Source organism: Trichechus manatus, unplaced genomic scaffold (genome assembly GCF_000243295.1).
Source record: "Trichechus manatus latirostris isolate Lorelei unplaced genomic scaffold, TriManLat1.0 scaffold00015, whole genome shotgun sequence".
Classification (NCBI taxonomy): Eukaryota; Metazoa; Chordata; class Mammalia; order Sirenia; family Trichechidae; genus Trichechus; species Trichechus manatus.
Genome location: NW_004443951.1, coordinates 18,526,053 through 18,580,595, shown reverse-complemented (window position 1 = coordinate 18,580,595; position 54,543 = coordinate 18,526,053). Strand labels below are relative to the sequence as shown.

The following is a 54,543-nucleotide window of genomic DNA, read 5'->3' as shown; positions in this document are numbered from 1 at the left end:
ATTATGATATGCCTTGGTGATTTTCTTTTGGGGTCTCTCCTATATGGGGTTCGTTGAGCCTCTTGGATGGCCAGCTTTTCATCTTTCATGATATTGGGGCAGTTTTCCTTCAGAGATCCTCAATGATCGTCCCTCTGCCCTACGCCCCCTCCCCCTGCTCTGGAACTCCAACCACCTGCAAACTTTTGCCCTTGACTACATCCCATACAATCCCCAGGGTCTCCTCATTTCTCTCCGCTCTTTCCTCTGAGTTTTCCTGAAACAGAGTTGCATCCAAGTGTTTGTCTTCAATTCCACTGATCCTGCCTTCCACCATCCCAAACCTGTCCCTCACCCCCTCCACAACACTGTCCGTTTCTGAAATCTCATTGTTCATCTTCTGGACCTCCAACTGCTGTCCTTGTACAACCTCCAACCATGAATCCATCTTGGCACCCTGCTCCCGCATCATTCTCCCGAATTCTTCCAATTCTTTGTCTGTATTTTCCATGAATTTGTCTATCTTTTCTTCATGTCTGTCAGCTTTTTGCCTCAGCCCTTGGAGAACTCTGAGCACCAGAGACTCGAATTCCCTGTCAGGTAGTTCTAGTGCACTCTCTTCCACTGGAGTGTCATCTGGTGCTTTACCTTGGATGCCCACTGGAGCCATCCCTCCCTACCCTTGCAAACGTTTTGATATTGTCTGCTGTCTTCGGGGCATTCAGCAGTCATCCTTCTCGTCCATTGATTGTAGATTTGTCCGTTTCATCCCCTTTTCTTTTTTTTAAATTTGACTATGTCTGAGCAGGTGGACTGCATGCCCCCCACTGCCTGCTCGTCCATGGGCACAACAATCCTCACCTCCTTCTCCAATTGGCAGTGTCAGTCACTCAGACATGGCACAGCAGGGCAGGTCCAGGGGAAGAGGAGCTACCGGGATGGGCTGTTTGTGGCACTTACCACAGCCACCAGAGCGGGTCTGCAATCAGTGCAGGGCAGTTTTCAGTAGGCCGGGCCTGTGCTGTTTGGTGGTGTGATGTCAAGCTCATGGTGCAGGTAGGTAGGATGTAGCGGGGAGATTGTTATGTGTGGAGCTAAGATGGACATGGGAAAAGGGAGAGAGGAACAGGAGCCAAAAACATACAAACAAACAAAAACGAATGCTAGTGGAGCTTGCCGTTGGAGAGACGAGAGACCACGAAATGGAGAAAAACAGAAAGGGGAAGAGGAAGAAAAGAATGGATAAATAAAAATCGGACAGGTTAAAGAACTGCAAAGTTCCCAGGGATCCCACCGGTGCAGCTACAAGGTCTGGGGAAGTCACCCCTAGGTGCCACAGCACAGCCTGGCTAGAAGGTGCAGAGGCACACAACGCTAAGCATTCAGGGAACAGAAAGAGAAGGAAGATACAGAGAGATGAGAAACCAAGCAATAAGAAAAACAAAAAGGGAAAAAGAGGGAAAAGAAAACAAAACAAATTAAAAATAAAAAAGAACAAGAAAGGCCCCCAAAAAAACAGAAAAAAAAAAAAACAACGAGAAAAGAAATGCTCTCAGGGATCCCTATGCACGTCCACGCAAGCCAAGGGGGAGGTCTCATTGCCATGCAGCACCGCCTGGCCAGAAAGGCTTCCCAACTCAAGAAAAGGAAAAGAAAACAAACAAACAATTCAAAACAAACAAACGAATAAAAGCCCCGGGATCCCACCAGTGCGGCAGCCCAGACTGGGAAGCAGCTCCACACTTGAACAGAGCTCCGCAGCCCCTCAGGAAGAAGCAGAGATGGCACATGGAGCCAGGCACTTGAGCAAAAGGAGGGGGAGGCGGCGAGAGGCAAGGAAGAAATCAAAAGAAGCAGGAAAAAAAAGCAACACCAGCAGCCAACAAATGGCACTCAGAGAGCCAGCCAGTGCGGGCCGGTGTTTCTCGGACAAGAGACTGTGTCCGTGGGAAGCAGAGGGGGCCGAGTGTGGGCGAAGAAGGGTAGGGAGTGGGAAAGTGTACATCACAAACCACCGGAGCTCCACAGCCCCTTAGGAAGAAGCAAAGATGGCGTACGGAGCCAGGCACTTGAGTGAAAGGAGGGGGAGGTGGCGAGAGGCAAGGAAGAAATCAAAAGAAGTGGAAAAAATCAACACCAGCAGCCAACAAACAGCACTCAGAGAGCCGGCCCTTTCGGGTGTGTGGAATCCAAGCAGTCGGTGATTCCCAGTCAAGAGACTGTGGCCGCGGGAAACAGAGGAGGCTGAGTCGGAGTGAAGAAGGGTGGGGGGTGGGAAAGCGTACATCGCAAATTACCAGTTGTTTTGTCTCCTGCTGGACACTCCGTGAGGCTGCCCTCTCACACCCCCACATTTGCTGGTCTCCAATAGGAGTCCCAATGGCGGATCCGCGCTGCGTTAGCTGGTAAGGGACCTCTGCATGAATCTCTCCACGCTCTCCGTTCTCTGTCAGTTTTCTCACTCCATTGGGTGCTTGGCTGAGTTCTTTATCTCTTCATTTGATGTTTTAGGGTTTCAGGATTGTTGTATTCTGTGTTTGGCCTAGTCCCCCAGATCTCCGCTGTGGAGGTACGGCGTGGCGCCTCCACCCAGAGTGCCACCCCACCGGAACCCCTCTTTTTTTTTTTTTAATGAGTCAAGCAGTACAGTTACATAAAACCCATAGTTTTCTCACTTCTACACCCCTTCCTTCCCACCACAAATTCTATTAGTCTGTTCCTCAACACACCATAAAAGTTCTATAAGAAGAACCCCAGGTCTTCTATGCTGTAGTTAGGGGCCATTGAATCCATTTTGACTCACAAAGACTCCATGTGCCAGAGTAGAGCTTCCCCATAGGGTTTTCTAGGTTGTAATCTTTACAGGAGCAGATCGCCAGGTCTTTTGTCCGGCAGAGCTGCTGCATGGGTTCAAATGGCCAACCTCTCGGTTAGCAGCAAAGTGCTTAACCTTTGTGCTACCAGGGCTCATAGCTCCTCTGCACACTCCCCAACTGCCCTATTCTGGGAGTTGTCTTACTGAGGTCAAATAGCAAATGGGTACCTGAGAAAGGAGGTGGTTCATTCCGCAAGGGGATTCAACTTGTTTGGTTGATTGTGTGTGTGTGTGTGTGTACGTGTGTGTGTGTGTGTGAGTTGGCATACCCATAATTCCAGAGGTGGTGTAGTGGTTAAGTGCTATGGCTGCTAACCAAAAGGCCAGCAGTTCAAATCCACAAGGCGCTCCTTGGAAACTCTATGGGACAGTTCTACTCTGTCCTATAGGGTCACTATGAGTTGGAATTGATTCGACAGCAACGAGTTTGGGTTTTTTTTTTTTTTTTTTCCTCATATATTATTGTGCTGATGACCAGTGCACCCAGAGAAAAGAGGACTTAGCAAGAACAGGAGTGGGGAAGGTAAATCTGAATTAGTGAAATCTCACTTCAAAGCTTCCCCCTGTCTCACCCTGGTGCCCTCCTCCTTCAGCCTCTTGCATATATATCCCTGCTTCTTTCCCAAGATTTATCCTACTGGTTTTTGTATCCACAGCTTGGGTGAACAGGGCAATCAGTTTCTTAGGATTTGGCCAGTTGAGGTTCCATCAGCTGTCATTAGCAAAGCTCCAGGGTTAAATTCATCCAGGGCTTTAACCCCTCCCCACGACTCTTTCCCCCACTTTCCTTCTCCTGAGTAGCAGGAACCCTTTATCTGTAACCCTTTATCTCCTCGCACCAGAAGCACCAGCACTGACTTTTTTATACTTAGAACCACAACTGGAGTCCCTGGGTGGTGCAAACAGTTAATGAACACGCGGCTGATAACCAAAAGGTTGGAGGTTGGAGTCCACCCAGAGGCTCTGCTGAAGAAAGGCTAGGGGATCTACTTCAGAAAAAATCAGCCACTGAAAACCTTATGGAGCACAGCTCTACTCTGACACACACGGGATTGCCATGAGTTGGAACTGACTCCACAGCAATTGGTTTAGTACTGCAATTAATTGTGTACAACATCTGGTCTCCACAATTATACTGCGAGTCCCTTAGGGCAGAAGAGTGTGCTTGCGCCTCCCTTCCTTACTTTCTGTACACAACTTCACCTCATCACCACCTTTTGCTATTTGGTATTTCTGTCAGGGCACAACAGAATCAATCACCTGTGTAGATTAAACAAGCAAACAAAGCAACAAATACGATCAGACTTCAGTCCAAGGAGCTAGAACCTTCCCTGGTGAGTCTGGGCACACATACAGAAAGCACAGCAGGTGATTTTGATGTAAACCTTAGGTTACGAACCTCTGCCCTAGAGGTTGTTGAGGCTCAGAAAGACAGAGAAAAGAGGGAGAGAGAGAGAAAGGAAAAAGAAGATGCATAAAAGAACTAGACTGGCAATACTCATAATCTCCACATGGTCCTAACTTTATCTCATGCCAGATCCTTGATCAAGTACAAGATTTGCTTCTTCTCTTGCTCCTCAACCACCCGTTCTCTACAAAGTTCTGAGACATTTTTTTAAGACACAAATCAGAGCATGTCATTGCCCTGCTTAATCCACCCAATGGTTTCCATTGCACTTAGAAAAAATATTCCTCACCATGACCTGCAGTGTACCACTGAACTGGCTTCTGCCTACCTCTTCGGCTTCATCAGACACCACTCTTCCCCTTTCTTACTATGCTCCAGCCTCATCAGCCTGGCTGGTCCTGGAACCTGCTGTTCCTTATACCACAGACTGGCCTGTAACATTTGCCTTGGAACATTCTTCCCTCAGTTATTCATATGGTTGATTCCTTCTTGTCATTCCAGTACCAGCTCAAATGTCACCTTCTCAAATAGACCCTCCTTGACTTACCAACGTATTACTATTAAGCCGCCTGTAGTAGCAAGACCCTGTTTCACCGCCTCCATAGCACTTCTCACTCTCTGAAATTATTTTATTAATTTAACTGTTACTTATCTATTACTACCCGTCTCCCACAGATTAAAACGTAAACTCCAGGAGACCAGGGTTCTTATCCGTCATGCTCAGTGTTATATTCTGATGCCTTGTACAAAGCCTGGCACATAGTAGCTCAATAAAATATTTGCTGAATGAATCATTTACAGTATTCTTGTTGGTATATATGGTCTACTTTACAATAATTCACTCAATAATACTTCCAGGAACTTGTAGTAAAAAGTAGAAATTTTTCATATTTAAATTGCAAAGGAAAAGAAGTGTAGTTTTGCTATTTTCAAGCATATACTTTGTTAGCCAATATTACTAAGTAGAACTCCTAATGATATTACTTTAATTATAGACAAAAATTACCTAAAATTAGCACAGCATTTATATGCAAAGGAAACTGACAATATTTTTTAATACATTTTGTCCCCTTAAGCGGATAGAACATCACCCCACCATGCAGTTTTGTTTATGGGACTATTTGTTTAGCAGTCCCTTAATTCATGAACAGTATAAAAATAAATATAAGTCTTGCACCAGCTGAATTATCACACATCCTAAATCACTAGAAATCCATTTATTAAATGGTAGAACAATCTCTAGATATATGACAAGTGTAGGATAAATTAGCCACAAGCCTGAATTGTACTTGGAAAACACAAAGCTGTTTTGGGGCCATCATTTTATTCTTGAAAACTTCTAGCACCTTCTTCAGATATTGGTGATATGACTGAGAATGACTTCTTCAGCCACAGTCATTATCAAGAGGCAATCACCAGGAAAGTGATAACCTCTGACTGCGAAGCTAAAGATCAGCTCTCAACAGCTGGAACAAGGAAGGCCAGGAATTAACTAAAGATAATCCTTAAAGACTTCCAGACATGGGGGGATGAGCCGTAACCAAAGGGTTTCCCAAAGAGGGTCCAAGTCAAGGGGCAATCAAAATATAACTTTACATACCAGGAATAACTTTAAATATAAGGAAAATCAACTGTAATTAAAATTTCATAGGATCAGGGCTATTTAGACTTTCCAACCCCCAGAAGACACATTTGCATATTTGATCCCTGCCAATATTCCAACTATGACAGCTTTTCTTAACCTAATGGATTATTCACATAATTGACAGTGATTGTTCCCATTAGGGATGCTAGCATATCAAACGCTGTTGATTGAGTCTAGAAACATTGTGTTTGTATTTATTTTTTTGTCTCCATGAAAATCCTTTATTTTAAAAGGCCCAAACGCTTTTAAAAATAAAAATAAAATGTAGTAACATTTAAAACCTATGAAAAGAAAACCTAATCTGTCACCTCTCCCTCTATGCACAACTATTTCTAGTTTTTATGTTTACCCTGTCAGTCCTCATCCAAAGGCAAGCATATTTTTATGCCATTCCAGTCACAGTATGCATTCCATTTTGAGTGTGCTTCTTTTTTCCTTATTATGTGTTAGATATTTTCCCAAATTTTTACATTTTCATTAAAATTATCATTTTTAATGGCTGCATAATATTCCATTGTGTTGATGACCAAAATGTGTTTATTCATTGCCCCGCTTTTGAACACTTGTTTCTGTTCTGCTAACCAGTTGCTGTCAAGTCAGTTCCGACTCATGGTGACCCAGTGAGTATCAGAGTAGAACTGAGCTCCATAGAGTTTTCAGTGCAGATTGTTAGAAAGTAGACTGCCAGGCCTTTCTTCCAAGGTGCCTCTGGGTGGACTCAAACCACCAAGCTTTTGGTTAGCAGCTAAGTGCTTAACCATTTGCACCACCCAAGGACTGCTGTGTTCTGTTAATACAGATTAAACAACTTTAAACTTATAAACCACTCTCAATGTACTGAGTGTTTTTTAATGATTGCACAAACTAGCATATACTCTGGAAGACAAACTGTCACAGAGCTGGAAGGGTCCTGGGTCACCTAACCCTGCTCCTCAGTTGAAGAAGACTCTGAACCTAAACACTGAACACAACTCACCAACCCAGTCACAGCTTCCCAGCAGGAAGTTCATGAATTCATGTAATGACAAGTAGGCTGTGGAGCCATGTAGTGTTTGGTCTAAACCTTTCTGTGGTATTCACCCAAATGGCAGTGGCAACATGCTTCTGTGTAAATCACACATATACCAACAATTGAGTGCTCCAGTTAGTGAACTCCTCAACTTTCCCAGGTTTTGAGTAACCTTTGGAGTTCCAGGATCCGTGTGAAGGACTGTGCTTACGTGGCTATTTATTCCTTTGGATATTAAGAGTTGATTTTGTTGATCTGTTATGAGGCCTTTGCACATACTGTTCCCCTCTGCCTGGAAGGCTCGCCTCCAGCCTTCTTCACTGGGCTTACTACTACTCATCTTTCACATCTCAGCTCAAAAGAGAATGCCCTTAGGAAAGCCTTCCCTGACATACCAGCTCCCAAGAAGTTCAATTCCCTCTATTACATGTTCTCATGGTTTCCTAAACTTTCCCTTCATTGCACTGATTAGCTTGTAATTATAGATGCTACTACCTATCTGTCATTGTGTCATACCATGGTGGCTTATGTGTTGCTATGATGCTGGAAGCTATGCCAGTGGTATTTCAAATAATAGCAGGGCCACCCATGGTTGACAGGTTTAAGCAGAGCTTCCAAACTAAGACAGACTAGGAGGTAAGGCCTGGCAATCTATCTCTAAAAATTAGCCTATGAAAAACTTACGGTTCACAACAGAACATTGTCTGACATGCTTGCTTTGGACACATCATCAAGAAAGATCAACTGCTAGAGAAGGACATCATGTTTGGTGAAGTAGAGGGCCAGTGAGGGCAAGGGAGACCCTCAATGAGATAGATTGGCACAATAGTCACAGCGGTGTTGGCGGTCATGAGGATGATGCAGGACTGGGCAATATGTTGTTTTGTTGTACATAAGGTCACCATGAATCATAGTCAAGTAGACAGCGGCTAACTATCTATATTATTGCAGAGGTAAGTAATCATCACACACTTGTTTCCTAGGCATTAGTGAGCTGAAATGGATTGGTATTGGTTATTTTGAATCAGACAATCATATGGTCTACTATGTCAGGAATGACAGATGAAGAAGAATGAAGTCACATACATTGTCAAAAAGAACATTTTGAGATATATCCTGAAGTACAACACTGTCAGCAATAGGAGAATACCCATACACCTACAAGGAAGACCAGTTAATATGACTATTGTTTAAATTTACACACCAACCCCTAATGCCAAAGTGAAGAAATTGAAGATTTTTGCCAAATTCTCCAGTCTGACACTGATCAAACATGCAATCAAGATACATTCATAATCATTTGTGATTGAATGCAAAAGTTAGAAACAAAGAGGAAGGACCAGAAGTTGGAAAATATGGCCTTGGTGGTAGTAATAATGCCGGAAATCACATAACAGAATTTTGTAAGACCAATGACCTATTCGCTGGAAATACCTATTTTAAACAACATAAATGGTGACTATACACGTGGATCTGGCCAGATGTCGGATGTGACTATACACAGTGTCTTAGTCATCTGGTGCTGCTATAACAGAAATACCACAAGTGGACAGCTTTAACAAAGAGAAGTTTATTCTCATAGTCCAGTAGGCTAGAAGTCCAAATTCAGAATGCTGACTACAGGGTAAGGCTTTCTCTCTCTGTTGGCTCTGGAGGAGTGTCCGTGTGATGCAACAATCTTCCCTTGATCTGAGAGCATCTCAGCGCAGGAACCTCAGGTCCAAGGATGCACTCTGCTCCCAGCACTGCTTTCTTGGTAGTATGAGGTCCCCCTATCTCTCTGCTCTCTTCTCTCTTTTATATCTCAAAAGAGATTGGCTTAAGACATTATCTAATCTTGTAGACCTCATCAATATAACTGCCGCTAATCCATCTTTTTACATCATAGTGATATAATTTACAACACACAGGGAAATCACATCAAATGACAAAATGGTAGACAGTCATACAACACTGGGAATCATGACCTAGCCAAGTTGACAGATATTTTGGGGGGAAACAATTCAATCCATGACACACAGGAATCAATTCAACTACTTCTGTGGAAAGAGACGATTGAGAAGTTCAGTATCATCAGTCAGAACAAGGTCAATGGTTGACTGTGGAACAGACCATCAATTGCTCATATGCAAGTTCAAGCTGAAATTGAAGAAAATTAAAACAAGTCCACAAGAGCCGAAGTATGACCCTGAGTATATCCCACCTGAATTTAGAAACCATCTCAAGAATAGACGAAGTGTGGGATGATATCAAAGACATATACATGAAGAAAGCAAAAGGTCATTAAAAAGACAGGAAAGAAAGAAAAGACCAAAATGGATGTCAGAAGAAACTCTGAAACTTGCTCTTGAAGGTAGAGTGTTAAAGTGAATGGAAGAAATGATGAAGTAAGAGCTAAACAGAAGATTTCAAAGGGTGGCTCAAGAAGACAAACTGAAATATTATAATGACATGTGCAAAGAAAGAGCTGGAGTTAAAAAACCAAAAGGGATGAAAATGCTCAGAATTTCTCAAGCTGAAAGAACTGAAGAAAAAATTGAAGCCTTGAGTTGCAATATTGAAGGATTTTATGGGCAAAATATTGTACAACACAGGAAACATCAAAAGAAGATGGAAGGAATACACAGAGTCATTGTACCAAAGTGGTCAATGTTCAATCATTTCAGGAGGAAGCATATAATCAAGAACTTATGGTACTGAAGGAAACAGTCCAAGATGCACTGAAGGCATTGGCAAAAAACAAGGCTCCAGGAATTGACGGGAGCCCGAGATGTCTCAACAAGTGGATGCAACTTTGGAGGCGCTCACTTGTCTATGCCAAGAAATTTGGAAGATAGCTACCTAGCCAACTGACTGAAAGATATCCATCCATATGTGTGCCCATTTCAAAGAAAGGTGATCCAACAGAATGCAGAAATTAGCGAACAATATCATTAATATCACAAGCAAGTAAAATTTTGTTGAAGATAATTCAAAAGGGGTTGTGGGGGTACATCAACAGGTAACTTCCAGAAATTCTAGCTAGATTCAGGAAAGGACGTGGAATGAGGGATATCATTGCTGATGTCAGATGGATCTTGGCTGAGAGCAGAGAATACCAGAAAGATGTTTACCTGTGTTTTACTGACTATGAAAAGGCATTCAACTGTGTGGATCATAACAAATTATGGATAACATTGCAAAGAATGGGAATTCCAGAACACTGAATTGTGCTGATGAGGAGCCTGTACATAGACCAAGAGGCAGTCCTTCGAACAGAACAAGGGGATACTGCGTGGTTTAGTCAGGAAGTGTGTGCGTCAGGGTTGTATCCTTTCACTATGCTTATTCAATATGTATGCTAAGCAAATATTCCGAGAAGCTGGACTATATGAAGAAGATTGGAGGAAGACTCATTAACAAGCTGGAGGAAGACTCATTAACAAGCTACGATATGCAGATGACCCAACCTTGCTTGCTGAAAGTGAAGAGGACTTGAAGGACTTACTGATGAAGATCAAAGACGACAGCCTTCAGTATGGATTACATCTGAACAAAAAGAAAACAAAAATCCTCACAATTGGACCAATAAGCAACATCATGATAAAAGGAGAAAATATTGAAGCTGTCAAGGATTTCATTTACTTGGATCCACAATCAACACCCATGGAAGTAGCTGTCAAGAAATCAAACGATGTATTGCGTTGGGCAAATGTGCTGCAAAAGACCGCTTTAAAGTGTTAAAAAGCAAAGATGATGCTTTAAAGACTAACGTGTGTCTGACCCAAGTCATGGTATTTGCAATTAACTCAGATACATGTGAAAGTTAGTCAATGAATAAGGAAGACCTAAGAAGAATTGATGACTTTGAATTACGATGTTGGTGAAGAATATTGAATATAACATGGACTGCCAGAGAATGAACAAATCTGTCTTGGAAGAAGTACAGCCAGAATGCTCTCTAGAAGGGAGAATGGTGAGACTTTGTCTTACGTTCTTTGGACATGCTATCACGAGGGACCAGTCCCTGGAGAAGAACATTCTGCTTGGTAAAGTAGAGTGTCAGTGAAAAAGAGGAAGACTCTCAATGAGATAGATTGACACAGTGGCTCCAACAATGGGCTCAAGCATAACAACTATTGTGAGGATGGCACAGGACCGGGTAGTGTTTTGTTCTGTTGCACATGGGGTCACTATGAGTTGGAATCAACTTGCCAGCACCGAACAACCATAACAACAACAACAACATCTTAGCATGGCCCACTTCTCCACGTTCAGGACAAGTATTGTGAATATTTTAGCAACCAATAAATCAAAGATACCCCCGTAACTTTTCTTTCTAAAGGTAGTTTGGAGTGGTCTCTTTCAAAGTATTTTCTCCTTTCCCTATGCTTTCATAATAAGTGTATGCTTAAGACACCTTTCTCCTTCAGTTTGACATTTATTTGTTCAAATCTTTTCTTGAAATTCGTGGGTGCTGCAAATGGTCAACGTGCTGCTAACCGAAAGGTTGGAGGTTCAAGTCCACCCAGAAGAGTCCACCCAGAAGTGCCTTGGAAGAAAGATCTGGTGATCTACTTCCGAAAAAGTCAGCCATTGAAAACCCTATGGAACACAGTTCTACCCTGACACATGTGGGTTAGCCATGAGTTGGAGTCAACTTGATGGCAACTGGTGGTGGTGGTGGTATCTTCTTATAAAACTATTCTCTCTTAGAAGACAAGGTTTACTTCTTTTATCCTATTTGCATTACCAACAAACAATGCTTTGGAGATAATATGTTCTCAGTAAATGTTAGTTCCTTTCCTACTATTACTATCAAGTGTGAATCCCCTTGGAGCCTAGAATGGCAGCTTGCATCTGGCACACATCAATGAATGTGTGAATAAGTGAATGAAGACCAGAACCCCAAATCCCACCTTAGAAGTCATTTGGTGGAGCCCTCTACTCCGTGGCTGAGTAACTTCTACAGTCTTCAGAGTGGTATTCTACCTTTGCTGAGACACCTCCAGGTCTTAGAACACTGACTTCCTCTCAAAGCACCTCACTTCATTGTCCTAGCTTCTCTTTCCTCATTAGAAAATTCTTCTCTGTGCTGAGCTGAAGCATGACTTTCCTGTAATGTCTCCCCATCCCCAGTGGTCCGAGCTCTGCCTTCAGAGAGAAAAGGCCAAATTTCTAGCTCACCTGACCATCCTTTCTGCAATAAGCGATTGAGTTCCATGCACTAGGAAAGTTAAAAAGTCTCACCCTGCAGGTAGACACTCCATTTGTACAGTATTTACACACACAGGAAAAATTCTGAAAAGGGAATATCTGATCCTGTTTCCTTCTGGAGAATCACCAAATGGAGAACATGGAGGCAACAAATGGACCCAATGAAGTCTACTTGGAGGAGAAACAAGTTGCTATCAAGTGGGTTCTAACTTGTGTGTCAGAGTAGAATTATGCTCCATAGGGTTTTAAGTGGTTGAATTTTCAGAAGTAGATTGCCAGGCCTTTTTTCCAAGGTGCCTCTGGGTAGACTCTAACTGCCAGTCTCTCAGTTAGCTGCTGAGTACATTAACCATTTGCAACACCCAGGGACTCCAAGTGGAGGAGGAGACTCTGATAATTGAAGAAGGGGGAGTATTTAGCCTGGAGAAGAGAAGTCTTTGAGAGAGACACTACCTGCCTTGAGGACAATTTCTGTGAAAAAAGGTGGATGTAAGTCCAGGGGGCACAAATTACCGAAAGGCAGAGTTCAGCTCAATTATAAGAAAAGACTTCGGAACTGTTCAAGCTCAGGAAGAGAGGGGTTCAAACAGAGACTGAGCTGGACCTCAATGGGCTTGTCAAAAAGAGAATTTTAGGACCAAATGAGGTTTGTCTGGACACAGGATTGGCTGTGTAATTTGCAGGGTTTGGTGCAAAACGGAAATACGGGGCCCTTGTTCCAAATCATTAAGAATCTCAAGCTTATGACAGCAGAGCAGTAAGCCAAGTGTGGGGCGCTTCAGAACATGGGGCCCTGAATGACTGCACAGGCTGGACTCCGGCTCTGAGCCTGTGGTTGTGGCTGGGCTGTGTGGCTCTAGTTCCACCCCTGCCTGAGTCCGTGCCTGACTGAGGGGAGCTGCCTCGCCAGGTCTGGCTTCACACTGTGGCTCTGTGTGCACAGCTGTGTGACCATCAAGGCCTGGCCCTGGAGTCACATGGAGAGAGTCACATGGGGTGACTTAAATCCCAGCACCACGCTTATCAACTGTGTGATCTTGGGCAAATTATTTTACTTCTTGGTCCCTTAGTGCCTTCATCAGTATCCACCCCATAAGGTTATTGTGAGGATTACGTAAACAATCCATGGGCATAGAACAGTGTGTGACATACAGTAGGTGCTCAATAAATTGTAGCAATCATTATTATTATCAGGGCCCAGCTTGAACTTCATTACTCCTTTGCATTCAGAAAACACACACACACCATATCCCGCACTGGGCTCTCCTATACTCCTGGCATGAGACATTCTGGAAGTATTATTATTTTAAATCAGACCTACAATGCACATCTGGCTAAAAGCAAACAACAAAAACGGCTAGTCTTGAAGAAGGACTATGCAAAGACCTTGTCCTCGGACCCCTGCTCACTCAAGAGTATCTTGAAACCTGTTTCTTCCCAATGAGCTGTAGCCACAGTTCTAACCTGGTTCCTCCCATGGCTGGGATTCTTTGACCTTTTATGTCCTCACAAGGACTTGTATGCACTTTGGCAGCGACTGTCTGAATTTCTGGTTCAGCCTTGATCTCAGCCTCTGAGGCTTTCTCGCCCCTTTAATTCCTCCAGTTGATGGCCAAGGCCTCTGCTTCCCCTTCTCTTCCGAGAGCAAGCCCTTCTTTTGAGAAATGACCGTGCCAAAGTGGAACTCACACGCCCAGCCTGGAGCAAGTCTTGTCAATCCGATTTTTAAATGATGCAGGAGGTCTGAGGGTAAGGCTTATGGTGTATCCGTCTCTGGGATGATGCAAAACAAAGTGGAAAGGAGAAAAGAACCTTCTGAATGTATGCACAGCAGCAGACCGGGAGGACAGAGAGGTAGTTACAGTGAACTGGAACAAACCTGCAACATCAGGTGCATTCCGCCTTCAAAAATAGCTGCCAGTTAGAAAGGGTTATTTACATATTGATTTCATGCTAACTTTGTAATGGAATGTGCTGCCTGCCTGCCTGAGACCTAACAACTGTCATCATAATTTTTTCTAAAAATACAGCCCGAGAAAAACACTTGGTGAACCTTCCACTGGAAAGTGGCTGAGAAAGGCCCCAGATCCCAAACGTGCTCGACAGTCAACCGTCAAGCGCAGGAACACTCAACAGCTATAACCGAGGGGGTATTTCACAGCTAGAGCTGGCCCCCGCTTCTTCCAACCAGCCTGGAGTTCCTTTTTTGTTCTCCTAGAAAACCTGTCTTGCTCTAAGGTGAGGGGAAGGCCTCACTAGCAGAGCAGCCTGTGCGGAGGCTCCAGCTGTCCCCTTCTCAGAAATAAGGGAGGAGAAGGGGCCATGTCAGTTCACCAGCTCCAAGGGCTCACTCTGGGTTCATTCCTGCCACAGTTTCTGCTGACGCGTCTCCACCCAGGATCCCCGCTTCGCTGCCTCCTAGCAGCCAGCTTCCAGCGTTTCTCACTTCGGCTCCTTCCGAACCCCCCAGGTTCGTCTCCGTGGATCCTACAGAGCGGATTCTTGGCAGGTCTGTCATCGCTCCCCGGTACGGTATTAGCAATTTAAATGCCTCTTTGCCAGGCCTGATGGAGCTGATTCGGTTGTGATCCTGGGCATATGGATGGCATATTTGCTGCGAGCTAGGTGAGACGCGTCCCAGAAGGATGCCCGCCAGCCCCCGCCGCCGCCTTCTCCACCCGCTCCCGGGGCGGGCGTGTGAGCAGTTAAATCAGCCGGAGCCAGCGGTAATTGCTGTCCACTTTGTTTCGAGCCGGCCCCACTGCTGGGGACAAATCTTTCATTCATGAAGAGGAGCTTGTTAGGCCAACTCCGGACTCCAGAGCCACTTAATTAAACTGTGGAAAGTTGCAGAGTCCCGGTGGGAAATTTGCACACAAAAGGCGCTGCGTCCGGGCCTCCCCTCCCCCAAACAACTCCGCAACAAAACCGCGGCCTCCCCGCTCCGGGCCGGCTTCCCCTCTGCACCAGGCGCCCCCCTTCCTCGCTGCGACTGCAAAAGCAGCGCCCCCTCATTAGAGGGCGTTTGTTAGGGAATGTTTTCCCAGCGATTCACTGGCAGGCCTTTCATTCCTCCCTCAGCAATCAAGGGCGGCAAGTGCAGGCTGAGAGCCCTCCAAGGCCTGATTGCTGAAAGAATTTCCAAAAGTAGAGAGTGTAAACAGGTGCATTGAAAAAGCCTCTTTTGAACAATTATGTAAACATTCCAAGCACTATTTGAAAACTTTCACAGTGGAACTGTCAGATCGGAGCATTCTTGTTTAATTGCGTGGCCACAATGGTTGTTCTGCAGACCCAGCTCAGACAGAGCTTAGTGGGATGCCGGGAGCTTCAGATAAAGAAGTCACAGAGAACCTGGACCTATACAAATGAGTCTCACTGTCAGGCCAACCGTATCTTTCTGTGTGTGTTTTTGCTCCTTGGCTTCCAGAAGAATCACCTAGGAACAGGGTGTTGTTGTTAGGTGCCTTCCAGTCGATTTCAACTCATAGCGACCCTATGTGACAGAGTAGAACTGCCCCATAGGGTTTTCTAGGCTGTCGTCTTTACGGAAGCAGACTGGCAGATCTTTCTCCTGCGGAGCCACTGGGTAGGCTCAAACTGCCAACCTTTGGGTTAGCAGCCAAGACCTTAACCATTGTGCCACCAGGGCTTCTAGGAGCAGGATAGATGTATTCTTTCCTCTGGCTGGATTTCTCCTGGTCCAGGGCTTTGCATGCAGAGTCAGCTGATAATCCTGGATGCAAGATACTAATAGATTCCCAATGGAAGCTTCTGGGTCATTTAAGGCTTTCTTCAAAGCACCAAACAATCATTCTGGATGCCAAGCAAAACTGTTAGCCATGTTCCCTTTGCCACGGGAAAGGCTCCCTGCTTGCCTTTCTCCTCTCCTTTTCTGACTCTAGTTTGTTCTTCAGGGTGTCTTCCTCTTTTTCCAGGCAGCTCAGATCCTCCTGATTCACTAACTTAACCACCAGTGACCCTAATTATGTTACTAGAAGTTGGAAGAGTTTAACTCCCATGGGCAAACTTATACTTAATCTCATACTTCATGGAGACACAAAGGTTTCAGATGACTTTTCATATAAATTCTTCCCTGAATCAGCATAGCCCGTCTCCAGGCATTCTCTCCGGCTCTGTTCAGTCTGTAACCCCCAAGCCTTGCAGGGTTGGTCTGAATAGGAATGGTGCTCCTGTGGTTGTGACGAGTAGAGCATGGCTTGTTTTTGGTTTGGTTTTTTAAATTCTCTTTCTTTAAAATCCAGGGGGAGAAACCTAACTGTTCAACAACAGGGAAGTGGCATATCAACACAATGAAATCTTACACATGTGCGCTATGAGGGCTATGTAGATATGTGGAAAATATTTATGACAACTAAGTGAAAAAGGCAGGCCACAAAATTATAGTGGCACTGTACTGGTAAATACATGAGAACATGTCTGCATGCGGCAGAAGACTAGAAAGGACTATGCCAGAATAAAAACACTTGTTCTGGGGAATGGGAGGACCAGCATGTTTTACTTCCCAAGCCTCTCTTTAATGTCATCACATCATGTTGTCAAGGCAGGGTCTGGGAAGCACCCGTGTACATACAAGATTGAACATAAAAGGCCACCCCAGTAACCTGCAGAGAGATGCACACACCAGCCTGCAGCACTGTGCATCCTTAGCGAGGATGCGGATCAGAGGTTCAGAGTAAATTCCTCAGGTCTAAAGAAGGAGCTAAGGCTTGCCTGCTTGCTGAGTCCCCAGGAGGCAGACACAGAATCACAACTACAAGATCAATCAGAAATGTGGTTAGGAGAAATGGTGATGTTCAACAGGGTCAGTTGCAGAACAGGGACCAGGGAGAAAAACCACCTCTATGTATCTCATGGAGTTTCCTGAACACAGTAAGGGCTCAAAGAGTGTCTGAATATGTCTATCTTATACCCAATGAACCCATTGCTGTTGAGTTGGTTCCGACTCAAAGCGACCCTAGGACAGAGTAGAACTGCCCCACAGGGTTCCAAGGAAGTAGACTACCTCGCCTTTCTCCCACAGAGCGGCTGGTGGGTCCGAACTGTTGACCTTTCAGTTAGCAGCCAAGCGCTTAACCACTGCATCACTAGGGCTCCTCCCCTATCTCATACCCATTGCTGTTGAGTCAATTCCGACTCATAGCGACCCTAGAGGACAGAGTAGAACTGCCCCATAGGGTTTCCAAGGAGCAGCTGGTGGATTCAAACCACTGACCTTTTGGTTAGCGGTCGAACTCTTAACCACTACGCCACCAGGGTTTGTATTTAATTTGACTAAACGCAACACATGTACTCTGCCAGGGCCTATGGTATGCTGGGCATACAAAGTTATACAATAGTTTTAATCTCAGACAGTTAATGCACAATCAAGTAGGGGGAGCAACATCTTTAAAAATACATGTGAATCAATTGATTTTTGAAAAGGAAGTCAAAACAGTTCGACGTGGAAAGAAAAGTCTTTTCAACAAATGGCACTGGGACAATGGGATATCCACATGCAAAAGAATAAATTTGGACCCCTGCCTCACAGCATATTCGAAAATTAACTCAAAGTGGATCGAAGACCTAGGTGTAAGAGCTAAAACTATAAAACTGTTAGAAGAAAACATAGGTGAAAATCTTCGTGACTTTGGATTAGGCAATGGTTTCTGATATATGATACCTAAAGCATAAACAACCAAAGAAAAAATAGAGTAATTGGACTTCATCAAAATGAAAATGTTTTTGTACTTTCAAGGACACTATTAAGAATGTAAAAAGACAGTCTACAGAATGGGAGAAACTATTTGGAAATCATAGATTTGATAAGGGTCTAGTATCCAGAATATGAGGGAGCCCTGATGGCACAGTGGTTAAGACCTCGACTGCTAACCAAAATGTTGGCAGTTCAAATACACCAGCGGCTCTGTGGGAGAAAAATGTGACAGTATGCTTCCGTAAAGATTTACAGCCTCAGAAACTCTATGGGACAGTTCTATTCCGTCGTATAGGGTCGCTATGAGTCAGAATCCCCTTGACAGCAACGGGTTTAACAGGTTTATATCCACAATATATAAAGAACTCTTACAACCTAATAATAAAAAGACAAATAACCCAATTAAAACTTGGGAAACAGATTTGAATAGACATTTTTCCAAAGAAATGTCACTATACAAATGGTCAGTAAGAACATGAAAAGACGCTCGTTGGGAAAATGCTAAGCCACTATGAGATACCACTTCACATCTACTAGGAAGGCTGTCATAAAAAAAAAGATGGACAGTAACAAGTATTGGTGATAACATGTAGACTTTGGAGCCTTCATATACTATCAGCGGGAATGTAAAATAGTGCAGTTGCTTTGGAAAACAGTTCGGCAGTTCCTCAAAAAGTTTAACCAAGAATTAGCATACGACCCAGCAATTCCACTCCTATATATATAAACCAAAACCAAACCCGCTGCTGTCGAGTCGATTCTGACTCATAGCAACCCTATAGGGCAAAATGGAACCACCCCATAGGGTTTCCAAGAAGCAGCTGGTAGATACGAACCGCTGACCTTTTGGTTAGCAGCCGTAGCTCTTAACCACTGCGCCACAAGGACTCCACTCCTAAATATACCCAAAACAAATGAAAGTAAGTATTCAAACAAAAATTTGTACGTGAATGTTCATAGCAGCATTATCCATAATAACCAAAAACTGGAAACAATCTAAATGTCTACCAACTGATGAATGGATAAACCAAATGTGATACGGTGAAACCTGTGAAAGCGGGAACTTGATGGCACTGCCTTGTTTTTCCAGGTCTCAAAAGTTTTCCGCCTTTGACAGGGTGCCATCTTACAACTTTTCTATCACTCATTTTAGTAGAAAATATTTGAGTTTTCCTTCTATGACAGGTTTCCACCGTACACAGTTTCTGGCTTTTGTAGGTTTTACTTTATATATATATCCACACAATGGAATATTATTCAGCCATGAAAAAGGAACGAAGTACTAATACATGTTACAACATGGATGAACCTTGGAAACATTATGCAAAGTGAAAGAAAGTGGTCGCAAAATTCCACGTTTTGTATGATTCTATTTATATGAAATGTCCAGAATAGGCAAATCCATAGAAAGAGAAAAGTAGAATAGTGATTGCCAGGGGCTAGGGGGAAAGAGGAATAGACAGTGACTACTAATGGGTATAGGTTTCTTTTTTTTTTATTATGCTTTAGGTGAAAGTTTACAGCTCAGGTTAGTTTCTCATATAAAAATTTATACACACATTGTTATGTAACTTAGTTGCTATCCCTATAATGTGACAGCACACTCCCTCTTTGCACCTCGGATTTCCGATGTCCATTCAACCAGCTTCTATCCCTTTCTGCCTTCTCATCTCGTCTCCAGACAGGAGCTGCCCATTTGGTTTCATGTATCTAGTTGAACTAATAAGCATATTCTTCACAGGTATCATTTTATGTCTTGCAGTCCAGTCTAATCTTCGTCTGAAGAGTTGGCTTCAGAAATGGTTTTAGTTGTGGGTTAACGGAGAGTCCAGGGGCCACGTCTTCTGGGGTTCCTCTAGTATCAGTCAGATCATTAAGTCTAGTCTTTTTACTAGAATTTGAGTTCTGCGCCCCACTTTTCTCCTGCTCTGTCAGGGACTCTCTGTTGTGTTCCCTGTCAGGGTGGTCATTGGTGGTAGCCAGGCACCATCTAGTTCCTCTGGTCTCAGGCTGATGGAGTCTCCGGTTTATGTAGCCCTCTTCATCTCTTGGGCCAATATTTTCCTTGTATCCTTGGTGTTCTTCATTCTCCTTTGCTCTAGCTGGCTTGGGACCAACTGATGCGTCTTAGATGGCCACTAACTAGCTTTTAAGACCCCAGACGCCACTCACCTAAGTGGGATGCAGAACATTTTCTTAATACACTTTGTTATACCAATTGACCTAGATGTCATATGAGTTTCTTTTTGAGGTGATGAAAATATTTTAGAATTACATAATTGTGATAGTTGTATAACCTTGTGAATATACTAAAAAACTATACAATTTTAAATTATATCTCAATTTTTAAAAAATGCATGTGAAAAGTTCTACAAATTGTTAAGCATGTCATACAACACAACTTCTGTAGCAGGAGCAGGAGGTACTACTAGGTATTACATGGAACCCCAGAATGCCCATGGGTCTCTCTAATTTCCCAGTCTCCTCTCACCCCTCTTTCTGGCAGATCACTGGGATGAGCTAGCCACAGTGGCCAGCCCAAGGCCTCAGGAGCCTAACTGGGGTTTCTGTGTGCCTCTGTCCTCCAGAAGGGTCTGGGACACATGAATTCTAGATCTTCTGAGTCTCTCTAGAATGAGAGTCTCAATGGATTGCAGATAAGTTGATCTGGAAAGCCAGTGCAGACTGAGAGGCCAAAGGTGTTGAGTCGGAAGCACAGGGCTTGGGCCAGAATTCCAGAAGCAGGATATAGAGTCCATACTTGTCCTAAGCAGAGGTCCTGAATTTCTTTTGTCAGATTGTGCCGGATTGTGCCTTGAGATTATGATGAGAGGCTCTTCTTCTCATTCTGGGGCTATTGGCAACCAGAGTGGGCAGGGTTCCTGGACCCCAAGCACAGCCTACTGGAGGAGAACGCTTTGTTTTCCAGGACAGGCCTGCTGAAGTGGCTGGCTTGGACCACAGAAGCTGGACCTGACTTTCAGACTGCTTCCAGGTTATGAGTCCACCATGTCCCACTGGATTCCTGAGCCACATCCCTGGGTCCTACCTCAGGCTTAGAACTGGATCCTGCTTCTCTATATGAACTAGTTGCTGTGGCTGCCTCCAGAATCCAACCTATGTTTCAAATCACCCCTGGGGTTCCATCTATATTTGGCCATAGTGTTCTGAACTCTCCTGCCGACAGGTCAACCTAGGCAGGCCAGAGTGGCTGGTACCCAGTGTTCAGAGGGTAGCTTGGGCTTCAGATCATCCCTATATTAAGATAATCTCATGAGCTGTAACAGTCTATATGATAGGGCCTTAAGCTATCTCTCTGACCACATCTTCTATTATTCTCACCTTCCTTCATTCCACTCTGGCCACACTGACCTCCTGTGTCCTCCATCAGGTCAAGCATGGTCCCATTTCAGGGCCTTTGCACTTGCTCTTACGTCTGCCAGGAACAGTCCTCTTCTCTGCCTGGAACAGTCACATGGCTGGCTCCCTGGCTTCATTTTGTTCTTTGCTAAAATGTAACTTTCTCACAGAAGTCTTCCCTGACCACTCTTTGTAAAATAGCACTGCTTTGGGCTCAACTACCAATCTAAAGGTTGATGATTTGAACCCAGCAGTGCCATGGAAGAAAAGCCTGGTGATCTGTTTCCATGAAGATTACAACCAAGAAAACCCTATACAGCAGTTCTACTTTGTAACACATGAGGTCGCCATGAGTCAGAATCAACTCAAAGGCAATGGGTTTGGTTTTTGAATCATCTTATATCCCATATTCTGCCTTGTTTTTCCTTCTGTATGTTATTTTTGTCTGCGGCCCCCTCCAGAATGGAAGTTCCACGAGGACTAGACTGTTTTGTTCACTGACGGATCCTTAGCACTTGAAAGAGTGCTTGACGTGTAGTTAGCACTTTATGCGTATCTGTTGAATGAATGAATGAGTAAGTAAATATTTTATCCTATCTGAATCTCGTAATAGCCCTGTGAAAAAGGAAAATTATGGGCTTTATCTTAGCTCTGAGAAATTTAAATCAAAATGACAATAAGTTATTTGGCCATGTCTGCAGAGAGTCAGGGGTGGAATAAGAATTTGGGGGAATCTCAGGGTTCTTTCCATGACCCCAAAGCCATGCCTTCTACTCCATAGATCCTCTGTTGAGAGATATCGTATAGGTTTTTGGAAGAGTAGCAGAGCCAGGGGAGTCATCCTGGGGCAACAGGGCATGAGGGGGCCAGGATCGAAAGGCGAATTGGGATGATGGCGCTCCCAAAGGCAGGGGCTCAGAAATCTCTCAGCACGCTCTACCTGTCCAGAGGGCCCCTAGCGTGCGTTCCATCTACAGTAAAGCCCTCGGCTAGAGACTGCTGTGGATATACCTGGGACCCTGCTCTACCTTGCTGGTTCTTAAACAGATCAAAGCTAAAGAGTCTTCCCAAATTCCTGGGCCTGAAGCTACAATACCTGAGCACTTGGCCCACTCAGACTTACCACCTCCTCATGCTTACAAGAATAGGGTGAGGATGCCTGTCCTATCTACCTCAGAAAGGTAATGAAATAACAGATGAAAAATGTTTTGTAAATGACCATGTTGGACAGATGGGAGGCCCTGCTTTCATTTGGAGAGATGTGGTGGTGTCGTGGAAAGCGCGCTAGGTTTGGGGCTTTGAAATTACTGCTGGAGTCCCAGTTCCTATCAATGTAACCACCACCTGTCTGTCAGTTTGCCAGACTTTGGTGGCTTGCATGTTCCTATCATGCTGTTAGCTATGCCACCAGTATCTCAAATACCAGCGGGGTCACCCATGGTAGACAGGTTTCAGCAGAGCTTCCAGATGAAGACAGACTAGGAAGAAAGGTCTGGTGATCTACTTCCGAAAATTAGCCAATGAGAACCTTATAAAGCACAGACTATTGTCCAATACAGTGCTGGAGGATGACCCCCCACCCCACCCCCACCCCAGCTTGGAAGGCACGACACAACAGTTGCAACAATGGATTCAAACATACCAACAATCATGAAGATGGCATAGGACTGGGCAAAGTTTCATTCTGTTCTATATAAGGTCACCATGAATCAGAGGCAACTCAATGGCAAATAACAACATCATCATTTAGAAGCTGTGATGGGGAAACCTCCTAACACCTCTGAGCCTCTATTTTCTCAACCATTCAATGGAGCTAATAAACCTCACCTCACAGGGATGCTGTGAGGATTTCAGGAATGTGAGTATTGTCAGCTGAAGACAAATCTGATCTGTTACAGCATGGTACATTTTACGCACGTGACAAGTCTAGGAACTCACATCAATAAGGAGAGAAGGACATTAACCAATTAAGATGGAAAACACTCTCTGTGCCTCAATTTTCTCATTTACAGAATAGGGATAATAATCGAATCTATTGCATAGGACTGTTGTAAAATGCGATATATACGAAGTCCTTAGACCTCTGTTGGCACGCGGTAAACTCTTGGTAGAAATGAGCTAGTATCACTGTTGCTATTATTGTCGATGTCACGTATCAGCATTGTTGTTGTTGTGAGATGCCGTGGAGTCGATTCCAAGTCATAGTGACCCCATGTGACAGAGTAGAACTGCCCCATAGGGTTTTCTCAACTGTAATCTTTATGGGAGTAGGTCTCCAGGTCTTTCTTACCCAGAGCCACTGGATGGGTTCAAACTGCTGACCTTTCAGTTAGCAGTGGAGCACTTAACTGTTTGCTCCACCAGAGCTCCTTGTATCAGCATTACATTCTATAAATAATGAAATATCAACTATGGAATGTTGGCACACAGACCTCTGCTTAGATATGTCAATTACCCATTCCACATCTCTTCTGCATCCTGGGGTCCCTGTCAGGTACGAATGAGTCACTTGTCATTTCGGCCCCCTCCCTGAGCATGCATCTCAGCCAAAGACTGGTTTCAGTTTTAATGTGTAAAAAGCATTTAAGGGGTAAAATACTATACTGCCTTTCCATGACAAGAAAAGTTTACTGATTTATATCTTTGTATGAATCAGTGAGGAAACAGTGAAATGATCAGTCTAATAAAAATTAACTACCCCTGAGGTGTCCAACCCAGAAGTGCCAGTGGCCCCTGGAGGAAGGGGCCAATGTCTGCACCTACAGGTTGCTATTGACTATGGAAGAGGGACAGGTGTATTCTCTGAGCACCAGAAGGTTGAGCTAGGACTAGGGCTGCAGAGGTAAGGAGGCAGACTGCATGTCTATATCAAAAAGCGCTTCCACCGAAAAGAACTGGCTGGAAATGTAATAGCCTGACTCAGGAGGGAGGGTGTTCCCTGTCGCTGGATGTGATCAAGTGAAGGCTCCTGCTGCAGAGGAGGTTAAAACATTGGGTAAAGGTCCAAGCAACTTCACTTTTAACATCTCTTCCAATTCTGAGATTCCACGACTCTCTACTGTGTAGGTTTGTGAATTGCCCAGATAAGAGAGAAGAAAGCCATGCTGGCCTGAATCTCAGGTTACGATCGTATGCACTGAAAACCAAAGATGCTCAGCAGTTGCCTTTGGCCATCTCCATTGCCTCAGCCGAGCGAATATAAAGACCTCTTTTCTTCCCTCTCCAAACTTGGGATCACTGACTCATCTCTCTTCCACAGGAGGTCATCTGTCACCAACCAACTCTACCACGTAACTCACCCATAGGTCTCTTGTAGGTTATACTGCTCAGCTCAGCTTCATTCATTCAACAAATGCTTACTGAGCACCTATTTTCTGCCAGACCCAGTTCTGGGTTTTGGGGATACTGAGTCCAGTAAAATATGGTCCCTGTCTACAAGAAACCTACAGGATAGTAGACCATTCAGGGAAGTCAATCGAGTATGGTAGAAGAGTGTCACAGAGGCATATAAACGGAGCAGTGAAGAGGGGTGTCTGATCTAGACTGGAGAGAGGGAGCCTAGGAAGGCTCCTGCAAGGGGGTGACACTTTGGCTGAATTTCAGAGGACACGTAAGAGTTAGTTACACCAGAGTTGCCCAATAGAACTTTCTGCAGTGATGGCAATGGTCTATAATCTGCATTTCTGCACTGTCCAATGTGGTAGCTACTAGCCACACGTGGTCATTGGGCACTTTAAATGTGGCTAGCGCGATTGAGAAACTGAATTTTAAATTTTATTAAAATTTAAATGGACGTGGGGAATGGACATGGGGAATCAGGGGTGGAAAGGAGGAGTGTGCTGTCACAGTATGGGAAGAGTAATTAGGGTCACGTAACAATGCATGTATACATTTCTGTATGGGAAAAAATGTATTAAAATTATAATGTGGCTAGGGGCTACCAGAGGAGTCCCTGGGTGATGCAAATGGTTAAGTGCTGGACTACTAACTGAAAGGTTGGCTGTTCAAACCTACCCGGAGGCACCTCAGCAAAAAGGCCTGGAGATCTGCTTCCGAAAGGTCACAGCCATGAAAACGCTACGGGATGCATTTCTACTCTGACACGCCTGGGAACTCCATGAGTCGGCAGCAACTCGATGGCAACTGGTTTGGGGGCAACCCTATTGGACAGCACAGACAGGCAGAGGGTGAGGGAAGGACATTGCAGGCAAAGGAAGGAGAACCGAAGTGTGAAGAGCATGATCCACTGAAGGCACGACAAGGAGGGACAAGCCTGTGGACTGTGCTGAGAGATGGGCCAGAGACTAGTTAACAACCACCTCGTAAAAGACCTTGTGTGCTCAGTTTAAACATCTGAACTTCATTATCCTGAAAACTCTAAGAAACTGCTGAAGGGTTTTAAGCAAAGAAATGATCAAATTAGGCATGTGTTTTAGAAATATCACTCTGGCAACCGTGTGAAGAATGCAGGACAGAGACCAGAGGCCAGGGGACCCAGTGGGGGGACTGCTGAGTGCCTGAACTAGGCCGCAAGTGGGAAAGAAAAGAAGGACTAGGGCACCAATTTGAGAGATACTAGACTTATATTACAGGCTGGACTTGCTGGTGGGGGAAACCACGAGAGGGGGACTAGGACGAGCCCCAGCCCCAGGTTTCTGGCTGAGATACCGGGTAGACGCCATGATATGGAGTTCCAAGGGAGCAGGTGTACATGCCAGGCCACTTAGGGCCTATGTCGAGGTAAGAGAGTAGAGAAAGGAGACCTGGAGAAGGCTGACATTTAAACCGAGAAAATAGGCCCACCAAAAAGACGGAAGAGAAAACCCGGGAGGCAAAAAGAAACCCAGAAGATTAGTGTCACAGAAACAGGGAAGTGGGAGTTTCTAGAGAGGAGTGGTCAAGGAGGCCAAATGCCATAGCTGTATCTGTTGCCGTCCAGTTGATTCCGACTCTTGGCCACCCCACGTGTTACAGAGCAGAGCTGCTCCATAGAGTTTTCTTGGCTGTGTTAAAAATTAATAAAAACTTGAAGAAATTGGAACGTAAGGTTTATTCTGAGCAGCTACTCTATATACACATAGGGAGATGCTTTCGACTCCAGAAAAAGCAAATGGCTCGAAGAAGCTAGGTACAATGAGATTTATGAAGAGAAGAGGAGGCAGAAATACACAAGAGCAACCGCTGGCTAATCTTAACAGGATTGATTGAACCCTGCCCTCCCCCTTTTACTGAGATCAGTGAATATCAGGTCACACGGTGGTCTCTGACTCTCCACCCAGCCATAACTTTTGAAACTCAAATTTAGTCATCCTGGCTTCAAACAGGAAAGGAAAGATGAGCAACTTTGGGTGAAAGGAAAGCTGCTGGCAGGATTAATTTTGGTCAAGAATTTCTTTACAGTGAATATTTGGTTTTGTGGGTAAGAAAACCTTCAAATCAAAGTAAGCTGTCTATTATTAATTTTTCTCTTTGACAGCTGTAATCTTTATGGAAGCAGATTGCCAGACCTTTCCTACATGGTGCCGCTGCATGGATTTGAACTGCCAACCTTTAGGTTAGTAGCCAATCACAAACCACTTGCGTCACCCAGGGATGTATTCCAAGCACTGTATCAAAAAACAAAACAAAACAAAACCCGTTGCTGTCGAGTCAATTCTGACTCATAGTGACCCTATAGGACAGAGCAGAACTGCCCCACAGGGATTCCAAGGAGTGGCTAGCGGATTCGAACTGCTGACCTTTTGGTTAGCAGCCAAACGCCTAACCATTGCATCGCCAGGGCCCCCCAAGCACAAGGGCACCAAAAAGACAACAGTGAATTTGGCAATTAGGAGAGGGGTGTGGGAGGGGGTTGCAAATTGAGTGGAGCATTGGGGGCTTAACACCCATCTGGATGTGACAATTCAGACCTGTTCCTCCCAGAGATAGCCTGCTCCTGGAGGCAGGCGCCCTGTGGTTTTTAAATATTTTAGAGCTTTAAAACATTTTGGAGTCACGTATGCCTTTGACATGCTAATGAAATTATGCCTCCTCTCCTCCAGAAAAACCTCCCCACAAATAAAATGTTGTATTTTATTTCAGAGAGTCCAGAGACCCCCCTAAAGTTCATCCACAGACCTCCAAGTTAAAAACAAAACAAAAACCCTCTAAATTATTTCTTATTTGCTGAGTTCTCACTGCAGACTCCTGAATTCTAACCAAATCTGCTTCCAGGGAATCTAACCCTAGAAATCCTTAACTCCTTCCTCCTGGAGGCCCCCATAGCCTCAGCTCAAGCCTGGCTCATTCGAATTTCCAGGCTTATTGTCCGGCTGCCTGTCAATCAAATCCGAGCCATTATACAAATTAGCATCTCTAAAGCTCTCCTCAGCAGCCTTTTCCTTGAGATGCTTAACAAGTGTTTCCCAGGGTCCTCAGCCTTGGGGACAAAGGGGTCACAAATGCAGTTACAATACTGGGGAAATTGCTTGCCACTTAATCCACTGCCTGTGGGGTTAGAGGTGCGCCTTATTCCCCAGCTTCTGAGGGCTGGTGGCCCAGGGCCAGCGTGTCACTTTCCCTTCCCATCGAACTTTTCGGTGTCTTAGCTCACAGACGCCTCTGGCCCACTCTTCTGCTTCTTGGGCAAACCTGTTCTTCTTGTTGTTAGCTGCTGTCAAGTCAGCCTCCAACTTGTGACCACCCCATGCACAATGGAACAAAACGCTGTCTGTCTGGATCTGCGCCATCCCCATGATCAGTTGTGGTTTGGACCATTGTGATCCATAGGGCTTTCACTGGCTGATTTTCTGAAGTAGATCTCCAGGCCTTTCTTCCTAATCTGTCTTAGTCCAGAAGCTCCGCTGAGACCTGTTCAGCAACAAGCAACACTCATGCCTCCACTGACAGACAGGCGGTGGCTGCACTTGAGGGCATTGGTTGGGAATTGAACCCAAGTCTCCCGCATGGAAGGTGAAAATACTACCACTAAGCCACCACAGCCTCTGAACATACCTAAGAATAGCTGAATTAGCTGAGGACACGTGGCTGCGACCCCGTTTTGACCCCAGATGTGGTTTGGGTCATTAAACCCAAAGAAAAAACGTGAAATCAGTGTGATTTTTCAAGAGAAAAAAGGGAGAACAGGTGGGGACATGGAAGGGAAAGGAGGAAGGACCATCTTGCCTCTGAACTTGGACTTTTAAATCACCCTAACAGTGGCCACAGCAATGGGCTCAAACATAGCAACAATTGTGAGGGTAGCGCAGGCCCAGGCAATGTTTCCTTCTGTCATACATAAGGTGGCCATGAGTCGAAGCCGATAGGATGGCAACTAACAAAAAAAACTGTAAAACCTTTACGGAGTATTGTCACTTATAATACTACTACTACAAACACTGATAATAATAATAATAGTAATAACGGCGGCAGCCTCACATGTTACTGTTCTCAAGCAATTTCCCAAAACGAGGGCAATAGTTCCCTGGCAGAGCTAAAGTGAATCGTGATAACAGCAAGCGAGTACTTGGCTGCTGTTCCTGAGAGCTCAGGAAAGCCAGCAAACTTCCCCACAAATCCACCCCAAACAAATTCACACGTTAATTCCAGAATGCTATCTGTTACAACTCACAGTGCAGTACGTCAATACTGGATGGGGCTCCCCAGACGGCGCTGGCTGTTCAGAGCTGCAGTGAGCCCGATATTGGCCCTTTAGATTTCACAGACATCCTCTCCAAGTACAAACACACACTCACACACATGCAGACACACGCGCGCGCCAACGCTGTCAGCAGGCTGTGTGGCGGCGTGCAGGCAGAAACCGGGTGGGAACGTGCAATCACACCTCGCTTTCGGCGGCAGTGAGATCTTTCTTGGTTTGGGAACTGCAACAGTTTGCGTGGTGAGAGGGTAGGAGGTTTCCAGACATCCCAGGTGGAGTTTGGTGCTCTGGCAGGGTTCTCCCCGATTCCCCTTTCTGGAGGCCTCCCACCTAGCCTGGGGAAGGCCCTCCACAGAGTATAACATAAATCTGTGGCTCTTGTTAGTGTTCTCAAAGATAATACATAGATCTGTTCAATATTTGACAGACCATACAGATCATTTATATTTCTTGTCCTCTTTGCTCCTCCCAGAGACACTGGGAGGGACCTAAAGCAGAAATTTATTGGCTCTATTTTAGATAGATGGATGGATGGATGGACGGATAGACAGATGGACAGACGGATGGGTGGATAGATAGATAGCTGCCGTCAAGTTGCGTCCAGCTCATGGAGACTTTATGTACAACAGTACAAAACGTTGCTTGGTCCTGCATCACCTCACGCTTGCCAGCATGTTTGACTCCATTGTTGGGGCTATTGTGCCAGTCCATCTCACCAAGGGTCTTTCTCACCCCTGATGGCCCTCTACTTCACCCAACATGATGTCCTCCTGTGGCGATTGATCCCTCTTGATGATATGCCCAAAACAAGTGTGTGGGACAATGTTCTGTTGTGATCCATAGGATTTTCACTGGCTGATTTTTGGAAGTATAACCCAGGCCTTTTCTTCCTAGTCTTAGTCTGGAAGCTCTGCTGAAGCCTGTCCACCATGGGTGACGCTGCTAGTATTTGAAATACCAGTGGCATAGCTTCCAGGATCACAGCGACATGCAAGCCACCCCAGGATGACACACTGACAGACGGGTGGCGGGGCTCTGTTTTACAGGGGAGGAAAGTGAAGTACAGAGACACTAAATGACTTGCTCAAGGTCAACATGCTAGTGAATGGTAGGACTGAGAGCAAAACCCTCACTCTGAAGTCAGGGGCCTTTCCCTTGAGTTTCTCTTGTAATAATTATAATCCGAATCTATCCCTACATTTATTAGTAACTTTATAGCACTTAAAGTTACATACAGAATTCCACAGAGAATTTCGTTTTGATCCTTGAATTAATACTATGTAAATTTTCTATTTGCTTATTACAAAGCTTTATTGCCCTTCCAATTCTAAGAATTTGGTAATGGTTAGAAATAAATTGTATTTTAAAGCAGTACTGTTTGATAAAATACCTTTGGGAAGCAAATGATAACATCATATTTCAGCTTGAGGTTTCAGTTCTGCTAGTCCCCTACTCACGTGACCTTGAGTGAGTCTCGTCATGTAAATGAGGGAGACCACCGGTTGCTGTTGAGTCGACGCTGAGTCATGGCGATCCCATGTGTGTCAGAGTAGAGCTGTGCTCCATCGGGTTTTCAATGGCTGATTTTTCAGAAGGAGATTGCCAGGCTTTTTTTCCAAGGCACCTCTAGGTAGACTGGAACCTCCAAGCTTTTGGTTAGCAGCTGAGAGTATTAGCCGTCAGCACCGCCCAGGGACTCCAGATGAGGGAGTCAGTACAGCCTAATGGACTCTAGAGTCAGGATGCTTAGGATACATAGCTATTTCCATCCTGCTGGTACACAAAGGACCTTCACCACTTCCTAGCTGTGTGATCTTGGAGAAGATACCTAACCTCTCTTAGCCTCAGTTTCCCTATTTGTAGAGTGAGGATAATAGTACTTCTGTCATGAGGGTTGTGAGGATTGAATGAAATCGTCCATTTAAAGCACATAACACAGTGCCTTTCAAATTGTTAGCACTTCAGAACTAATAGCAATTAGGACCTCAGCGTTCCTATCTGTAAAATGGAGATAAAAACAGCCCTGGTGGCGTAGTAGTTAAGAGCTTGGCTGCTAACGAAAAGACTGGCAGTTTGAATCCATCAGCCTTTCCTTGGAAACCCTATGGGGCAGTTCTTCTCTGTCCTGTAAGGTTGCTATGAGTCGGAATTGACTCAGTGGCAACGGGTTTGGTTTGGTTTCATGAGATTGTTATGACAATCAATGTAAAAGTGCTTTGTAGCCTATAAGCCATGTATTACATGACTTACACTTAATTACATGCATTACATTTAATGCTAGGTATTGAGGGAGTGGATACAACTGGTCAGTTATCCGGGAACAACTAGGACTTTGGGAGGGCCTTGAGGATATCCATTACCGCCGCTCTCCAAATCACAAGTGAATGAGTACAGGACAAGAGCCACTTTTGGTCTGGGTGGAGTAGCATGGGTAGTGGGCTAAGATTGGGTCTAGATGGTAGGAAATAAGACAGTGTTGTCCATGTGGAGATACAGAACTCAGGCGAAGCACCCCAGGCAGTGGCTTGCACCTCTCCAGTTAGTCAACAGCTGAAAGTTGGCTATTATAGAATAAGGCCCCTGGGAGTTCAGAATCCATCTTCACTACTCCCCTGGGACTGGAGGATTATTAGGTTGAACCCTATAAAATTGCCAATATTCGACTGTTTTGACGTGCGAAAACAGCAATTTCATGTGGTCAAACTGATACTAACTTTTACTTTGTGAATGCATTTGTCTGTGCTACTTTATTCATTGACTCGTACCATGATTAATGACTCACGGATTCAATCTTTCACTCTACAAACATTGACTGTTGTCTGATATGTGAGCTGTTGTACTTGGGGTTAAGGAACTAATAAAGTTTCTCCCTCTCCTATTGTCTAAGTTCTGGACCAATTGAAAGAGACAACGGAGTTAGATAAGACTGACTCTGGAGAGTGTGGCTTGGTCACAGGGTGACAATGGGCTTCTTAGTGCTGAACCCCAGGACTGGGCAGACAGACCCACCCAGTCAGCAGGAGGGTTGGAAAACCACCAGCCTGGCCTTTACTGAGAGGGCTACCCAGGCACAGGTTCTCTGCTGACAGACGGCTCCCAAAAAGAAACAGGGAGAAGCAGGCTGAGCTACAAGCCAGGTTCCTCTCCCAAACTCAGCCATCAGTTAGTCACTCCTCCTCCTCCAGGACAAAATGAGTAATGACCAAGGGAGGTCAAGAGTGCTACACTGATGCCCTTCCCCATGGAAACAAAGCCGGGGAAAGGAGGTTCCCCCAACAAACAGTGAAGGCAGTAAAAACAACAACAAAAACACTGCCTGAAGACCTGTGTGTTTGCAGGAGACTTTATTAAAGGTAATGCAAATGGGTTTCTATCCCAGCAAAGGTAACAAATTACAATTGGTTATTAGAAATCCTTTTCTTAATAGATTTCCATGAGGCTCAGTTGTCCCTTTTCCCCTTCTGCTCTTTCTCCTGCCCCTTCCCTTTCTTCTTGCCCTTTACCTCTCAGGAGCATTTTATTATGCAGAACATTTTGGTTCTTTTCAACCCCTACCCCCAATTTCAGTTGAGAGATTTCTTTGTGTGTTTCTTCTATTTCTAGAGGATGTAGCTCTTTCTGTTATATAGAAGAAGCAAACTCAAGAGTGCATAAATAATTCTTCTAAGTCCTGGAAACCCCAAACATCCTTCTTACCCTCTATTCTCCCTGCCACAAAATAAAAACCTTAAAAGGAATATTCAGTTATGCTAACATTTGACAGGTGTGAAATTTTCCCCCAAAATACCTTTCCTCAAATACAATTATTCTAAATACTAACCCCAACAAAACTTACAAGGGAGCATTGCCTCAAAAACACACTACCACAACCGATACTCTTTAAAATTTATGTTAATACACTGAGCTTTGTAGTAGATGGAGAAGTTTAGTATCCATCTAAATCACTGATTTCCACCTCCCCCCCTTCCCCTCAAATCAAGAAAAAATGAGTAGAAATTAAGAGGAATCTCCAATGGCTTGCTCTTCTTAAAGAAAAGGATCCCTCCTAGTAATCTGCTTTCAGGAATTATGGCTTCTTTCCCAGTAATTAATCATATACACGACAAATCTGGGGAAAAATGTAAATTTAAAGAAAACTACGTTTTGATACCATTCTAAAAGCATATTTCAAACATGGGATCAATAACACATTTCTACTAAGATGATCATTTCTAATCCTAAGTATTATGATAATAAAAATTGGAACTGGTTGGGTTCTAAAGTAAACCATCAGGCACACCCTCCATGTTAAAACCTAGAGTTCAAGTGACTTACCCAATGTTACACGGGGCGTGAGGGGCAGAGCAGGGACTAGAACCCAGTTCTCAACTCCCAGCCCCGTGCCTCCCCCTCTTCATCGCTATGATCAGGTTCTACTTTAAAAACAACCATAACATCAGAGCAGAAATTTTCATCTTCCCTCATGTTGTTGCTGTTTTTAGGTGCCATCAAGTCGGGTCCGACTCATAGCGACCCCATGTACAACAGAAGGAAACACTGCCTGGTCCTGTGCCATCCTCACAATTGTTGTTTTGCTTGAGCCCATTGTTGCAGCCAGTGCGTTAATCCATCCCACTGAGGGTCTTGCTCTTTTTCCCTGACCCTCTACTTTACCAAGCATGATGTCCTTCTCCAGGGACTGGTCCCTCCTGCTAACATGTCCAAAGTAGATGAGATGAAGTCTCGCCATCTTTGCTTCTAAGGAGCATTCTGGCTGTACTTCTTCCAAGACAGAGTGGTTCATTCTTCTGGCAGTCCATGGTATATTCAGTATTCTTCTCCAACACCGTAATTCAAAGGCATCAATTCTTCTTCAGTCTTCCTTATTCATTGTCCAGCTTTCACATGCATATGAGGTGACTGAAAATACCATGGCTTGGGTCAGGCGCACCTTAGCCCTCAAAGTGACATCTTTGCTTTTTAACACTTTAAAGAGCTCTTTTGTAGCAGATTTGCCCAGTGCGATGTGTCTTTTGATTTCCTGACTGCTGCTTTCATGGGCATTGATTGTGAATCCAAGTAAAATGAAATCCTTGACAACTTCAATATTTTCTCCATTTATCATGATGTTGCTTATTGGTCCAGTTGTGAGGATTTTTGTTTTCTTTATGTTGAGGTGTAATCCATACTGAGGTCTTTGATCTTTATCAGTAAGTATTTCAAGTCCTGTTTGCATTCAGCAAGCAAGATTGTGTCATCTGCATAAGGAAGGTTGTTAATGAGTCTTCCTCCAATCCTGATGACCCGTTCTTCTTCATAAAGTTCAGCTTCTCAGTTATTTGCTCAGCATACAGACTGAATAAGTATGGTGAAAAGATACAACCCTGACACACACCTTTCCTGACTTTAAACCATGCAGTTCCCCCTTGTTCTGTTCGAATGACCACCTCTTGGTCTATGTAGTTTCCTCATGAGCACAACTGAGTGTTCTGGAATTCCCATTCTTCACGATGTTAGCCATAATTTGTTATGATCCACACAGTCGAATGCCTTTGCATAGTCAATAAAACACAGGTAAACATTTTTCTGGTATTCTCTGCTTTCAGCCATGATCCATCTGACATCAGAATAATATCCCTCGTTACACGTCCTCTTCTGAATCCAGCTTGAATTTCTGGCAGTTCCCTGGGGATGTACTGCTACATCCACTTTTGAATGATCTTCAGCAAAATTTTTTCCCTCATAGCCTATGATAATGAAATTTTAACTAATATAATAAAAGGAGACCTAGAAATAAAACCTAATAAAGTATTTGGAGCAAATGGACTTGGAATCTTTACTACATTCCTCCCATCTATCCAAGAAGCCAGGAGTCTCTGATTGGTGCAAATGGTTAACGTGATCTGCTGCTACCAGAAGGTTGGAGGTTCAAGCTCGCTCAGAGGTACCTTGGAAGAAAGGTTTGATGATCTACTGCTGAAAAATCAGCACTTGTAAACCCTATGGAGCACAGTTCTACTCTGACACACATGGGGTCACCATGAGTTGGAATCGACTCAGTGGCAACTGGTTGGATCCAGGAAGCCACATACTCTCCCTCCTAGACTTCTCCCCGAACTGGCCATCTTCATCTGGCAGATGCACAAAGCACCTCCATGCTAGGGCAGGATCTTCTGCCTCCTGATGACTTGAACAGCCTTCCAACAGGCTCACCAGCCTGCCCTCTCAATGTATCACCCTATTTCCATTTGCTCTAGAGGAGCGTGGTTTATACTTCTTTAGTGAAACGTTCACACTTGCTTAATGAAGAGGTGGACCTTCAGTCCCATTACAGCTGCTCCTAGGGACAATCAGGGCTATTTCAGGCACCTCGCTGGAGATAATATGCTTACTTAACTCCCATTAGACCATGCAAGAGAAAAGCACAGTGGAACAAATATGACACAAGCTTCTCTAGTTGTTTTAATTGATGTCAAATTCTAATGCCCTTGAAATCAATTTTAACTTCACCTTCGAGCTCGTTTTGATATTTGCTTTCAGAAATACACCATGTATGGAGCAGAATGAGATCAGGTGACTACCTTACATGTATATCATGCCAGTAATCCAAGTGACCCAAATGCCTTAAGATACATCTCATTCAACTTTGGGACCAAGGTCAGGAATTAGTCTTTTTCATGTTATCAAAAAAAAAAAAAAAAAAAGCCATTGCCATCAAGTCGATTCCAAGGGGAAATAAAGGCAGAGTTGAGGAGGTGCATTTTGTGCTCCATAGAGCAGAAAAAAACAGCCTGCATTGGAGCCCCAGAATTCTGGTCCCAATATAGTACTCTTGAGAGAAGGGAATTCTCTTTCCTACTTGGTGTTCCCAGACATTGGTCCTGCTGTTATGCTTGGGGAGGAGGGGTAAGGGGATGAAGGAGGACATCATAGACAGGTTGTTAAAGGGATAGGGAGTTAGACTTTGGGAAGAAACACCTTGACTTTGCTGAGGCATCAACTTCACAGTGGGAAACCATTATTTCAGTGACAAAGCTTTGTTCAGTTGACATTATCTCTTAATTATCTGCATAAGAATGCATTTGTCAAGTTTCATGAGATGGAATTGATAACAATAAACCTGCATTTCTGCACAATATTTTAATTCAGAAGGCAGAAGCAGCACCACACAAGGAAAAACCATAGGCGGCTCTGTGCTCGTCTAGGATGCTGCTGGCTGTGCACGGATTCTGACCCCACATCCATGCAGAGCCTGGTGACCTGCCTGGACAAACCAGGTCACCAGGCTGCGGCAAGATTCTGGAGGCCACAAGGATCTGTAGGTTAAGGTAAGATTCCTCGAACATCTTGGCCCAAGGTGCTTCAAGGCTTGGGACTTTATTCCCACCTCTAAAATCCCACCTCTAAAATCACAAAGCCAGTCTTTGCTTCCCTGGCCATTGTGTTACATCCTGAGGGCAGATGATAATTACAGAGTACTTGACTCCAGGCCACCAGGACACCAAAATCCCCACTCCTTTTGCCCTAGCCTTTTGCCAAGTACCAGGTAACTACAGAACCTCCATTAACAGCCACAACGATTTTCCATGCATATCATTGAGGTGGCCTTTCCATTCATGTAGTCACCAGAGCAATATCTATCAGTGCCCGGAGATGGGGCAGCACTTCTCCAGGTGACCAGGGCTCTGGACTTTATGATCTGACCGCTATGTAAACGCAGCTTGTTTGAGAACTTCCTAAGACATCTTTGATCCTTTAATTCTGTCAGGGAATTTAGAGGAAGTTCTTCAAGGGACCAGGCCAGGCAGTATCTCAGAGACTCCACTCAAAGGACTTTGGGGTTCACATGCAAACTTTTGTTTGTTATTAGTTGCTGTTGAGATGGCCTCTGACTTATGACAATCCCGTATACTACAAGATCGGGTGGGTCATTGTGATCCCTAGGGTTTTCACTGGTTAATGTTTAGAAGTAGATTGTCAGGCCTTTCTTCCTAGTTCATCTTAGTTTGGAAGCTCCACTGGAACCTGTTCAGCATCACAGCATCACGCAAGCCTCCACCAACAGATGGGTGAGGACTGTGCATGAGATGCACCGGCCAGGAATTGAACCCGAGTCTCCCACGTAGAAAGCAAGAATTCTACCACTGAACCACTAATGCCCCCCACATGCAAACTACACCCCCAGTAATATGCTCTGATATTCTAGAATTTCCAGGTTGGGGCTGCAGACTAGTGTCCCAACATCACCCTGCTTACAGTGAGTGGGCCAAGGACAGAACCTTAGGGAATACCAGCATTTAAAGGATAGACTGGGAGCAAAGAATCCACAAAGGAGACTGAGAGGAAATACCAGACAGAACACTCATGTCTTCCCACATCTACCCCTCCATGCCTGGGTCAGAAAGAGAATCCTAGGGGATCCAGATACTGACTGCGGCAGATAGTTGCAGGAATGGCCTCCAATTTGTTTACACCTGCTTATGTCCACACGCTTAGGCAGATCCTGCTACACTGATTCAGGGCTTGCCCATGTTACTTGCTTTGGCCAATGGTACAGTAGCTACCATGATGCCAGCAGAAACTTGAAAGGGCTTGCACTTGGAACCCTGTGACTGCCTCCATGTGAACACATCCTAGCTAGCCTGCTGAGTGGTGAGAGACATGTGGCCCATTCTCTGAAGCAGACAGTATGCCGATCCCTGGACACAGGAATGAGGCTATCTTAGATCATCCAGCCTAGTCAACCTACCCACCAACTACAGTTGCATGAGTGAGCTCAGCAGACCAGACGAACTACACTGGTTTGTTCTGCATCAATAGATGTTAACTGATACACTCACCAGGGTGAACTCAGATTAGGAATGCCACATTTCTTGATAACTGGTCTTCTCTATCATCTGGCTTTCACTGTTGTTGTGGTTAGCTGCCCTCGAGTTGACCGCAGGGAGAACGAAACAGTTGTGGATCAGACCGTCATGGTCCATAGGGTTTTCACTGGCTAATTATTTCAGCTGTAGACTGCCAGGCCTTTCTTCCTAGTCTGTCTTAGTTTGGAAGCTCCACTGATACCTGTTCAGCATCACGGCAACATGCAAGCCTCCACTGATGGCCGGTGATGGCTGTGCCTGAAGTGCATTGGCCAGGCATCGAATCTGGCTTGGGTCTCCTGCATGGAAGGCGAGAATTCTAGTACTGAACTGCCCACCCGGCTTTCCCTAGCTCTTCCACTTCCCCCGAGACGGCTGATACAGTCTGCAGATGGGAACTGAGGCATCCACACTCGTTTGTTCTCATTGCAATCAGCGGTGATTTCCTACTCATCTGTGCCAAATATTAGCTTCTCTGCTCCTTCTCCTCCACCGTGGGAGTGTGGCCACCACTCTAGAAATGCAGTCCTCCAGCTGCGTAGGGAAGAAGGATGAAAGCAGGAAGGCTAGCTCTGATTTACGTTGCACAGGGGCCATTCTTTTTCCTCTTTTTCTCCTCCCACAGAACTGAATCCAAAATAAATGAAGAGAGTCACCCGTTGCTGAGTTTTAATGGAACTGATTATCTTATTGCAGAGTCCCAACCCTGTGACTGCTTCCATTCTGGCTCGCGTTGGATTGCATTACTATTTTCATTTGTTTTCATTATTATTAGCTTTTAGCAATGAAATGGAGTTAAAATTATTACAGTTTGTAACATGCTTTTTGTACTAATAATTCAAGTACTTTTGAGTAGGAGCTGAGAGCATTAATTTGTCAATCACTCCTGCTTTGTATCTAGTCCCACTTTAAATAGACTAAACAAAAGAAATGAACACTATATATTTCCCCAAGGGATAGAACTTGTAAACATTCAGATATGTTAAGCTTTCATGAAATTATAAACCGTAATTCCAAGGTATATTGCACAAATAATAGGGTATTTCAAAATCAGTGCAGCTGACACACAAAAGCTTCAACTCTGGTTCAGATAATAACACGGGGCAGCCATCTGTGCTCAGAGTCTACTAACCTAGTCAGGAAGGTGAATGAATGCAAACGTTTTTGGAGGGTGAACAGAAGGTCCTCAGGAAGCTCTGAGTCAGGGACCTATGCATTAAGGGAAATGAAAGCCTCTGCCAGCTTCACCACCCCCTCGATCGGAAGCAGCATTTTACAAACAGCAACAAGATGGGGATAGCCTGAACTACCACTAAGAAATGCCACATTAATTCTCCCAGGAGTGTTTACAACAAAGAGAAAGGGAAGCAAGATTCAGAGCTAGAAATAAGCATGGTATTGTAACCGCCTGTAAATGTGGTACAACCTTTCTATTAAACATTATAAAAAAGACCAGCTTGCCTCAGTGGAATGCCTAGATTACAGGATGTTTCTTAAATAAAGAAATGCTGTCTTACTACCTTAAAATACATGTAGTGCTCAATTCAATCAGATTAGGAAAATATTAGTCCTCTAGACCTACTTTAATGAATAAATGGCAATGATTTGTAATTATCAAATCAATTGTCTTGCATCGTGAGGTCTTTGGGTAGTCTTGAAAACAGTTTATTCTCTTAACTAGGTTAAGCCTGCTCTCTGGAAATCTTTATCTTTGCTTCTCAAAGCTTTCTCCCCCTAAAACAAAGGAACTCTATGACTCAGCTCCATGGTCGATGGTTACAGGTCCTGAACCGGAAGTGCACCCGCAGAATAGCAGGGGCTTGTGGGGGCCTGTTCCGGTCCTCAGTGTATCTGGGGAGAAAGGTGGCACACCTGGAACAGTGGGAAGGTTGATATCCAAGGTTCAACTCCAACCTCTAGTTGTTCTTAAGCTAATTTTTCATCATGCCTTGAAAAGATCCAGAATGTCAAACTTGGCCCCTAAAATTAAAAGTCTCCAAGAAAACGTGGGGTTCACTCCTACTGCTTAAGGCTGTGATTTTGATAATCTCATATTTCTGACTAGAATATATTGTGTCATTACTAAGAGGCTGCTCTGCCCCTGTTCACTCAGCCAGGGAGGTTTTTCAAGTTTGGATTGTCTTTGGCAAAAGAGACCTTGGGAACTGACCAATTGGTTAATCCTGTTGACTCTTGAGTCCCCGCCATATACCCTGCCCCCAACCCCTACCTCTCAGGCTGCTCAAAAAATAGCTTTTGACTGTGGCCTTTAACAATATGATAATTTATTTAAAACAGATACAGTCCTGAAAGTGACCCACTTAAAATTATTAAAGAGATACTGTGTTTATTTTTGCTGTCCATAAAACAGAAAATGGTTTATGAATATGCAAACCGATCTGATGTAATTAGCATGATTGGCTCCTACTGCACTCCGTTTTATGTGGTTAGAAGAGTAGATGCAGAAACTAATGAGGTCATGTTAATGTGCCTGTGAAGAGAGCATCAGCTGTCAGAACCGCGAAGGGGAATGTCTAGAGAATCTCTTTTTCCACACAATCACCCAAAGTGGGCAGCCACGGGGTGTGCGCCTGCCTGGGTGCTGGAGAACCAGCCGGTCCGGGATCCACTTTGCCTCCTGCATGTGAGGAGTCAAGATGAAAAACAAAAACCTATATCCATTCGGAGCAATGATTAATGTGGTATTTAATTATCTAGAAAGTCTTCAACAAGTGCTAATAACTGAACCTCCTCTGGCAGCCAGCACATGTCACACAGTCCCATTAGACATGCTCACGCCCTATCTCCTGGCCCTTCTTAATTAAAATAAGAGGTAAAAATGTTAATTGTACACCGACCACCTCTTGGGATTAATCTGCCCTGGTCACGGGGCCCTGCGAACCAGGGAAAGCAGATTTCTCAACCAAGCAGCCATGTTTGCACCAAAGGCTCCACCTTCCCGAGCACAGCCACCCACCTGGTAAATTTGGCCCCTACTAGGGGAGGGGAAGAGGCAGGGAGGCAGGCAACGAATGGGCAGGGATGCTTTCTAATCAGCATGCTGGAAGGCATGTCGAAGAAAGCTTCTCAGATATTGAGCAGGATATACAGATCGCAACTGAGACTTTCCTTCGACATCTCTTCTAAAGCATAAATATATGAACTTGAAAACCTTATTTTCAATTTCTGCCAGCCCCTCTATAGCTCTAAAAATACACCGCTCCTCTTCGTACCCCCTCCCTCCAACACACACACACATACTTTGCAACAGAAACAAATAACATCTTAAGATCTCAAATGCTAAAAGGGAGGGGGCCAGGTGAAAGTGAAAAGTGAGGTTTTGGTGCTAATCAAAGACTCGTCTGAGTTTAGTGGAAGGGGACCTCACTGGAAGGATATGGCATTTGCTCAGTCTAAAGATACTTACATTAAAAGCAACGGAAATTGGTGTTCCTCCGCCTGCACCTGGCAGCAACCTTGACTTCCGCCTTTGGAGAAGCAGCCGTTCTATTTCTGATGGCCTCGCCAGTCACCAGAATCTCAAAGGGAAACATTTCTCGAGTGCCTACTATGTGCCCGGCACTTTTCTGTCCCCATTTTACAGATGAGGAAACGGAGGCTTAGGAAGGATAAATAACTTGCCCAAAACCAAAGGGCTAGTAAACGAACATTAGAGGCAGCCTCCAAACGCAGGTCTGTCTTACTTAAAGGTCCATGTTTTTTCACTGTATTATCTTAGGGATGCAGGAAAAATGGAGAGACCCAAGTGTGGGTCTCACCCTGTGATGACTTAAATTTGGGTTGTTTAAGGAGAAGAACAGTACTTAGTAAAAAATATCTCTACACTTTTAAAAACTAGTTAGAACTCGATAGTGGGAAAGGGCAGCATATTTTGCCCAGCTAACCCCAGGGAAAGAAATTAACAGGAAAAATGGAGAGTGGATCCCCGTTAGCCTGGTCTCCCAACACTCTCAACGCTTGTACGCTACACCCTAGTCAAACTGAACTTACTTGCCACTTCCCAAACATGTGGATTATCACCTCTCCATACCTTTGCCCATGCTGTTCCCTCTGCCTGGATTTTCCTCCTTTTGCAGCACCCCATTCCACTTCCCTACATGGCAGCGAGCCTCATCCTGCAAGCCTAAATGTTCCTTCTTCTGGGAAGCTTGATTACATTTCTACAAAGGCAAGCACAGTTGTGTTGTATATCATCTTCACACTAGATTATAGTTGCTTGCTCATATGTCTATCTTCTTGGCTTGACTGTGTGCTCTTCAAGAGAAGGAACATGAATTTGTGTCTATAGCACGTAGCCTATGCTAGGTACATAGAAAGCACTCCATATGTGTTTTTGAATGTGTAAATAAGTGAGTGAACAAAGGAATAAATAAATGTGGGGAGGACTATATGGTCCTTTTTGGGGGGGAGGTAGCTTCTTTCCTTTGCTCACAGAGAGCCCTATACACAGAAAGGGTGCAAGGCATCCATGAAAGCAGAGATGTGACAGCACAGGTGCCAAAAGCCCCCATTTAAACCAACATCTCTTGCCCACAAAACTGTCTAGCATCTCAGCTTTCCTCCTGCTTTCATGGCACCACGTGCCTCTTGCTCACAAACACTTATCACCATTGTAATTTTACATGTAGCCAGGTGATTCTTTGAGTACTAGCTGGACTATGAGTACTGGACAATGAGGTCCAAAAGGGCAGGTTTCATCTGTCCTTTTTCCTTTAACCCCTATCATATATCCCAAACCCAGCCCAGTGCCTGGCACAGAGTAGGTGCTCCATAAATGCCTGCTAAATGAATGAATGTGTGACTAAGTGGTTTGACTTTAGCTGAGTCACTTCTTCTGAGCCTCATTCTTTCTACCTCTGCAGCAGGGACCCTTCCAGCAATGACATTCTGTGACGCTATGAGAGCCCCGTATCTAGACTCATGCCTTTGAGTAAAGGCTTTAAGTCTCCAAAACATACGTGTTAAAATTCAAATCAGTACTCAAGCAAGAGATACACTAATACAAGAGCAAATGCTGGCATAACAGGGCCTTAAAAAAAAAAAAAAAAAAAGGCAAAGAGAGAAATGAAGTCCTGATACATGCTACGACATGAATGAATCTTGAAAACATTATGCAGAGTGAAATAAGTCAGACACAAGAGGACATATATTGTATGATCCCACTTTATAAGAAATATCTAGAAGAGGCAAATTCATAGACACAAAAGTTTATTAGTTATTACCAGGGGCTGAGGGCAGGAAGAATGAGAATTCTTGCTTTATGGGGACTGAGTTTCTGATTGGGGTGATGAAAAACTTTTGGAAATGGATAGTAGTGATGGTTGCACAATATGTAATTAATGTCACTGAATTGTAAACTTAAAAATGGTTAAATTGGCAATTTTTTTGTTATATGTATTTTACCACAATAAAAATTTTTTAAAAAGACATGGGCGTGATTGGGGGAGAAGGATGAGTACAGATGAGTCAGGGAGGGACTCAGCTGGAGGGAACAGCGGAGGTCTACTGTCAGGGTCCAGAAAATCAGGGAGCAGCACCATGGCACACAGGGAAAGAGGACGAGGAGTAAATAAGTAAGGCGCCTTGTGGTGAAATGAGTTCCTGTATGTGGGCTTTTGCGTTGGTTCTTTGGAAAAACAGCTTGAGAGATTCTTCCCCTAAACCCTGAGGAGTTACCTTTGCCCAAATTTTCTACCCAGAGGTTTGTTACTTTTGTCCAGGTTGATTGACGTTTCCTGGGTAAACTGTAAACAACTTTGTTTTGATACTTTTTGTCTGGTCCTGGGCTGCAGCCTTCCCTGTGATTGGTATGCACCTTGCAGGGATTGGTCAATAGATTATGCAAATGAGGTGAGTTGTAGCCTACTATGCAAATGAAGTGTCTGTGGCCTAGCAAAAGGGGATTGGTCAGTTCATGTCTCTCGTGAGAGTGCTATGCCTTGAAATTGACAAGGAGTTTGTGTATTTAAGCAGCCAGTCCCACAGAGGTTTTTGAGACAGAAAGAAGCAGGAAGAGAAGCAGTAGAAAGAAGCAGAAGGAAGAAAGAAAAGAGAGAAGAAGTGGAGAGCGAGAAGAGGCAAGGAATTTCCTAAAAGAGCTGTAACATGGGTCAAGGGCTATAACACTGAAGACAGCAAGGGGCCTAGTGGCAGAGCTAGCAGTAACAGACCGCAGGGACAAGAGGAGCGTGTCCTCAGAGGGCCAAGAGAAAGCCTATTCTTAGGAGGCTGAGAGGAGGCTTGCGCAGCCGAAAGGAGCTGAGAGAGCTGTCCTGCACTGATGAAGGGAGACTTTGCCTGCGTGCTTCCTGATCCTGATCTTGAGTTGTAGGCTGTTAATCCTGATCCTTAATAAACCACTTAACTATAACCAAGTTCTTTGTGACCATTGCAATGGATTATTGAACCCAAAAGAGAAGTATAGAATGCCTGTGGGAGGGAGAACTGGTGTCAGAGTTGGTAAAAAGGTTGGAGAGTGGAGGTATGCCTTGGGCTGATCTTGATTTGCATTATCCTCTCTAAAATTAGACAGGTTCCGATGCTGCTATTACTACTCCCACCATTTTACAAGCAGTAAAAGCAGAGTCTTAGTTCAACGAACCTTTCATCACTATTATGTGCCAGGCATTGTGCAGGTCTCTACCAAGGAAAAATAATCAATCAGATGTAAATACAAAATACGGAAGGGAGACATCATCAAAGGGGCACTCAGTGCTGTGAGAGTTCAAAGAAGACAAGATCAAGTTTGGTTTGAGGAACCTGGAAAAATTTCAGAGGTGGTTGGGTTTACAATAATTGATGAAGGATGGATCAGAGTTCAACAGGTGGCTATGGGGGAAGCAAAAGGTGGTTCAGGAAAAGGAAACAACATAAGTAAAAAATACCAGTTCAAAATTTGTGCTCTACCCTTTAACAATTTAAGGTTTTTAAGCAGAGAGTGAAATGGTCAGATTTTGGTGTTAGCAAAAATTCTAGCCAACTCAGTATGGCATCCAAGGCCTTGCCCAACCAAGTCCCTGCCTCATCGGTCCCTGCTTAGCTACTAGTCCAGCACAGAGTCTTCCCTATCCGTGGTCCTGAAGGCAACAGACACACCAGCTCAGTGCTCTTGGGTACTTGGCACATGCTCATCTTGCTGCCTAAAATCTCCTTGTCTACCTTACTGTCAGTCACACGCCTACTTGCCTTTTATAGCTTGGTTTAGTGTCACCGGCTTGGTTTGTTGTGACCCTATGCTTCTGAAGCAGCGTCAGCTAACCTCCATTACAGCACTCAAGACACCATGTTGTAATCATCTGTCACCATCTGTCTTACCTACCAGACCCAGAGCTCAGAGTCTGTATCCCCAGCTGTCATTCAATAAATGCTACTGACCACACTGCTGAGGAAGGATTGGAGAAGATGAAACCAGAACCAGGAAGACCCATTTAGGCGACTCTCTCAATAGTACTAACAAGAGATAGTAATACTTGAACTACCTCTCTGGCAGTGTCAAGGGGATGGAGAAGGAAGACCATCTCCCACCAAGCCTAGAGAGACAGACTTCATGATTGTGCCTGTTGTACCCTAGACATCCCTTTCTGAAGGCCCAAGGACCTGGCCTGACCTGAACTTGTCTGGTTCTCGGCAGGAGGCACAAACCCTGCAGCCTTAGCCCTAGGTTCAGCTGGGGAAATGTTTAGGTTTGCATAGCCCTCTCCTAGGCCTCAGGGTAACTGTCTGCTGAGAGCCCAAGACCTCCCCTTAAGGTCTCCGCTTATAGCCAAAGACGGGCCCTACTACGACCCCTCAGTGGGACAAGAGCAACCTCCAGCACCCAGGAATCAGCCCAGTCAGCCTCCCCATCTGTAGGTTCTATTTAAAGGGGAGGTCAAGGTAAGACCTTGTGATCAGAGAGCAGGCCTTTTCCTATTCAACAAGACTCAAGCTAACCCAGACACCAGAAGATAAATTGGGTTCTGAGTTGGTGCCTCCTGCCTTCTCCCTCTCTCTGACACCTTTTATGCTGGCCCAGCCACATGCATCTTTTGGTGAATAAGAGCCTCTCACCAAGAAAAACAAGCCAGCTCTGTTGCATAAAGGATGTAGTGGGCCTCGGTGTAAAGGCTAGCTTTGCAGAGGCCAGTGTGGGAGCTGTATTGATACAGTAGTTGATGCCAGCCTCGCCAGCCTGGAGTAGGGGGACCCCATGCTTCTTCTCCCACCCTCCACTCTTACTGTTCTCTCCCCTCTAGTGCTGACCACACATAATAGACTACTGGAACTACCCAAAGGAAGGAGGGATGGAGGTCATTGGGTGTCACATCATTTCAATCTGTATTCACCTTATATGAACATAGTCACTCTTTCCACTAGGAAAACCCAACTAGGGAAGGAAGTTATGGAATAAAATCAACTGATTAGCACTGAAACTCCTCCACTGCATACTGTATGCCATGTATAATATTCCCTCTATCTTTATCTCTATATCTCTCTTTCTCTCTGTCTCTATACCCCTTCCTTCCTCTCTCCCTCCCTCCTCTGATCTAAAACCAAATAAAACTTGTTCCATCAAGTCAATTCTGAATCATAATGACCCCACGTGTTATAGAATAGAAGTGAGCTCCACAGGGTTTTCTTGGCTGTAATCTTTATGGAAGTAGATCACCAGGCCTTTCTTCCATGGCACCATTGGGTGGGTTTGAACCACCAACCTTTCAGTTAGCAGCGAAGCACAAACTGTTTGCATCACCCAAGGACTTCCTCTGACCCAGTCATTCTCATATTCTGTTGCTATTAGCTTTAAATGGGGATTCTCCATTTTCCCTGTTTGCAAGGATATTTTGGTACCAGTTGAAGGCAGGACTTCAGGTAGGGAGTGAAAAAAAAATGGAACGAGCCTTTCAATTCCGACAGTTCCATGGAGTTTGTCCTGTGTTCTGAATGTTGTAGAGTGGGAAAAGAAAGACAATTAGAAGACACGACAAGGGAAGGAGAGGAGCATACACTCCCTCAAAAGCCAAAGTGGAAGCTCCCTTTTGCTGCACGGAGGTAAGTACAATACCATCCACGGACACAGGACACATCCCTTTAGCAGACGTGATCTGAGTACTTATTATGTGCCACTCTCACACGTGTACACCTTCCAGTTTATAAAGCACTTTCATATTTCTTATTTCTTCTGGTTCTCACGACTACCTATCTATGAGGCAGATAAGACTATTCTAATTTCACTCACAAGGACTCTGGAGCCCATAGATGTTCATAAGGAGGAGCTGGTCTAGAACCTAGGTCTTTTGACTCCTAATCTAGGGCTCTTTCTCCTGTACCAGCCACAGAGCATCACATCATTCACCATGTAAAACAGTTCTCAAAGCCCAGCACATTCAGTCAGGCTCAGGACTCGCGAATAATGTTACTGCCCTTAGAACAGGCCAAAAAGAATCTAGAGGACAGTGACAATGATTTCGTGTTGAAGAAAAGTAGAGCATGGGACAGACTGAAATGATCCCTACTCAGCATGGTCAGAAGGTTTCCAAGGGGCAGAATCCAAATTCACAGTCACTAAGGAGGCTGAGAAAAAAGGCACACTCAGCAAACCTTGAGTGTTCCTTTGGAAGCTTGCAGGGGTCAATTTAAAAACAACATAGAGATTTTTACCTTCTGCAGTGGGTGGTAAACATTTGCAATTCACTACTCTAAGTGATCATACCAAAAATAAAGTCACAGAATCAGAAAATCCTAAAAAAGAAAGAAATTTAAGACATCAAATACTACCATTTCTTTCAATGCTAAAATTTGTCCAAATGATTTAGACATAGTTGTGGGTAGTAACTTGTAAAACAATCTAGAATATTCTGAGAACATCCTTAACCTTTGAGGTCGACAACTGGTTGGATAGCTATGCCCTTTAATATAACATTCCTCAATGTCCTAATCAATGGCATAATTCTGAGCCTAATGATCCAAGAAGGCATCTCTGACAGTCTAAACTCATTCATTCCACAAATACTTATTGAACGCCTATTATATGTCAGGCCCTGGGCTGGGAGCTGGAGATACAATGGTGAACTAAGCAGACATAGTTCCTGCCCTCATCCTGCAGATGGTGGAGCTATAGGCAATGCAATTACAATACCAAGTGATAAGTGGGGAAATGATAGATGCCACGAGAGCATCAAGAGGGATATCTGACCAAGGTTAGGTAGTCCAGTAAGGCTTCTTGGACCTGAAGGATGAATAGGAGTCAACCAACTATAGTAGTAAAAAGAATAGAGCTGGGGTGGCAGTGTTAGGGAAGCAGAGGGAAGAAAGAGGTTGAGTTCCAAGCAGCGGGAGCAGCTTGTAGAAAGGACTGGAGTCCAGGAGAACATGAAACACAGAAGAAACTGGCAGTAGACCAGAACAGCTGCAAAGTCAACCGCAGTAGGTGGAGAGAAGAGTTTTAAGAGAGATGAGGTTGGAGAGGCAGGCATGACCAGACCTTGAAAAGCCTTACGCACGATGCTCAAAAATGTGAACTTTTTCACAAATGCAGAGCTCTAAGCAAACAAGAAAGCACATTTCAGAGGGTACAGCTCAGACTGGAATCTGTCCTCAAACATCCCTGGAGTCCTACACAGAGAAAATGTGCAATGTGAATGAACTACCCAAGCTGAATGGCCTCAAACACAGAAATGTTAATATTCTTTTGGGGGTCAGTGCCCAGGGGACAGACGTATGTCCCTGCACGGGGCTGCCTTTCTAAGAACAAAGTGGTGGTTGTCCTGGATTGTGGGTGCTAAATCTGGTGATGGAGCAATGAGATCTGATAAAGAGTCAGGGAGTTCAAACAGCCTGAGAGCCCTCCTCCAATCCTGCTTCATATCCACGCCCTTATTTCTACTCCTCAATTGTATGGCAGAATGATCTCCTAGTAAACAGTGAGCATCTCCGTGCCTCTGAGTTGCTGGGAAGGACAACCTTCCTGGGAAGTAAACCAGGACCTGAGTACAGCACGCAACACCAACATGCCAGGATGTGATCTAAGGGCCTGCAACAGTGGTTCCCTGGTTACAGAGCCAGAGAATAAACCTAAAATGTGAGCTGTGAACCTCCGTGGGAAGCTATGGAAGAGGTGAGGCACAGCTGGTATCTTAGATTCCTAGGCTGCAGTAACAAATTGCCAAACGCGGTGGCTTACAACAACAGAAATTTATTCTCTCATCGTTCCAGAAGCCAAAGTCTGAAATCAAGGTGTCAGTAGGGCTGAGCTCCCTTAGAAGGCTGTAGGGGAGAATCCTTTATTGCCTCTTCCAACTTCTGGTGGCTCCAGGCATTCCTTGGCTTGCAGATGCGTAACTCCATTCTCTGCCACCATCTTCATGAGGCATTCTCCTCTTCTCCCTGCCTGTCTCTCCTCTGTGTGTCCCTTATAAGAACACTTGTCATTGGATTTATGGCCCATCAGGATATCCAGGACGATCTCATCTCGAGATCCTTAATCATTCTGCAAACACCCTTTTTCCAAATAAGGTCATATTCGCAGGTTCTGAGGGTTCGAATGTGGACCTGTCTTTGGGAGGTCACCAACCCATTAGCGTGGGCGTGGAAGATGGGTTCCGACTCCTTGAGGTTTCTGTTCACTAATGACTGTTTATCCCCAAATGGATACAAGGGTGTGTACACAAAGACAGGCAGGGAGAGCCTCACTCCTTCATTGCTCCCCTTCCAGGGCTTCCCTTCACCCAACCCCACAACACCCATCCTTCTTTCCCTCCTCTTGCAGCAAGGATCTCTTGATGGGACACTGAGATGTCCGCTTCTCCATTGTCCCTGGCTGTTCTGCCTGAAACTGCATAAACTATCTGGCCCTGAACAAATGTGTGTCATTGAAGAAGCCATAAGAAGGTTCTGGGATCTTTCTCACCCAGAAGGGCAGACAAGGGTCTCATTATCTGTAGGGGTGAGAAAGATACATTATAGAGGAAATATTAATTCAAGCAAAAGTTTCATTCTTTCTTTTTTATGTACGAATTATGCAACATAATTGTTTTACAATGATTAGTATTATTTCAGGGGCCTAACAAACACCATTTACAATGCAAATCTCCTCAAGGCTGCAGAAAGGTAACGGTAATCAGGAAGCTAGTGAGGGCTCCGGGGAAGGAGCGTGGCCAGGCGGCAAGGAGTGAGTAAGAAAGGGTCACACCACTCGCTCGCCTTTGCACACAGAGTCCAAGAAGTGCATGCGCACATGGTAGCCTCTCGATTTCCCCCTTCTGCAAAGGAGGCAGGAGAACCTTCCAGATCGACTGAGCTTGCCCTCTGAGCTCCCTGCCAACATCTCCACATCTACCCTCCCTTCCTGAAGCTTCCCTTTAAAGAGTCACATGCCGACAGTCCTAACCAAGAGAAAGGCACATGCCTAGGTGGTGGGAAGATGGGAAATTGGAAAATAACAACATGGGAAAATGTGTCAAAAGTACCCATCTGTTCTAATCCACCCCATCATTAATAACGTCTCCTCCCCCCATCAAGAAAGAAGAAGCAGGAGGCCTCCCACTGTGCTGTATCCCCCATCTCTTGGTGCCGTCTCAGCCTCTCCATCTAATGCTTTGATGCCGTTTGATTTCCTACAAGTGTGATTAGCACATGCTTTGCACCACACACCCAGTTTTAGTCATTCCGGAAGACTACAACACCAGTTAGAACCTCCCAAGCCTCATCACCAAAGTGTCCTTGTGAAATGGTGCTCTCTCTAACTCAGCTTCCCCCCGCACCAAGGGGCTCCTAAGGCAGAAAGCAGAAGGACCTAGTTCTGCTTATGTTCAAACACCACGGAATACATCCTGGGGGAATATCCTCTGTCACTTGGGGATGCAATTTCTCCTTCCAGCTTTGCTCCCATTGCTTCCGATGTCCTGTGTTATACATGTATAAATTCAGTAAGTGTGAAATTTTCTAGAGAGAGAGGAAAAAAACCACAACATTATAGTATGGCACATACATAGCTGACTAGTTAATTTGTTAGAGCAACAGTATCCCTGCAATGTTGCAACTGGTTTCCTTAGTAACGTGTTAAAGGTATATAGGAAACCATTTTGGGGTAATAAAATATTCCCATTTGAATTCTCAATGAACTTTCACATGAGGTGAGAAAGTGATATTCTAAAAACAACAGATTAAGCAATCAATTAACTTGTTCAGTCATTCCACGGAACTTTAAAGTATGAAAATATTGTGCTTACTGAAGATATGCCCAACCACCAGAATTGTGTCTAATTATGCCGGTCACTTACAATTTGAAGAATTGCTTGAAAATGTTTTCCAGTTTAATACCCAGCAATGTACAGAAAAAGAGTCCCTGGGTGGTGCAAACTCTTACTAACTGAAAGGTTGTTGATTTGAATCTACCCAGAGGCACTTCAAAAGAAAGGCCCAGCAATCTACTTCCAAAAGATCACAGCAATTGAAAACCCTACAGGGAGCACAGTTCTACTCTGAAACGCACGGGGTCGCCATAAGTCAGAATTGACTAGATGGCAACTGGTTTTGGGTTTAATATATAGCAACAGCTCACCTGGGCATTCTGAAATGAAGAGAGTTTACTCTTAAGAATTCAATAATCAAAAACAGATTACTTTCCTGGTGCTGGAATTGAGCAGCCCAGAATTCCAAATCATAATTTTCTAGGGCAATGGTTTTCAAACCTTACAGAGTATCGGAATCCCCTGGAGGGCTTGATCCCACCACCAGAGTTTCTGATTCAATAGATCTAGGATGGAGCCTGAGAATGTGCATTCCTAACAAGCTCTCAGGTGATCCTGACGCAGCTGGTTCAGGGACCACGTTTTGCAAACCATGTTCCAGGGGGAACTCAGGTGGATCATTCTGGCCCCACGGATCTGACCAACCAAAAGTGATCTCTGTATCACCTTAAAGCAACCTGAATTCTAAGGCAATGTCAGAATTAGAGCTCCTTTCCTTATTCATTGTTTGTAAAAATGATAAGAAGATGGGTCCCTTCTCCTGGAACACAGGGAAATATAGATGGGCACAGAGGCTTCATACTTTATAAAGAAGACAGTCAGGAACCTGGGCCTTCCCTGGGATCAGGCCAACATCACTTGCTGTGGCCAAACCAAACAAACAAAAAACCCAAACCCATTGCCGTCCAGTCAATTCCAACTCATAGCGACCCTATAGTAAAGAGTAGAATTGCCCCATAGGGTTTCCAAGGAGCGGTTGGTTGGTTCGAACTGATGGCCTTTTGGTTAGCAGCCAAGCTCTTAACCACTACATCACCAGGGCTCCACTTGCTGTGGCACAGGGACCCTATTTTTAATCATCTCTGTCCCCAGTGCTTAGTCCCTGGGTGGTACAAACGGTTCATGTGCTCGGCTGCTAACTGCAAGGCTGCAGGTTGGAGTCCACCCAGAGATGCCTTGGAAGAAAGCCCTGGTGATATACTTCTGAAAAATCAGCATTGAAAACCCTGTGGAACACAGTGCTTTTCTGACATGCATGGGGTCTCCATGAGTCGAAATTAACTCCACGGCAACTGGTTTGGTTTTATTCTCCAGTGCTTGGTGGGCAGCCAGGCTCTGAGTGGTGCTGGATGAAGGTTGACCAGATGTGCTTCCCTTCTTGAATTAAGGCTACAGTCAGCAAGTACCTTGGTTGTGTTATGGATTTTACTAAATTTATTCACAAAGTCATTGGTGACAGGAAAATGCTTAAATCGCAGTCCTCGCCCTTTAACTCCTGATATGATAATCCAGGTCTCCAGGTAGACAGCCAGCTTATAAAGTGGAAAGTGCCCTGGTCTGGAGTGAGGACATCCTGCTTCTGGTCCTGACTTTGCCCCCAACTTGCCATTCACCTTGGGCTCTCTTCCCTCTCCAAGCGTTTAAGGGCAGAAGGAAGTGGGGACCTTCCTGAATGCTGGTTGAGGGTTTAGACCGGGCTGTCATCCGGCAACGGGGGGGGGCAGGGGCACTGTGGCTGTCGGTTCCAGGTAGTGTGACTCTGCCCTCTCCCTCTTACTGCCGCCTGCTGTATGCAGCCAGAGCTGCAGTGAGCTGAGTCCGGGCCCAGCCTTGGGGGTGGTTGAGTGGGCAGGCTAGAAGTTCTAATATTTGAGTGGGCAGGCTAGAAGTTCTAATACCAGGATGGGGCTCAGATAGGGGGCATTTGGAGGGCTGTGGGAGGCCGAAGGAGGCCTTACCCTGCTCTGGAGGAGGAAGAGTGGAGGGTGAAGTGAGGGGGTCCTGCCAGGGCTGGGAGGTTGGGGGAGCTGGAAGTGTTCCTTCAGACCTACCTCAAGAGGGCAGGAAGCCTCAGGGAGCTAACACAGGCAGGCGACGCGCTTTGTGACTCCCAGTCCAGAGTCCCAGAAAATGAAGGTAGCTAATACAATGACATTTTTATTAGAACGTTCTAATTATAAAATAAAACTTGTTTCTGTTAAAAAAAAAAAGACCTGTGTTCTCTGAGAATCCTTTCTGGCTCTAGTGTTGCAGGAGTGAGCTAGCCTTGATCCTATACTTGTTCTTTGTTTTTTTCTTTTTTCTGCACCAAATCAATTTCAGTTCGACGGCAAGAAAATTCCCAAATTACTGTTTTGTATCTTGCAGAGGATTGCTTCTCACAGCTAATTTCTCAACTTCAGTTTCCTTCCTCCAGAAGCTTGCTGTGTCCACATTCCAATTGCCTATTGGCACATACCCGACTCCAAATATTTGTGCAGTTTCTGAGAAAGCCTCATTCAGCTAAGTACCTGATCGCGTCAACCTGCTCTCTGCTTCCAACACCTCAGAATATCCAAGCGAGGAAATATGCAAATATCAAAGTCACCCAGAGAGAATTCATCAGAGAAGGCAGTCACTGGAGGCAGGGAGAGAGGCTCGGAGGAAAGATCTTATCACTGCTCGCTGGAGACAGGGAAATTGGGGTGGAGGAAGGGAGGACATGAGGGGTGTGAAGACTGGAAACGTTCATGCCTTACAGCGCAGGAGGTTGCTCCTTCAGAGAAGGGGTGAGCAGATCAGCCAAGTTACAGATCTGGTGTGGAGACCCTTGCAGGAAGGCAGGGCTTGTCTTACAAGCAGGCAGACAAGGGGGTATTATTAGAGGGCTTACCCCAATCTCTGTGCCAATAAATTCGGCGTGGTTATTTGCCGACAAACTCCTACCACTAGAATCACTCTTTAGCGGTGAGATGAGAAGGCAGAGGGGGTCAGGAGCTGGTTGAATGGACACAGGAAATCAGGGGTGGAAAGGAGGAGAGTGCTGTCACAGTATAGGGAGAGCAATTGGGGTCACATAACTATGTATGTATAAATTTTTGTTTGAGAAACTGACTTGGAATATAAACTTTCACTTAAACTACAATAAATAAAAAATAAAAAAACAGAATCACTGTTCAGTGTGTTTTATAACATGGCAAAGTGATTGGCATGTACTAAACCAAAACCAAACCCGTTACCGCTAAGTCGATTCCAACTCACAGCGACCCTATAGGACAGATTAGAACTGCCCCATGGGGTTTCCAAGGCTGTAATCTTTACGGGAGCAGACTGCCACATCTTTCTTCCAGGAACAGCTGGTGGGTTGGAATCCAACCTCTGGGTTAGCAGCAGACCGTCTAACCACTGCACCACCGGGGCTCCCTTGGGATGTACTGCTCTGTAACAAAAGGTGGTATGCAAAATTATATCAAATGCATAGAAGAAGAAAGAGAAAAGACAGGAAAAATGTGCCAACACTGGCTCACCTCTGGGGAGTGAGAGCATGAAAAAATTTTCCCCTACTTCATATTTTTCTTTACTTTCCAAGTTCTCCACAAGTAGTAAGTATTGCTGTACTGCTCTTATGGTTTATTTTTTTT

At 44.7% G+C, this 54,543-nt stretch overlaps 1 long non-coding RNA gene across 1 annotated transcript; it reads left to right on the top strand.

The window, feature by feature from the left end:
- The first annotated feature begins 13,685 nt into the window (after positions 1 to 13,685).
- LOC111819650 (uncharacterized) lies at positions 13,686 to 14,960 on the top strand. The gene is made up of 3 exons (XR_002823235.1): positions 13,686 to 14,350; positions 14,675 to 14,737; positions 14,865 to 14,960. It is a non-coding gene; the product is annotated as an uncharacterized LOC111819650 (long non-coding RNA).
- The last annotated feature ends 39,583 nt before the right edge of the window (positions 14,961 to 54,543 follow it).